The sequence below is a fragment of the Psittacula echo genome, assembly GCF_963264785.1.
Source record: "Psittacula echo genome assembly, chromosome: 6".
Taxonomy (NCBI): domain Eukaryota; kingdom Metazoa; phylum Chordata; class Aves; order Psittaciformes; family Psittacidae; genus Psittacula; species Psittacula echo.
The window spans coordinates 51,283,368-51,355,456 of record NC_137743.1 but is presented as its reverse complement, the minus strand read 5'-3'; positions in this window follow the sequence as shown (position 1 = coordinate 51,355,456).

Below are 72,089 nucleotides of genomic sequence, written 5' to 3'. Positions count from 1 at the left end.
ATAGGGGAGATGAGAAAAGAGACAGACTGACATTATAGCCTGCACACCTTTATTCATGACAGTCACAAGGGTGAGCAACACTGCCTTTTTCTTTCTGTGTTAGCCAGCTGTGGAAGTTATACCTTAACATATGTTCAGTGTCCAAAACATCCTTTATATATAGTGTGAGCAACTCATTCCATTTTCCATATGCTATTATTCAAGTTGCAGTTTAATACTGCAGTTGGTTGCAGTATAATGGCTTTTCAGCTGAGAAAATAGGTGGGTAAAAGATGATACAAAGCATATAAAATTGAACAGAGGGGTTATGGGTGCAAATAAGGGGGGATCATCAAATCCTACTTGCTGACCTCCCATGACCAAAGGCAGCTAAAAGGAGGCAGTGATTTTCATTTCTACAACATGGAGGCAGCTCTTTGTTGTGTTGCTGTGAAGAAACAGCACAATAAAAGAAATGAAAATTTTATCTATTCACTTTAAGCATCTGAAACTATGCCTTTGTGAAAACTGCAGTTTGGTTTCATTGTGCTACTGAAATGAACCAAGGACCTCATGTAACATTTCAAATAACAAGAACAATATATTTCTCCAGTATTTTACTTACTTTAAGCACATGTATTTTGTAGTTAATGTAGTTCCTGGTGTTAGGAGAGAGCAATGAAAACAAAATCCATGCTTAATGCACTGAACTTTGACAACAGCAGCTGCAACTCAAAATTAAAATCCACTTCTTTGCTTTGCTCTAAGGGTCTGAACCAGCTCTGGGAAACTGCTGCAGCACACTGTGAATGAGGATATCTGAAATGAAAAATGCCTGCATGACTGCCCAAAGGACAGATCAAATGACCAAAAGCAAACAGTGATGTGCCAAGCTGTTTGTTGAATTCTCAGGTGAAATCAGACAAAACCTGTGAGCCTTGAAAATATCAAAAGAAGAGAGAAATACTGAATTTTTAACGTCTGCTGCAAAGCACTAATCACAGAGATATAAAAGACTCATGTATACTGGATGATTTGACCCAAAATCCAGAAAAGGCAATGAAGGCAATCAGGTTTCTGCCATTAGACTCAGAGCACTTTAGATCTGACCAAAAGACATATCCATGCTATTTTGGACTAAGTTGGCTTTTGGGGTTCTTTATTTATTTATTTATTTATTTTAAGTGGAGGTTTTGTTTTTTTGTTTTTTGTTGTTGGGTTGGTTTTTTTTTTTTTTTTTTCAGACAGCAGCAACACAGAGAACTATTTTTTCTGTTATCTTGTGATGTCCTTCAGCTGTTTAACTGCATTTTATAATGACCAAACATGTTCAAATTTTGTTTATTTGCTTTTCCTTTATATCATCAAGGACTTGCTTTGGATTTCTGGTTGAAGTAAGAATTACACAAAACCTAGCCTGCCTCTGAAGAATGGTTCATTAGAATAGTCTCTGATGAGTGTCTGGCAGGCTTCAGCCTCAGCTGCCACTCTGGCTGAGCAAGGTGAAATTCTCTCCAGTGATTTTCTTTAAGCATCATGGGGACAGTGGGTGAAAAGTCCAAGGGAGGAAGGCTGTGCAGACACTATGATCTTTAAATGATCATGAATGAGGACAGAGAGAAAACACTTCTGGTGCCATATCACCTGTTCAATCAGGGACTCAGCTTCAATGTGGTGTCTTCCCATTACCTGTCCTCCACAGAGAGGCAGGTTTGCATCAGACAGGGGCCCATTCATGGCAAAAAGTCCCTCCTACAGGGATAAAAGGCCATTAAGGAAATAATATAGCTCCACAGAGTCTGAAAATTGACAAGTAAAGTTAGTTACTTAAAATGAAAAAAGTGCTAAAGGTTTACAGCTGAATTACATTCCTATGATGTAAAAGGTCATTGATTCATTTAAACAATAAATTCATATTACTGAACATGCTTTATATGTTAATTGCAGTAATGTAAATATCTTGCAGATCTCTGTACTCCATCCACCATGCATTTTCAATGAGGAACAGAAGTAGCAGGAGTCAATAAGCCTGACTCTGCAAGCTTGCTTTCTTTTTCCATTTAACTTTCCGTGTATTAAAATGCTCTGAATACAGATTGAGTTGCTTTGTTCCATATTTATTATTGTTCCACCTGCGTCAAGATGGGAACACCAATGGCTTTGATAAATAGATTCAAAGGCAGTCAAAATTCATTGTGCCTTTTCTAAATGCTTTTGTGTCCTCTGCTGGAGTTCTCTTTGATAACCTTTTTCAGCAAGACACCTCTTGAAAACAAAATGGATATATTTCTTGCTTCTATAGAACATCAGTGCAAATGCTTTCATTAATCCAGCTTGTCCTCTGTCATGTATATGTCCAATATTTTTTGCTTTTTTTCTAAAGCCAAAGTCTGTTTTTCTTTCCCAGTATGCTCACAGATACTCCCATATCTCTGCAGCGCCATGTACATAACTGATAGATAATTAAAAATAAAGGTGTCAGAATCTGGCAGTAGAACTTTATTAGCCTTCTAAAGCATACCAAAGAATATTCATTATCACGGTATGAAATACCATAAATAATTAACACTAAACCCACACATGTCAAGTCAATGATCAATATGACTTTATACTGTGATCAGCTTGCCTGTTTATTTTATTATTGTGCTCATTCACATGCTCAATATTTTGCCAGATTCTGCCATTCACACTAGTTCTCCCAGCATTTGTGTGAAGAAAGAAAAAGCCAGTAATATTGTCTTGCTGTTTTCCTAAATCAGGACACCAACTAAGTGTAAATATGTCACTGTGCAATAATAGTACATTATTGCTTTAACTCATCATCAAGCCACTGCACCATGCACTGAGACATTCTCCCTCCTTTTCTTAACTTTATTTATAAAGGTAGAATGCTATCACAGAATCACAGAATGATGGCTAGAGTTGGAAGGGACCACCTTCCACTAGACCAGGTTGCTCAAAGCCCCATCCAACCTAGCCTTCAACACGGCAAGGGATGGGGTATCCACAGCTTCTCTGCGTAACCTGTTCCAGTGTCTCGCCACCCTCACAGTGAAGATTTTTTTTCCTAATGTCTAATCTAAATCTCCCCTTTGTCTGCTTAAAGCCATTCTCTCTTGTCGTGTCCTACATGTCACTATGTATTACTAATTACAGTTGTAAAGTAAAGCAATATTAATCATAAAGTTGATACAAACCTTCCTAAAATGAAAGAAGCAGAGTTTAAAGTTGTATATTGTGTGCATAAAATAATTCTTCAAGAATTCACATTTCTGCCTGCTCTCTCATCCTTTTATTCAGGTACTGAATAAGGACTCCTTTGTCCCAAGACTGCACAGAAAAAGAACACTGAAATGACTTACACATATATACACACTTTTTTACACATGTAAATAGTTTAAACATGTAATATTTTGAATATGCCTTTAAATTTAGTTCCAAGATTGTCTTTGTCAGCAGCCCATGATGTGACTTGCTGAATAATGCAAGAGGGGCAGCATTAGTTTAAAGTGATGGTTGTGTTTGTTCCATTATTAAGTTTTGATGCATGGTGCTACAGGGTAACACAACATGACACGGCTAAGCGGTGAGATGAGTACTATGAAAATTTAAACTGTGGCACACACCAAGAAGCTGGAAACAGCAGAACATGAAGCATCTAAGGCATTTGAAGAGCAAACAAATAAAATACGCTCATCCTATTATGCCTACTTACTTTCTCTTCAAACCTCAAACACCAGTACCTGAAATGTACCTGCCGCTTCCACCTTCACTTCAAATTCAATCAAGACACCTCTCTTGGACTATCCTATTTATTAAAAGCTTGTTGGTGAATTTACCATTACTGGCAGTTCAGCTAACTGGAGTCCCTTGATATATCTACAGGACAGGAAAAAGAGATGCGGCCCAGGTGAAATGAGACAGGTGTTAAGGAGGGTACTGAAATGGCTTGCTAACCCTCCACATGGCATAGTGCTGTGCAGCATGGCATGAAGGGCTCATCTGTATGCTTCATGTGCTGCCAAGCTGTTTGAATAGTAGCTAAGAGCAATCCATCCTGCTTGTGCAATCTCCTAAATAATCCACAGGCATAGTAGTAACAGGTTCACCCCAGTTGTGATTATCAACAAGCTAGTCAGAAATTTTGCCATTCTTATTTTTTTTTTGTAAAAAAATGCAAATTCAACCAACAGAAATGGGAAATATCAATTATAGTAACATTCCTGATGCAGGAGAGAGAAAAAAGTGAAAGCATTTAAAAGACGTTGAAAGATTCCAATTCATTTTCCATTACAGAATTGCTCATTGTTTTGAAATTGTACAGAATGAGAATAGAAGGTTATGAAATTACCACAACAGCATAGTTCTGTTTAAAAGAATTTTACTTTTTTTACTTTTGCAGCTGGCAAGAGGCTGTCTGGTTTATATTTCCTGTAAAAACACTAATGTGGTGACTCTCATAGCAGGTCCCAACTGATCCTAAGCTTTCACTAGACTCAGTAAAATGCAAGGCTACTATCAAAATGGAATTCTGAATTCCCTTCTGAATCAAAGGGAAGTGGGATACAGCCAGGTTTGTGCCACTGGCCAACATCACCCAGTCAATGGAAAACAGGCTGCTTCTCATGGAACAAAGCTCTGCTGGAGCTTAGTACAGTTGCATATGAAAGGTTGCTTCACCTGGTTGTACAGCTTCCCCCCAGAAGAAGCAGGTAGATGTTGACAATAAGTCTAGGAAAGGAGCTGGCTCTCACATTGCACTCAGGCCTTCCCTGAGTCCTGCTGCCTGGGATTTTACCATCCAGTCCTAGTCTGTCTGAGCATCATGAGACTCGCAACTGATTTGGGACTGTGTCACCCCATGCTTGGAGTAGGAAATGGTATTTACACCCCTGACAGGCAGGTGTTTTGGAGCACACAGGAGTAGCCCTTGTGGCGTTTCTGAGTTAGGTAATATAATTAACTGGATTCCACAGAAAATAAGTTTTGTGTGTTAAACTACAGGGAACTTGGTTGTTGTCTACAGAAATTCTTGGGAGTCATTGTGTTCAGTAGTTCATTTTCAGAAGGTGATTTAGCTACTTAATTTACAATCTTGAGATTGTTTTTCATAAGCAAAATAGAGAGCCTTATAAACTGCTTTTTTTTTCCTTCACAATGGCTTCAAGCAGGATCCCCAATACTTCAACTGGCCTGGGCAGCTTCTCTCCTATCTACTGTCTCCTTAAGGGAGGTATTTCATAGAGAGAAATCAAATCAAAATTTACTGAAAGATTAAAGGCACTAGAGATCAGAGCAAGTTGCAAGGAACCACTGGGCATTAGATTAATGCTCAGACCGATGCTGCTTTGAATTCCACTCCAGCTTCACAGATTATCAGGGAACAACAGCCAAGTTGAAACAAAGCTGTTTCTTCTTAGAAGAAAGAAGTTGGGTGGTTGGCTGGAACTTGCTCAGTCACTATCTGTACTAATCAGTCACTTCACAGTTTGCCTGGCGCCTTCTGGGGCTGCCCTCCCCCCCCCCCCCACATAGCTCCTCCTTCCCCTCTCATTTCAACTTCTTAATTTCTTAGGCTGGTAGGAGAGAGCTTAGAGGGACGTCTCACTAAATGCAGAGCAGAAACTTCAGACATATAAGGCTAAATCCAAGCACACTGAAAGATTTTGTGAACTTGGTAGCTTGTTGATCTACTTTGATTCTCAGGGTAGATGTCCCTGCCTTTACATCAACACAGGCAATAACCTCCAGCTCTGCTCCCTTCCTTTTTCCCTCTTCCTGTTGTACAATGAGGGAAAACTGACTGAAGACTAATGGTAAGAGAGAGCATAATCTTTAACTACTGCAATTCTCATGCAACATTTTCCTAACTCCTTTGCTGATAGCGCTGATAGAAATGTGAATGAGAGAGGGGAGGCCATTCTCTCCTTGCTCGTTTTCTTCTTCACTACTTTGAAAGTTTTCAATATTTTCACACAGCTACAGAGCTAGTAAAAATGAAAAAAAAAATTCCTTTTGAAATGTGCAAATTCAATATTAGAAACATGATGACAAGACACAAATATAGCTGTTTGAAAAAGTTTGCTGAACAGGGAACATAGGGCTGTTGTATCGCTCCTGCACAGGAAGAATGAAGAAAGCAAAAGGAGCAGACTGTGGGCATACACAGCAGCGATAGTCTGAGGTTCTTTTAATTGAATCCAGCTTCATTCATTATATATATATTTTTATGAAACCATGGACTGAAAAAGAAAAGGTTTCAATGAAACATGGGGCTTCCTGCTTGCTCAAGAATATCACAAAAGCCCTTATTCAGTTTCCCTTGAAGCCAAGAGAAACATGTCTTTTCTTGTTCAATTTTCAGCTCTTTGAAGCAGAAACTCACTCTTTTATGTGTCCCTACAGTGCCCAGTGCTATAGGTCTCCTGTCTCAGCAGGAGCTTCTAAGATCTATTGAAATAAAATTAATTAATCACAATATTTAATGAACTCCTTAATATTTTCAATCACCCTTAACAAAAAAATGTAGGCAGGCTGAAAAGGCATAAAAGTTTCATTTAGAATATGGTAAAGACAACCTTTTCCTATAACAAAGACTAATTCAAAAGCTGATAAAAATGTTGTTTATACTAAGCAGATGCAGAAAGAGTATTAACAAGGTAACAAAACAGAAATCTAGACTTTACATCTATTCATAACATAAAAATTAAGTATAAGAAGGATGAGATATGCACCAGCACGTAGGGATGTTATTCATGACTTTTAGAAGAAAGAGATGTACTGTTGTCTAGCTCCATCTCCATGGAAATAAATTGGAGGAAAATGAATTCCTCCACACTCTTTTGAAAAGCAGCACTTAACGCTGACTTCTATACTACTATCATATAGCATCAGAGTTAGCCACTGAAATGTAAGGGTGAGTTCACATCTCTTACTGGCACTGGTTTAGGTTGCAATAGTGGGCAGACTCTGCTGCATCAGTTTGCACTTCAACAAATGTTTTTAAGGCTTATTTTTCACAGCAGGAGCAGAAATGAGAAACGAGATTCAATTGTACATGTTGGCAGCCTGGAAGTAGTGCCAGTATGTCATAACCCCATGTACCAGCCCAGCCTCTTTACTTTGTAAAGTACAATCATTGTAAATTGGTTCAGAGCCCAGCAGAGACATACGTATGCCTCTGTAAATATGCATATACAGTACATGCAAATGATACTGGTTTTCTTATTTTTTCTGGTAAACAGAAGTTAAAAACCTTAATCTGAACTATCCTTTTCCTTCAGCTAGGTCAGACTTCTGTCTGTAATTCAGTACCATGCAGCAGCATGCTTAGCCCCTCTCCTTTCCCCACTCTGGGCAGGATGGAGAATCCAAAGAACGTAAAACCCACGGGTTGAGATAAGAACAGTTGAATAGCTAAAGTACAGTCCAATACTACCAGTAATAATAATGATAATGATACGGGAAATAATAAGGGTAGAGAAAAAAAAAGAAATAAACACAAGTGATGCCCCATACAACTGATCACCACCAACTGAACAATACCCAGCCTGAACCGAGCAGTGATTGGTCTCTTCTGGGTGACTTCCCCCTCAGTTTATAAGCTGTGCATGACGTGCTGTGGTATGGAATACCCCTTTGGCTAGTTTGGGTCAGGTGTCTTGTCTGCTCCCTCCCAGCTTCTTGTGCCCCTACTCACTGGCAGAGCATGACAGACTGAAAAGTTCTTGATCAGGATAAGTGCTACTGAGCAAAAACTAAACCATCAGTGTGTTATCAACATTGTTCTCAGACTAAAGCTGAAACATAGCACTGCACAAGCTACTAGGAAGAAAATTAACTCTAACCCAGCCAAAACCAGGACACAGACATCTCCGTCCAATTTCAATTTGAGCTGAGTTTTTGCTTTTCTAACTGCATCTCTGTATGCCCTGACAATACCCTTGTAGTACTCTACAGGTGTTCATCCACTTTTCCATTTCTGATACACCTTTGGTATTGAGCAGACTTAGAAGCTTGCAGTTCATCCATATCACTGAACAGAAAATTCCATATCAGGATGAATAAGAGGAAACTTTTTTCCTACAAATTATGTATCAAAAGCTTCAGCTGTGTGATAAAGCTGTGGGATTAATTAATTTAGCATGCATCTATAATTGCCTTACTGCAATTCTTCTCTCCCAGGGCTAATGTTAAGATGCAAAACTGGCAAGTACCTTCAAATTGCAGGGTTTTTTTAATCATAGCATGCCATAAATTTATTTTCTAACTTCAAAACATACTGATTTTTTTGTACCTATTACATACAGGTATTGTATTTATAGACAGATTGCAAGAATGCATACTACTTGATACTAGAATCCAGAAATGTAATTGCTCTTTTCCCATTAATGCTAAATATCATTGGAAAAGTTAAGTGCAGGACATAACTCAAATATATAGTTGTATGCCATTCCTATGCAATAACTAAATCAGAAGATTTTAAACAAGGAGACAAAACTGGATCAGCTGCTCTAACCTCATTTAAACAAGTTATTCTTTTAGAGAGCCCAGCACCTCATATTTATCTCAGAAATATCTCCCCAAGACCATTCAGATCTTGATTTGTCTATTTTAACAGGAATTTACATTCTTATAGTTATTTATGCCCTTCGCATTTTTTATTAACACAAAAGATCAGATGCAACAAAGCACAAGTGGTTTTTTAGCCATTAATATTTATTTACATGAACACATTAGTTTACTTCTACCATGTTCACAGTTCTTGTGTACCTTTTCTAAGTAGGTGAATAAAATACATCATGAACAAGTATGAGGGACCACTCAAGGAGAGAGATTTTTGAACTTTTACCAGGATTTAGCAGAGAGATCATTTTGAAGAGGTTAGCTGGACAGAGAACAGACAGTTACCTGGCCAGTTTGAATTTCACAAATTAAATAAACCCTAAGCCAAGAATTATTGATGGAAATTACTCAAACAGTAGTTAGAATAACTATATTATATTCAGGATAATTTCAAACTTATTATAGATGACTGGCAACAAAAGAAGATAAACTATAAACTGGATTTCAAAAATTATTTCTGCCAAGAATAATTTTTTCCTTCAAGATAAAATGTGTACCATGGTTTTATTTAAAATCCAGGCCTTGGGTGGTGTCTTATCCCATGAATAGGCATAGCACGTGATCAGCAAGCTCTCATTGCTCAATACTGTAACTCAGATGAAAGCCCAGCAGTCCTAGCCATGTAGGCCAGGAAATGATGGCAATTACATTTCTTATTTAAGGAAAGGGACAGCAAAGTGATGAGTACGTCTTGCAGCAGGTATCTGCAGCCTTATGGGAGGAATCAATGTGTCCTACAGCCCTCTGGCATTGCGTGTTTTTACTTCAACAAATGTGCCACTTTGTTTCAGTAACATATGTGAGCAGTCTGGAAAAAGTCTGCTGGGGGAATAGTCACAGCAAGTCATCTTCTTTTTCTGGTATCTTAAATATTTTCTTTTAATCCCTAACTAAAATATATACATGATGAGCAAAATAAAGCAAACACTTTAACAACCTGTCTTTTCTTTTTGACAAGCAAGCCCTGGCTTACAGCACATGGGAAAGGATAATCAGCACTTCCCAAGATGCCCTTCTTTTAAATGTCATCCTGTTAACATCCTTTTTATTCTGGTTTGCAGCAAAACCAAGATTTGCACTGTCTACCTATGTGTGTCTGTTCCATTCCATTCACTAATAATTTTTGGCACTATTTTGGCAATTTCGAATTCAACAAAAGTAACTTTCAAGTATATCTGATTCCTAAAAATATTAGTTAGCAACTCAGTCAAATAGAGGCACTTACTTTCTGGAGGAAAGTCAGTTACAATTCAGCATAGATTTATCTTGGAAAAGTCACAAATCAGCAGGAAGCCTCACAGAGTTCGTTCAGCAGCTGACAGGCACGTTAGCTACAAGAAGCAAGGGGAGAAAACAAAAATAAGAACATCAGGTATAAGCTCATAGGATATCTTATGCCACTATTATTTTTAAGGACTGATTTTTTAGAAGTTTATTGTATGAGTCTTCCTAGCAGTTCTTTTAAATCCATTTTTAAAAGTCATGCCAATTTTTGACTCTTGTTTGCGAAAGTTCTCTCTATATAAACTTCTGCAATACTGTAAATACATTTTCTTATGTCTTGTTCCAGCCATATAGTGGCCTTCAGTCTTCAGCAATGAAAACATGAAAACTTCACCAGGTGAAGTTTGGTCAAAGGAAGAAGAAAGAGAAGCACTGGCAAAAAAATGTGGGTCAGAAGCTGGTACAGACTGCATCTTTGTGAACAGCGAAGAGCAGGAAGAGTGCTCCTGTGTTCCAGATCCTACAGCAGTCTTCTAGCCTTGTCACTTGTTGTCCAGGCTTGCTACAATTACGTGGTGATCTTCAGCCCTTTTCTGTGACCTCATGGTTATTTTTCCTGTTATTTCTTTAATCACTAACATATTTTACCTCCAAAGAGGGATATGCTTCATTAGAAAATTAAATAAAATGACTGAATCTCCCTTTCTTGCTTTAAGCTCATCAAGACTGTGACTTCTTTGGAGCTTTTCCCTGGACAGAGTGAGAGGGAAGCAAGGGCCCACAATCTGAATGAAAGTTTGTATTATTTATTCTTTCTTTTTCTAATATAATTTTTATTTTTGTAATTCTCACTTTTCCTCGGGTTATTTACAATAACAGCAGCCTCTTGCCTCATGTACTGCAGAACTGAAACTATTTCAGAAGCAGTAGACTCAAGGAATGAGAAATAACATCTATAAAACTTTGTCCAGCTGGTTTGCTTGATCTATGTAATACTTCAAGACAACTACTATTATAGAATTACTCGACTCTCTCAGTCCCCTTAAACACTGCAAACTTGCTATATTTTTTCTTGATAAGAAAACCAACAGTATAAACCTAGCAGCATTTTTTCTTTCCCCCTTGAGAAGTGTATCCTGATAGATTTTAATCTGTGATCCTCTCTATTCGAAACTGTAAATGCTATTGAATCTTGTAGCTGTAATGCTACTCCCCCACCATATGTATTTTCTATACAGAGCACAGCCCTTTTCTCACTACTTGCACAAAAGCTTGCTGAGGATGAATGTGTGGAAGGGATGTGACATCTCCCTTAGTGTATATTGTGTACTCTTTCCTTTAGTCCATGGAAGATTTCAACAACCACAGCTGATAAAAGAGAAAATCTGTTACAGAATAAAGTGACAATGCAACAAATATAACTCATGTGAGAGAAAGGATGTGTTACTGCAGGAAGGCAATAGTGATGCTTGTGGTCAGATTGTACAGTCATAAAGGCAATTCCTGGCTTTCTTACCCATCTAGCAGAGACTTTGCAGAGGAAAAGAAGGAGAAGAGAAATCTCATTATGTCTGGTCTCAGTTCATGAGCACACTGGTGTGAGGAAGCTGAGATATAGGGCTACCCAGTCTAAATACACACTTCTGTGAGTCCCATCAGAAGAAAGAACACTCAGAGCCAGAATACATATATCTCTAGGATTACTGAATAGAAATCAGAAGCCCAAATGGTTCCATCTCAGTTCAGCATGCCCAGACTCATTTGCTTGTGTTATTATCATTCAAATGAGCCTTCCCTCAAAAAATAAACCACAGTGCTAAGAAAAATAATAATTGATCCTGCAGCTGTGATCAGGGAACGAATGAGACATGAAAGTGCTTTCGTAGAGGTTCAGACAGCCTGAGCTTGCCTTAGTAATCTTTTCGTGGGGTGTAACATCCTGTGTGATATAGGTTTGTGTCATTTCTGACACCACCAAATTAGATGATGTAAAATCCTGCAAGCAAGAGAAGGGACTAGGGAAAGAGGGTACAGAATAGAAAAGACAACAAATATGCGGTCCTTCATGCCGTCACAAGATTTGCATAATTTCTCCAGATAGCCACCAATCTGATAAAAATGTGCTTACAGCTGGCATGGCAAAGTGACAAGCCTTGGAAAACACTTCTTGGGTTATTACTATAACCAACATAGGGGAGAGGGCCTGCAGTATTTGATCAGTTTCTTTGGGTTTTCTTTTCACATAACAGCCTCTCTTCTTTCTGTGCAAACTTTGAAGTTTGACATTAACACATTTCTGCTAAACAATGATAGTAAATTGGATAAGAAAAAGGCAGGTTTATGATTATCAGCATTTATATAGGGTACTTTTCTGCATGTTTCTCAAGAGCTGATTCTCTTGAGTCAACTCAGTGGGGTTGAACTGACATCACAGCCTTCCATCAGAGGGCATGAATTTACCTGGGCATGAGTTTTTGTGCACATTGATAGCGACACATTTGCCTGAGGTCAGTCCTACTGCCAGGCTTATGAGGTTCAAAGACAAGTTGACAGATGAATGGACATCTAGTATAACTAGAGATGACAGATTTGTTTAGTAAATCACCATATCTAATGAATAGTTAATAAAGAATACAAGAACATTTCTCTCTGAATTCTATCTGCCACTTGGATATTTAGAGCTAACCTGCTAAATTGTCATGACTTTCATCTACAGTACTCTCTGCCACTGAGACTGATGAGCCTTTTATTGCAAATTATCAGACTGATTTCTCAACATTTGATGGTGTTTCCTTCTGGCTAATTAGATGGTCAAAAGTATTCTGATTAATCTGTGTTTAATCAACCAAAAGCATTTCATTAGAAAATTCTAACCTTCCAAGAAGTTTCACCAAACACTTGGTGGGAATTTGTCTGATTATTGACAAAATTCCATGTCTTCTCCCACCCTCCCTCCCCCTTATGAATATTTTTGGGGAGGATCCCAAAGCAGTCTAGTGGAAAGGTATGGGGAGCAGTGCTTCTGAGGTACAAATTCAGAGGGTTACTGCAGGAACAAGAAAGAACTTCTAGACAGTTCCTGGTGACAAAACTGCTCAGGGGAAGACAGTCTGGGGCCTCCTGTAGCTCATCAGTGAAACTATAGTTTTCAGTTATGTCAACCCTATAAAAGACTCTCACATCTCTGCATATATTTTAGATACGAAAAATTAGTGGAGAAATTAAAGATGGATTTCCCAGGGCAAAATGTTTAAAGCAGCTGTATGGATCCTAAGCTATTGAGAAGTGACTCTTGATTTAGGTGTTCTGATTCAGTTATGAGTTCCCATTTCTCAGAAGGTACCATGAGATCACAATACTGAAACCTAATTGTATTCTGAGTTCTTTTGATTGTTTAATCTATTAACTATTGAGAAGTTGCAGCTGGTTTTCAAGTTTTTCCTTGTAGCAAGCCAAAGACTTACTTGAAAAGAAAAAAAAAGCAAGCCAAACTGAGATTCTGGGTGAATTCTGAACTTTCAGAGAAATACCAGATATGTAAAACTCATAGGAAAATTACAGGACATGCCAACATTACATTTTTACACTGTCTGGTAATATAGAGAAAACTGGAATTAAGATTTGAATTTGGTTTAAATAGAAATAAAATAAGAATTAACTATCATTTTTTAATGATTTATGTCTGTCAGTTTTATGCTTGTCCAAAATTAAATCACTTTCTTAATCATTTTAATGTTGTTACACATATTTGCAGCAATAACAAGTTACTGCTACAATATTGTGAAAGGAATAAGGTGAAAATTCATTAACATATTTTACATCAGCTGTTGAGCACCACTAAATTGTCTGCATTCCTCTACATAGCCAGAAGAAACACAAATCGAGTATATTCTAGTAGTGTTCAGCGTGTTTAGGTGATCATTGGAGATTTTGTAGAGATTTACAGTATAAATGCCTATGAGTTTTTTTAAAACAGAAGCTTTACTTTTGACTTCAGAATGTTCTATACATCACAAAATTTTATATATGACAAAGTAGAAGTAATTTTAAACATGTTGCAGCTGTTCAATAATTCTGGATTTTAATAGTTAGCTACTACAGCAGATAAAGAATGAAATATACTTTAAGCAGCACTGTGAAAAAAGTACTAAAATTAATTTGGCAGGAGGGATAAAGTTAACAGATCTTAGTCTTTTGTCTGTCCATATGATCAACACTCATATACCAGAGTTATTTGACCTGTTAAGATATGCATAAAACTACACTACCAGGCCTCCTTTATTGTAACTTCTTGTCTTGGACACCACAGGAAGAAAGACAAACAGCAGTAATATGGCTTAATTAGGCCAGAACTTGATTAACTTTGCACATTAGGGACCTTTTCCAGAATTCACTCTTCTAGTGCAGACATTGCTTGTTTGTACCATCTGGTGGAAGGCTGCCCACTGCCCTGTTATCTTCCTAGCACTTAGCCTGGCCTCTCTGCAGGGAACTGGCTGCCTTCAACTCACGCAGGAGCTGGGGGGCTGTAGTAGACATTTTGGACCTGTGCATTGGCGGCCAAGGAAACCCTGACACCTTTCCACCTTCTACAAGATATCTATTATTGTTTTAAAGTCCTGCTTGCAGAAAATCCAACTTTTGACTGACAGCTACCTTGGATGGAGAAATACTCAGCTGCAGCAACACGAATATGATCTGATCTAGGTCATATCTCACCCTAGGAGAATGAGATTGGAAGAAGACACAGCATTTATTCCTGTTTAAGACCATTATAAAATATCTTCATAGATGAGATTAATGGCATCATTTTCAAAAACATGGAAACAAATATCAGGCAATTAATACATGTGTTTTGTTTTTTTTTTTTTTTTTTTTTTGTTGTTGTTGTTGTTGTTGTTTTTTGCTAGCAGAAGATATGAAGTATCTTTCTCTTCTAAAATCAGATGAGGTATGAAGATGTTTCCCAAAGAAGGAAAGCAGCGACAGTGATGAGGGAATGTTCACGTCTCATCCAAACTTTCCATTTTTATCTTCCTTCTGATGTTGCCTCTTTCTTTCCCTATTATAAATACTTAATTTTTATCTCATTAAAAGTGGTACTTGGAGTGCTGTTTTACAATGCTAAACTGTAATGTTTGCTTTTGCAAGAATGCTGTCTTTTTCCTCAATGGAATTCTGAGGAAGTTAACCTGCAGCCATGAAATATTTCATGTAATTAGAAAGACATTTTCCATCAAAATACCTGAGAACAGTAATGCTCAGTATTTTCAAATAATCCTTTCATTTAACTGTTCCAATGTGGCTATAAAAGACATTCGGCACTTCTATCTCATGCAGCATCACACTGGCATGTAGCAACTGTAAACATAGTAATGATCGTACTCTTGTGAGCACAGTACTCTGCCAAAGCTATGGTTTTGAAATGACCATATGCATTCCAAATCAGCAGGTTTTCAAAAGGCATAATAGCAACCTGTATGGGATTTCAAAACATGCTTAGCTGCCTCAGCATGTTTGCAAAAAGAACATGAGCAGTGAAAAATAAATTCCTACTAATGTGCTCTGATGTTTTTCAGGCAGAAAATTCATTTTACTCTGCTCCATTCTCCCATTCACACACAGACATTCATCCCATACATTGCTCACTCTCCTGTCATGACATTTATTTTATCTTCCTTATGAAGACATTTATACACACTCTGAGGTGTTTACTAAATTATAAATGTCTAATGCATTTACTATCAAATTGTATGCTCTTTGCAGGCAACATCAAACCATGATCCACGTACAATGCAGCAAGCAAGACTGTCTCTTAACATTCTGAATACAGAAAGATTATATTCTTTGTACTGAGTGCTGAGCACTATCTGAATGTTTCCATAACCATATACAACCATAAGCACTGATGAATAGACTTTCCTTGACAGTAATTTCTGCAGAATTTTGGAAAAGGGTATAGAATCTTCTACAGAAAATGCTCTATGCAACTACACAACCCCAGAAATGTTGTCTATTCCATTTATTTTTCTTTAAGCATATAATCTAGCCTGAGCAAAATATAGCATGTACTATGACGAGAACTTAGATTTGTTTTTCTTTTCCCATGTATTACCTCAATCAACATATATTGAGAAGGTACAAGAGTAAATCAAGTTGTGGAAATGATCCTTGAATTACGTTGAGAGAGAAGAGAATTCACAGCGTTGTCATCTGAGCACATATAAGAAGCTGAGTTATTATGCTAACCTGCTGTATTAAATCAGTGTATTAGAAAGGTCTGATTTCTTATAAGTAATTTCATAAATACATTATTATCTATCAACAGGCAAAAAACCCCCTTGACTATCCACATTATCTACACTTCAGCTGGATTCTGCAAGGCAATGTGAATGAAGAATGTATAAGCTGGCAGACATAATACATCAAAGAAATTAAAAGCAGCGCCTAGTAGTGAATGTGTATTTTATAGCTACTTTCTGATCTGCCTTAGACAGTCCTATTCTTTGAATTTACAGTGTAAGAAAAAATCCAGATTTTACACCCTACCTTGTGATGGGAATGTGATTGCTTTTATAGTCTATATCTGTCTCTTATTACCTGTCAGCTACATTGTTGCACAGTTTTGTGTACTCCCTTCAGTTACACCTTCCAAAATACAAATAACTCCTTTTTTGAAGAGGAGTAAAATAGTTTCCATTTAGCTGTTATATGAATTGTCATTAAAGCCACAGAGACATTGGATTTTTACATTGTACCTCTGCTAGATACAATTTGAAACACTGAGTTTTCCAGCTACGTACTGTATTTAACACGCATGTTCACAGGCACACAGTTAAACTCAAGTTTAATGTAATTTGACTAGAAAATCCATTTAAATTGTTCACAGAATAGAATAATATTTCAGAGCAAGGTGTCTAGACAGCAATTTAACTTCCAAGTCCTTTCCAGCACTTGTCCAAGGGATTTTCACCCCAAGATTTTTCTGCATTAAAGGCTGTGTCTACATCAGGGTTTTATTCTGATTCTTGATGACAGAGACCAGCATTGCCTCACTGATCTGAGCCCTGCCACATACTGCTGTTTACACTGCTAGAGATTATTCCAGACTGAAAGTGAGTCAGCCACAAAAGAACAAGGAGCAGTTCTGTATGTCTGTGCAGTGCAATCACTGCAATCCTACTGCTAATCAGAGATAGGGTGAATGGCAAAGAAAGAAAAAATATGCATCTCAAGCATTTCTTAATATTGATGACAAACACCAAGATAATTTCTAACATGCAAGGAGGCCCCACACATGTCGCTCTTTCAACAAAATACTTTAGAAGTAAAATGGCTCGACAACGAAGCTGTACGTTGTCACTGCCACAGCTGCTGGTAGATGTCTGTCAGTTGCAAAGTCATTAGAAAACTATGAGTGTCTTAGTTTATACTACTAATCAGTAAACAATCTGATAAACAGAGTACTGTTTCACCCAATCTCACTTTCCCAAGATCTCCATTACCCCAAGCATGATATACTTGTCTCCTTGGAAACCAGTACTCTATGCCCTGCACATAGCAAGCCTACCCACACTACATTTGCAGAACCAGGTCCCAGGTACCCACTGAGAGAAAAAATACCAGGTTTTACTCTTGCAGGGTGTTTCTAGTAACTGAACTCAACCAGGAAAAGTCATTAATGTATATGCACGTTTTACCAAATGAAATGTAAGTATACAGCAGCACCAAGGGACTCAAGAAGGTTCTCTTTCCTCCAATTTATGAATCTGTTAGGACATGTCACAGAGGAATGGTATTATTTTAGTGATCATTTAGGGGCACTACAATTACAATATAAACCCATCTGCTTCCTGGGGAGTGCCTGATTACTGTGTGCCAAAATCAGATTAAACTTGAATTTCCTTCCATCTTATTCTAAACTTATTATGAATTGATATTTGAAATCCAGATCATTAAGGAGAAGCAATAGACAGTCTTATAAGAAATAAGTACTAGATCCTACCATAATCCTCTTTTAAGTGAGCTGACATTTCTCAAAAAATTATTATGGAGACACTTCTACCAAACCATAACGTTCCTCAGTGCTTAGGAAATAGTTTCTCATCAAATCATCTCTGTTGGGAGTGGAATGAGGCCTGCACTAGACTGGCCCCCAGGAGCCAGCAGCACTGCTGACATTTCTCTGACAGGATGGGAAAGCTTAATTTCACTGTGGGGGTGGAAGGGAATGCTTGGGCATTTTTTATGAAAAATTTTATGAAAGGTAAATTTAGAAGCAAACCTGTTCCTTAAGCCTAAAGTTGCCTAAATTTGTCCATGGTTAGGCTTCAGGTAAAACTTGCCTTTAGACACACTTCCCTGACAACCTTCCTGCAGATTCAGAAAAAGTTTATTCTAACTGACAATAAGAAATTCGATTTAGTGAAACTTTCTGCACCCATAGCGGATCGCTTTCAATATACTGCAAAATTTTATACTGAAATAGGCCACTACAACACACAAATTACTGTGAGAGAAAAATAAGGAATTAAGTTCCATTCCATTCCACTTGCTTTATTCTTTTCCCTTTTGCCTTCACTGTTTCATTTTCTTTAGCTGCTTCACATTCAATTTCTTCTTCCACTAGTACAAATAACATAATTGTTTGCTATTTCTTTTCTACTTCTATGCACAGCTAATTGGTTTCATCAAGAGCAAAATACTGAATGGTTACGAAAGTTTTGCTTACTTTTAAATAGCATCTGATGGATAAAATTTCTATTTGCCTTAATAGGTATGGGGATCTGAGTATCACAAAAAGAAATAATTTCGTGTTTCTCAGGCAAATTGGAATCATGACCTGACAAACCCCTAATGCTGCTTTCAGTGTCCAGGGTGCTTAGGGTGGCAAATTCAACACAGCCCAACCTTCAGCAGTCTTAATCTTTAGAGAAAGTATGTGACAGGTGCACATTTTAAACATGTAGTTTGACCTTGCGTAAGAACAAAGGTTAAAGAGGTAAAATAAAATAATTTAAGAGATTTTTCTTCTCAAGGACTATATGCTCTTTCATAAATCTGTATATACTAGTAAGGCTCAAATATCACTGCCAGTGCAATCTACAAGACAGAATTAAAAACAATTCTTGCTTTTTCTTTTAAAAGAGAATTATGCTTTCAAAAAATGCCAGATTCACAGCAGTAGCAAATGATATTTTCTGTTTATCCACATCTAAGAATTTACATAGCTAGTGGTATATTTTTCATTAAAATCCTGTAGCTCTGACCTGTAAGAAATGGTCCTGAAGGTGAAAGATTAGTTTTATCTCCACATTTGATATTTCTAAAAGTGAACTGAAAAGAAGTTACAGCAAGGATACTAAGTGTAGGAGGAGGACAACTCCAAGGAAAGGAACTGTTTTTGATGTGCAACAACTACTCCATCCATGAACTAGATAAGGCTATCAATACATTTCAAAATCTTTATAATAGATCTTGCCCTTAAAATTACCTCGAAATGTCATGGCTATTACTACATGCACATAAGGAGCTTAAAACTTCCTTATTCTTAATTAGTTGCTCTCTAAACTATAAATATGTAATTTTCTCTGGTTTTTGTTTTAACTGCTGCTGAGATGTATTTACAAGCACAATAAAATAAGAAAATAACTTTGCAATATAAAACCATCACTCCTTTTTATTTTGTTTTACCACAATTATATTTTCCTAAAATAAAAATTTATAACTGATTAAAAATATATTAATACATAATAGTCATGCTGTGGTATACAATGTATTTTCCTTTTATGATCCCAAGTAATTACAGGGATGCTGTCTGGGAAGCTAGGGATCAGGTTAGGAAAGCTAAGGCCCAGTTAGAGTTAAACTTGGCTAGGGATGTTAAGGATAACAGGGTGGGATTCTATAGGTACATTGTGAATAAAAGACAACGTGGACCCCTTCCAGAAGCTAAGAGAAGTGGTTACCCTGGATTTGGAGAAGGCTGAGGTTCTTAATGACTTCTTTGCCTCAGTCTTCACTGACAAATGCTGTGACAGCACAACCCAAGTCCTGGAAGGCAGACACAGAGACTGTGAGAATGAAGACCTTAGGCCCACTGTAGGAGAGAATCTGGTTCGAGACCATCTTAAAAACCTGAGCATGCACAAGTCCATGGGACCTGATGAAATCTATCCGCGGGTCCTGAAGAACCTGGTGAATGAAGTTGCTAAGCCACTGTCCATCATATTTGAAAAATCATGGCAGTCAGGTGAAGTTCCCCTTGACTGGAAAAAGGGAAATATAACCCCCATTTTCAAGAAGGGGAAAATGGATGACGCAGGGAATTACAGACCAGTCAGTCTCACCTCTGTGCCTGGCAAAATCTTGGAGCAGATTCTCCTGGAAGGCATGCTAAGGCACATGAAAAACAAGGAGGCGGTTGGTGACAGCCAGCATGGCTTCACTAAGGGGAAATCCTGCCTGACCAATCTGGTGGCCTTCTATGATGGGGCTACAGAACTGACGGACAGGGGCAGAGCAGTTGACGTCATCTACCTGGACTCGTGCAAAGCTTTCATTACTGTCCCGCACGTCAACACTGTCTCTAAATTGGAGAGACATCAATTTGATGGGTGGACCACTCGGTGGATAAAGAACTGGCTGGATGGCCACACGCAAAGAGTTGTGGTCAATGGCTCGATGTCCAGCTGGAGACTGGTAACGAGTGGTGTTCCTCAGGGATCGGTGTTGGGACCAGTCATGTTCAACATCTTTGTCGATGACATGGACAGTGGGATTGAGTTTGCCCTCAGCAAGTTTGTCGATGACACCAAGCTGTGTGGTTCAGTTAATACACTGGAGGGAAGGAATGCCATCCAGAGGGACCTCGACACGCTTGTGAGGTGAGCTGATGCCAACTTTATGAAGTTTAACCATGACAAGTGCGAGGTCCTACACCTGGGTCGGAGCAATCCCAGGCACAGCTACAGGTTGGGCAGAGATTCAGAGCAGCCCTGCAGAGAACAACCTGAGGGTATTGCTTGATGAGAAAATGAACATGAGTCGGCTTCAGTGTGTGGTCACGACCCAGAAAGCCAACTGTATCCTGGGCTGCATCAAGAGGAGTGTGACCAGCAGGTCGAAGGAGGTGATCCTGCCCCTCTACTCTGCTCTCGTGAGACCTCACTTGGAGTATTGTGTGCAGTTCTGGTGTCCTCAACATAAAAAGGACATGGAACTATTGGAACAAGTCCAGAGGAGGGCCACAAGGATGATCAGGGGACTGGAGCACCTCCCGTATGGAGACAGGCTGAGAAAGTTGGGGCTGTTCAGCCTGGAGAAGAGAAGGCTGCATGGAGACCTCATAGCAGCCTTCCAGTATCTGAAGGGGGCCTATAAGGATGCTGGGGAGGGACTCTTCATTAGGGACTGTAGTGATAAGACAAGAGGCAAAGGGTTAAAACTTAAACAGGGGAAGCTTAGATTGGATATAAGGAGGAAGTTTTTTACTGTGAGGGTGGTGAGGCACTGGAATGGGTTGCCCAAGGAAGCTGTGAATGATTCATCCCTGGTGGTGTTCAAGGCCAGGTTGGACAGAGCCTTCCTTGGGTGACATGGTTTAGTGTGAGGTGTCCCTGTCCATTGCAGGGGGTGGAACTTGATGATCTTCAGGTCCTTTCCAACCCTAACCATTCTGTGATTCTATGATTCTGATATATATTTGAAATAAGCATAAGGATTTTTCCAGGATGATTCTGTGGATTATTCTGTGGGTATTAAACCTGTAATATGCTGTTTCCCACAGTCTTAGGAAAACGTTATCTTATTTTGGTTACTTTCCTTACACACAGAATTCTTTATAAATAAGTGTATTCACACAATTATACTTCTCTCCTAAAGAAAACAACAAAATAGTTGTATTTTTCTATCACTACAGCAATTTCCATCGCAGAACTCACTGCTAAACGGAAGATAAGGTTATGTCTTCTTACAAAAAACCAGATGATCTATTAGTCTGAAGTGGTAGGACCTGACTGCATCTTCTAAAGACAGCAGACAAATATACACACTGAAAATTTACATTTATGCTTGTGTTCCACAATGGCCACAAACAGCTAGCTGTTTTACCCAATTACACTTTGTTTCATTTGTCTTTGTGCAGGTTACATATTTCCAATGCATTTAATTCTGATAATGGCATTCCCCCCAAAAAAAGAGATGGGCTGGTATAGTGTAAATAGAGGCACAGTGCAGGATATCAGAAATACAACCCATGAATCAATTCAAGGGCAGCAATGTTGGTTTTAAGGTGAGTAGCTCTGCCTTGGATGGCCATGCTGCACTTTCTCATATGGTCCATGCAAATGTCAGCAGCAGCTACCACACATTCTCAGGAAAGGAGCACATCAGCTGCAGCTAGCTACCCTCTGTTAACATTTACACAAGGATGACTGTGCTGTCCTTGCTGATCTCTTGATTCTGCTCCCTAGGATGCTTTCTGAGCTACTGCACAGTAACTGCAGAGCTCTATACTTCAGTGACCAAGCAGGCTTAAAAAGAAGGCAAAAACATTTACATATTCACATCACTGTTGTCATAAATACAGCCTGTGGTAAGAGCCTGTGAGCATCTCCTCTGAATCAGAATGAGTGCTGCGGGAATGCGCAAAGTCGAAAGTGTGCAGAAATGTTAAGTGAATTTATGAGCTGTAAATGGAACAGAATTGGTGCAAAATTGCATAGCTGATAATTTCAGTGCTTCTTAATACCCTGCTGTTTTTTTTTTTTTTAAATACTGTTTTTATATGAAGTTTGGTTATTCACTGTATTGAAATATCTTATTTTTTAAAAATGTATGTAGATTATACATGCAGGCAATGCATGCAATATGTCAGAAACACATACTAGCCCATAGATTTTTTGCAATCAATGTGACTTCTGACATCATAGTGCTGATAAGTTAAAATTGTGTGGGTGTGCTAAACTTTCAAACAACAGTAATATCTATTTTTCTTTCTCCTCTCTTTGTATTAAGGCTCTGATCTCATGTTGTGGAATCACTGTGGCAGCCTAGGAATAATAATGCACAAGGTAGAGAAACCACAGTCCCACACTGAGAGCAAGTGAGAGCATACAGACAGAGCTAGGTTGTGCCATCAACAGAACCCTGCCAGCCTGTTTGCAGTATGAGACAATCATACACACAAACATTTGTCTCAGAGGACTGGCAAGCCTGAGGGGAGTGAGGAAAATAAATGGTAGTCAATGTGGATTAAGAACTGGGTTTATGATTTTAATTGTGAGTAACTATTTTTCACACTGATATACAGGTGATCATCAAAATGAATTTGTAATGGTTTTCATTGCAGTAAATGACAGCAGCATAGTTCTATCTATTCAACCAATTGGTCAGATTTGATTAGTTTAACTACTTTAAATCTGAAATAAGAATTTGAAACAACCATTAGCAATACCATGAGTTAAAAGAAGAAATTTGCTCAGGATTGACTCCCTTCCTGCCCCAGCACATCCCCATATCCTCCCTGCTGGGGACAATCTCTTTTTCTCTTAATCCTTTTACACTGGGGATATTCTGTGCCCCTCAAGCTTTTCTTCTTTCACCTCTGCAGGTGTTTAGTGACAACTTCAGTCCTCAGAATCTCTCCCTAGACCTTCACAGTACGAATCTTTTGGTTTTGTCTAGATGAAGCCCCTGGAGCTTTCCTCAGAGGCAAGGAGAAGCTGTAGCATGAAGCAGTTGTACTGTTAAATACAATTCAAAAAACATATAAAGGGAAAAGAAGCCAAGAATGTGAAGGAAACAGGGTATTTCTGCTACTTGCATTGCAATCTTGTCAAGTTAGGTCCTGAACTCCAGTCAGAGCCTGCCTGACTTGCTTTTGCAAAGCAATTTATTTTAAATTGGGCATAGTGAGCCAATTCTGTACATTTATGAATGCACACAGCTATGACAATCTACTTGAGCAGCACAGAGGGGGTGGGCAGGTTCGCTGTGGGAACATCCATTGCACAGGAGGCATCCCAGGCAGGTCAGAAAAACACAAATGACTACACTATAATATGTACATTCACCTCCTTTTCAATTAATTTGTTGTGAGCATGAAAATCTAGGCCCCATGGATATCTTTACTGGAACCCACGATACATTCAGACTGAACATAAACTCCTGTTTGAGAACAGACACATTTCAAAACATTGGAGTTACGAGCATAGGCTCAAAGATGCGACCTCAGCCAGTGCTAATGTCAAGTGATAATTTAAGATTTCAGAGTGTTACGCTGTTGGCTGTTGCTCAGTACTGAGAACTGTTCACTTCCTCTGAGAGAAATGTGAATTGGGAATATTCAAATCACACAAGACCAGATCTTTCCTCATAAAAAAACCCCCCTCCATCTGTATGACAAATCAGGGCTGGCCAAAGGACCTCTTGAAGAGGTTTATTTTGAGTGACTTAAAGACACAACTAAACACCAAAGATTTAAAGTTATTATAATTTCATAATGGTTTGGATGGAAACAAGGACAAATAAAAGGTATGACACTGGAAGAAATTCTCAAAAAAGTTTTGAAAGATACATTTTTCTCATGTTTTTTTCAAGACTTATTTTCTCTGAAAAATTTATCCTAATTTACATTTGGGTATATTCATAAATTTGAATTATTAGAAAGTCATCCTACATTATTTTCAGTGTTTCACCATCTCTCTCCCCAACAATACAGTAAAGTAATTTTAAAAAGGAAAAAAAAGATAGAATTCTGCAGCTGGAGTAGGAGAGGACTTGACTAGATGTCCTTTTATTTCTTTTCCTGTTCACAATTGTCATGCTAAACATTAGGATTGTTGTCTGTTATCTTTCTTTTTGACAGAAGGAAATGTTGAATAAGAGGCAGAAGCAAGAACCTCTCACCACAAAAAGGCGTGGATTTTCAGAATAAAATACAACAGAGACCTCAGGCTTCCCTTTCTTCTAGCCACGGCACAGATACCTCACACCTCCCACACCCCCAAGGGAAAGCCTGCTATCACAAACATTGGACAGATGGTAATGAGTCTCTTTCCAGATAACCCTGTTTCACAAATTCTAGTATCCAACATGCCCTTCTGGGGTGTTTTCTAGCTCTCTGACCCTTAGGTAGGCTGATGAAGACAGTAAGAATCTGGGCTTAGCAAATGAGGTTTTGAAAAGATTTCATAGGTCATCAGAGAGAAAGGGAAATGAAAGAGTCAAGATTTGTTAGCTCTTCTGCTCATTGTTACTGACTTATACTGTTGCAGCTTTTCGACCTAAGAAGGAAGCTCGGCACTCTTATTTTCTCCAGTCATTGTATCAATCATGTCTCAGTAGATTAAAAATTAATAAAGATCAGTGTCTAAAAAGGAAAAGCCTGAATAATAGAGCAAATAGAGCAAAAAACTGAGCAGCCTTTGTTCAGGTATATGATACAGGTTGTCAACCACAAGAAAAACTGAATGAGCAGAGACAAGCAATCAGGCGTGCTACCCAGTGGAGTTGCCAGACAGGAATGGGGACATCTTTAAAACAGCTTTGATTCCCAGTTTTGAGGATTGAAACAGGGACACCACGGTTTTTTTCAGCTGGTTGTGCACATCTATGACCTATGCATGTCTTTGGGTGAGCTGGACCGTTTCCACAAAGAAGAAACATCTTCCTCCACCCCCAGGAAACCAGATGTTCTTGGGCATCTGAGCTTTATGCTGTGTATCCAGATGCTAATGATAGTGTTCTCCTGCAAGGTAAGCCTCAACATATGGAAGATGGAGGGTGTCACATGAAATAGGAAGATAAAAAACTTTGTGCCGTGGAAGTGAATGAAAGCGTTAAACTATATTTCTGTTAAGGGACTTGTCCTTATTCTTTCCCCCCCTTTTTTTTTTCATCTTTTTGTTTGTTTTTTTTCTTTCTTTCTTTCTTTCTTGTGTTGCACTGCTTTTCTTCAAAGGCCACTATCACATTCTTTCTGCAGATGACCAGTTAGGTCAATGGCTCTTCAATAATTTGTCAGGAGTTCCCAAAACATAGGAAATTTCTATATGGACCTGATGAACATTTACCCCATTTATCTTCTCCCCTGCCTTTAGGAGCACCTGACTATTGACACTTTGTATAATACTAACCCATGTAACTTACATGACCAGTTGTGCACTGTCTGCTGGTGGGTTGGAAAGAGGAGGGGAGTCACTTCAGTGTAGCCTCTGCAGGCATAAGGCTGCATGCTGAAGTGTGTGATTACCCTCATTATGACAGTTGGCATAGCTGACTCTTCATAATAGACAAAACATCACAAAGACCTTTGTAAAACCCAGAGCTTGTTCCTATGATCTCCTGTGGTGGTAAATTATAGTATGAATACACAACGTGGCAGAAAGTAATAATCTTGAGTAATGTAGCTGATTTTATTCCTCCCTAATTTCATGAAATGTATTCTTGTCAGGCAAGGGACAGGCTTTCAGCTCCTAGGAACAGATGCTCACGTCCTAAAGCAAGACCTGAAATACTCATCATGAAGACAGGGGCCATTTGCAGAGTCTGGACCCAAAAGAGGAGTGATGTTGGCATTTTTGTTTTGAATCATTTTTGTTCCAGAACAGACGTATGAGAGAAGACAAGTACTGGATTACGGACTCTGCATTTCTGTCATTTACAGACTGACGTCTTCTCCCCCTCTGCTCGTGCATGTCCATGGTAAGTGGTGCCCTGAAGGGGCTCTCCTGGCAAGAGGCAAGCAGGCGGTATGAATAGAGCATCTTGGCAGTCAGCTGCCCGCGGAGTGTGCCTGAGGAAAAGCCTTTCTGTGTTCACCTGTACTTCAGCTCTTGTCAACAGCAGGCTGATCCCACAACATCAAGGAAGAAGGAAGTTAAATCACCGCAGAGAAATCTCGGTTTACACTACAATGAGAGACATGACACTGAAAGACTGAGGGAGAAACATATATTCCCTTCTGCTGACTCTGCTGTAAAGAATCTAGAAAAACAATGAAACAAGTTTATTCCTTAAAGTAATGAAGTAAGGCTTCTCAAGGCTCATTTGCAGGCATATAAATCCATCATATGATTGATAAGCACCTAGATTCTCTCACTACACACAGACAGAGGAGGTCTGTAAGAATTTATTAGAAAAATAATTTGGAATTAAGAGGATCACCTTTTCATAAAGAGGAGCAAAGAGTTTTTCTCTCAGAGGTCCCCCTGTCTGTATTGGGTATTAGTATTAGGAATGCCTTTTTCATTCCCAGGGAAGGTAGAGAAGGTAATTGCATGCTATTCAGTGAAGTGTATCCCAGCTGAATACACTTATTTCACTTTCCTTGTGACTTTCTTTCCAATTCACGTACTAAGAAGGCTGGTAAACTCTAAGTCCTTCCCCCTCTAGCCCTCTCCTTAATTCTGTCTTCCAAATTTACTAAAAACCTCTAAAAGCCTTTGGGAAACTGAATCAAAGGCTCATGATGAAATGGTGGAGAAGTAGTTTTACTGATTATTTTTAAAGGCATATTTTCTCTCTTTCACAGCAAGTCTTCGTTGAACTGTGTGGCACAAAGATGATCAGCTCACAGGATGACCATTGTTGGCGCAGAAAGTGACTGCAGCTCCACCCTACCTGAGGGCAAATTTCAGATCTCGCCTGGTGAGACAGTGATCTTAGCAGAGCTAGGGTTTTATCATTTTTAACTGCTGATCCTGTATGTTACACAGAGGGACCCCATGTCCAGGACTCAGTGCAGGACTGAGGTTTTATTTATTCTTCCAATGGACTGCAAAAGTCTCACTCTGTGCTGGAAGCACTTTTCCTTGCTGAATTTTGAAAATAACATGATTTTATACAAAATAGGGAGCCTGTATAAATTCACCACAGAAGCAGAAAGCTTTATTCAACTAGCTGATTAAAGGATATTTTGCATAGCTCTTTAATCTAATTTTTGTGTGCTACATCCCATTAGTGGGTTCCTAGAGAATAAAACATTTTAAATATATAATACCAAATAAATTATCTTTAGGCTTTTCAAGCCATTGACTGTATACAAGATAAAATGTAAGTATCAAGAGAAGAATGAAAAAAATTAGCAAAGCCTAAACTTCTCAATGTATAGCTTAGTTACTACAGCAGTACTGGAGAAGGAAAGCAATGATTATGGTCGCTAATTCTCCTTAGAATGATACAGTGTAGTGAACTGACTTCTCCTCTGTAATATTGTCAACTGGCTGCTGACTGATTAGGAAGAGGCAAAGTTTAACTAAAGAAGAATTTCTGTGGTCTATCAAATCCTGAATCTATCTGTCAGCTGGCAAACTAACTCCTCAGAGGACTGATCACCCAGCAGCATACAGCTCACTTTCAAGAGAGCTGGTGACACCCAGCTCCTTTATTACAAAAACTGTATAGAGAATCAGGGGTGAAAAATACAGGTGATGAAAATACAGTATTTGAAAATCTTTCCAGTGGCTAGCAGTCTAAGAGGAGATGGTATGGCATTACAGCAATAAGGATAATATTCACTGTGAAAAAGAAATTAACTGTATTATTGATATTAGTGAAAGAAACCTGGTTTTGTTCACATGGAAAAGGTTTGCAGTTCTGTAATAAATATAGCACAACTCTAATTTCCGCTTCCCCAGGAACATGTATAATTTATCTGAGAACTATGTCTGCCACCTAAAGACTTTAGCATCACTATTTTATCATTCCAAAAATTATTGTTGAGTGGAAAAACACTATGAAGGAAACAGAAGAGGTGGTGTATATCCCACTTCTGTTAAATATTGCTGGCTGTAAGTTTATTCCCTCCAGTCCACACAGAGTTTCCTAGTGATTTCTTAACCTCAGAGTTACCTAAATATCATGCTGCTGCAAATCAGTGAAGGACCTGCTGATGTGTATGCCTTTCACACAAACTTATTAGAGATGTGCAGGTGATGAAAGGTGCAAGGTGTAAAACACAGTACTTTCCCTCTTTTTTATTCACAACCCAGCTGCATTCTGACCTCTGAGCCAAAAAGCTAAATGAATAGCACTATGTGCTCTCAAACCGCCAGATTAAGTCTCATAAAAGTAATTGCCCACAAAGAGGCCTAGAAGCTTACAAATCTGTTCCTGACTGGGAGAGGCAAAAAATCGTATCCTGGGTCGTGATGAATAGGTAAAGATGGCTCCCAGTGTGAGCACCTGCTAACTAATCTGGATTACTTTCCTCATAGTCTGATAGACATAGGAAAAGTATATGGAAAAATATGTACCTTTTCCACTTTCACACTACCTTTTATGAAACAGAGACCAGAACAGTATACATGAAGGCAGTATTCAATATACAGTCTTACCTGGGTAGTATTCAGGGAATAGTTATGTTCTCTACTTTGCTTCCTAATTGAATCCTTATAGTTCCTACTACAAGGCCCTGTTCCCAGGCAATAATGGTCAGCGCAGACCTTATTTTATATGCAAAGATGAAACTTACTTTCTTTCTTTTTTCCCCAGATGCGTCACTTCACAATTACTTACACAGAATTTTATTTGCTAAATTAATAACCACTCTTGTAATGGCCTCATGCAGTTCTTCACAACCAGGCCTCACCATTTCACCCTCTGCAACTTACCAGGATCAGCACATTTTGCCATCTTACAAGTCACTTTTTATAAATCATTTGTGTGTTGAGTAGTATAGGGCCTAGCACATATGTTCACATATGTTCACGACTCCCCTCACCAACCATCTACTCATAAACTTTTCTCCCAACTTTTAGACATTTTTTTAATCCATAAAATACCCTCCCTTTTATTCTATAGCACCTTTGTTTCCATAAGAGCTTTTAAGGGCTCTTGCTGATAAATCTAGTTGAAAGCCTTTTAGAATATGGTCTACGTCAGTTAGGCTTTGCAGTATTTCAGGTTTCAATGGAAATGGGATAAACCATCACAGAGCAAAGTAGAGTAACAACATACAGTCTGGGTAGCTGCCCTACATCATGGTGATTTCATCTTTGCAGCTAGCCTCCCATAAGGAAGACAATGAAGACCCTTGCTTGGAGTGGCAATAAAAAAGTATCTTTGCTGCAGTTTTGAAAGACCATCAATTGCAGTATTTCCTACTGGTAAAAAGCTTTTTAAAGACAAGTTAAAATCTGACCCTTAAATTTTACCTAACCTGCCCCAGAAGACTGTCAGAGATCATTCATTCATACAACTTCAGATTTCTGCAGAAATGTAATGGAGTAAGAGGAGTTGGCCATATCACATAAATTTTCAGAACATTTTCTTGGGCATTTAGAGTATTTTAATGTCAAAGCCAAAATGAGCACTGATAGCAGTGAAGCACAGCCAAAATTCACACTTTTTTTTTTTCACTGTTATTTTCATCAGCCAAAAAAATCAGTTGATAAAAGCCACTCATTTCCTACTGACTGTATGCTTCAACAGCATACATCATTCTTTCATGAGCTGAACCTTTTACAAAACTATACTTCTTCAACTTAAAATAGTCAAAAAGCAGAAATTAAAGATTTTTAAAGGTCATGTGAGAAAAAACTCTTACTGAACATATCAAAGGGTCTTGGTCTTGCCTGAGGTGATTACTGAAGTGACTATTTTTGCTGTTTGATTTATTACTGTGTAACTTTAAAGCTAAGATATGAAGGAAATCAAGTGGCCTCCTCCAAATGACAGATGACTGACATGGCCTTTCTGAAAACCAAAAGCTTTGTGTGAAGAAAGAGACAGGGACAATAATCAAAAGTGAATGTCTTGTCTCAGGAGACAGAAAAAAATATGGGTTTGGAAATGGTGGAGGCCAGTTCAAGAGAAGACACATGGTATATCAGACAAACAGATGCTGCCAGATGTCTAAGGAGCTTGCACCTTACTCTGTTGAAATCCTGGACTGATTTGAAGTATGATGTGGCTACGACTTATGAGAACTGAGTAAATGGAAGAGCTAATAGGGAAGAAGGTAGCTTTACAAGAGAAAAATAATTCATTACAGGGAAAGAAAGAAAGAAACTTCATGTCTGCAAGCCTACAAGCTGTCCTGGAAGAGCACAAATTTGCTCGCATCTTGTCAGGGGACAGTTAAAGGAAATTTGAAAAGAAAAACACATAATAATTTTATTTATTTTTTTTTAAATAATTTCATTCTGTTCACTTTGTAGAAAGCCAGTTCACTTACCTAAATATTCATGATGCACTGATTGGAAAAGTCAGGTCAGAAACCACTATTTAAAATTATTTATTTATTAAATAAATAAAAAATTATTTAAAAATATTTACTTATTTAAAGTAAATATTATTTAAAATTAAATAATTTTAGAATTATTTATTTATTTTCAGATTTCTTCATGCAAATCTAAAGAAACTCAGAAAATTTTAAGGTTTCTTAAAACACATTTTACTTCTGGAGAATATTACAATATATTCTGCATTCTGCTTGAAATTGGACTGTTTCTGCTACGTTATTGTTTAGCATACTTGAAATGAATTAGAAAAAGTACAAGATGGACAGTACCGGCAGCCAGCAGTCCTGGCATGGCCCCCTCTTTTTTACTTCCTATCTCAGAACAGCATTTTCCCAATATACTTGTCTAAAAATGCTGTTGTAGGAATCTGAGGCTTTGGTATCCTTAAAGATAATGAAATTATTAAAATTTCATCCCTTAAATCTTTGTCTATTAAAAATTCAGTTGGACAAGAAGGCTACACCATTTCACCACCATATCCACTTTCATGGCTTAATAATCCCCAGCAAGAGTATTGGGGTGCCAAAACTCCCGCAAATAGACACAGAGGAAACAATTAAGGTTAATATGACTGCATTTGTAACTGCACTACTAGACTTTGGTGAGCATAAGCTAAGACTTTTAACATCATTTTTTTCCACAAAGGTTTTGTATTTAATTATAGAGTAAGGACACTGTGTGTTCCAAGAGCAATCATCTTACTGACATGTTATTCTGAAGCCAGCTTTCATTCAGTTTGACACGTGCTGGTTACACACTATCAAATAGAGCTATAATGAAGTGAGGCTGGTGAAAAATACGTCGGAATCTGAAATAATGCCAGCTGAGAAAGCTTATCTCTACTTTATTATTGTTATTATGTTTAATAAACAATCTATCTTTCATGCCTACAGAAGACAGAAACAAATAAGAGCTTTCTATGGTATGTATAAAAGCCTTGCATAAAAAATATGTTTACTGAGTTAGAAGTACTGCACTTTCCATATTGCTCTAAAAAAGAAGAAATGGTGAAAAGGAGAAAGCAGGCTAAAACAAATGGAGAAGGTTACAATTATGATGTGAAGAAGAACAAAACTCTCTAAAGGTAGAAGACAAGACTATGTGTTCCATGTCATGGCTTATGAACATCTTTGGTCAGGAATCTAGCATTTTATATAAAGTGTGTCATGAGCTCTTACGTTTAGTTGCAGGTCCAATTTAGAGATCCATTGAAGGACCTGGCAAAACTCAGTTTTGAGGGTGGATTTTTTCGACATCTTCATCTAAGCAGCCTTCTTAAAGAGATTCTCAATCACCACCTAACATGAGACTGCAATGTTGTAAGGATCCTCATTCTTTTCTGTGTCAGTCCCGTTAGTTACAACCACATGGCTAGTATTTGTTAAGCAAGTTGTGACCTGTGACTGTGCATTTTTCACTGAAATTTCTTCATTTCACTTCTTCTGTATCCTGACAGACTCTATCTTCTTTATCCTTGTTGATCAACAATTCCATCATGACTTGATGTGCGGTTTTGTTGCATAGGACAGGGTTCATATCACCATAAGTTGCTGAAACATGACTGAGTCTCAAATGCTGTTACAGTATAGAGCCTTTGTTTACTTTCCTAAAGTGCAATAATTGCTGGGAAAAGGGATCAAATTTTTAAGATGTTGCAATAGGAGTTCTGAAGATTTCAAACTTGATTTTTATTTTTGTATGTATTTTCAGGGTCCTTGCTTCTCTTTATTTCAAGACAAAATCTGTCACTGAATAATGTATTGCTCTTTCATAAGCAAATTGAGTTTAATTTTTCAGTTTCCAAAAGATATAAAATTGATCTTGAAACGGAGAAGACCTCATTCATATTTTCTAGACTTAGGGTTTTCACACCTCTCTGACTCACTGTGGGCAAGAGCTCTTGAGTTTACCTATAGAGATTCCTCTAATATGAGTTCATACAACTTATAGGTGAATCCATCCCTGAGTAATTTATATTGTTATACAAGGATCTTATTACAGGATGTCGTGGTTTAAGCCCAGGCCGTAAATCAGAATCATGCAGTCCACTTCCCCCCCCACCTTTCTTCCCTTCGCTTCTGAAGGACGGGGAGGAGAATCAAAAGAATGCGACTCCCACGGGTTGAGATAAGAACAGTTTAATAACTAAGGTATAACACAAATCACTACTGCTACCACCAATAATAATAATGATAAAGGAAATAACAAGGAAGAGAATACAACCGCTCACCAACCGGTACCTCGCCCCCACCCCGCAGTGATCCAGCCCTTCCCCGGGCACTCCCAGTTCTACATCCTGGACATGACGTGCTGTGGTATGGAATACCTCTTTGGTTAGTTTTGGGTCAGGTGTCCTGTCCCTGCTTCCTCCCAGCTTCTCCTCCTCCCTGGCAGAGCATGAGACTCACAAAGTCCTTGGTCAGTCTAAACATCGGTGTTATCAGCTTTGTTCCCAGGCCGAAAGTCAAAAACACAGTGCTGCAGCAGCTACTAAGAAGAAGAAAAAATGACTGCTGCTGCTGAACCCAGGACACAGGAACAGTATTGTGTTCCAACAGTATCATGAAACATCTCTGTTCAAAATTAGGGCAGGGCCCAAGCTTTGTGAGAGGTCTATGGTGTACATTGTCAGAAATTTTATTTCTATTTTATGGTTCTTATCCTAAAAAGATATTACATAGATAATTTTGAATGTTCTAGCTACACTAATAGAGATACATTCTTTATTAATTTCCAGGATACACTTCACATCTGGAGGATATTGTTTGCATAGCAACTGTTTCTGCCAAGACCAGATTCTTAAACTAAATTCCAAGAATATTAAGTCAGAACAGAGTTTTATAGCAAGCTCAATGTGACTACTGCTCAAAAATAAAATATTTTCTAAGCAAATATACCGGTTTCTGTGTGGTACCTGAAAACACAGCTTACTGGGGGCAAAAAAAAATCTGTTTGGAAGCTTACTGTGCTCCTGTGAGAACACATGACTCAGTGCCAAACTAGTTATACATTTACTTAATTCATTTGGAGTCTGTGTAGGGCAGTCCAATGAAACACTAGTATAATGTAGTAAATTCCTTTTTCCTCTATTCAAGAGGCATCAGCCCCCTACATTCCAGTAATACACAGCCCCGTAGTCAGATCTGGGAAATATGTGACAGCCATACAGACTGTGAGCTTGGACTGAGAGATGAGAATTAATTCAGATGACATTTGATCCTTTTACTAACCTTGTTTCTGACCTGCCTGTCAAATTATTATAAGCTGTTATGGACCTAGTTAAGCAATAGAACAAGGCAAAGCTAATATTCTTTTTTTTTTTTTTTTCATTATTAAAATTAAAAAAGTTTTCTATCATGATTTTGGTTTAAATTCTTCTTCACTTTTAGCATGACTTGGCACAGCAAGAAAGTCTTCTGATAAAAGCATTGCCCTGAGAAAAGCTTTAAAATTTATTTAACCCATGCATGTCTTTATCTCCTTTATATATCTTCAATTTTACACAATTATTTTTGTTCTCAAGTACTTCCAAAATTGTTTTTTGATTCCAGTTTCCTTTTCTGGCAACACACATAATCTCCCTACATCTATGGCAAATCAGTATCAGCACTTATTACTACTATAAAGCAATTACTGTCAATTAATCTTCCACTTCATTACAAAACCAAAGAAATTAAAAAACACCAGAAGCCCAAGCCAAACCAAACAAAAACCAAATAGGTCATGGCAGCAACCTGAACAACTCAAAAAATAGGAAACATTTTTCCTTTCTGCGTCATTATAATCTTTTGAGTTACCCATCCCTGGCAGTGTTCAAGGCCAGGCTGGACAAAGCCTTGGGCAACATGGTTTAGTGTGAGGCATCCCTGACTATGGCAGGGGGGTTGGAACTAGATGATCTTAAGGTCCTTTCCAACCATAACTATTCTGTGATTCTATGAACATCTCTGAGACTGTTCAAGTAGAGTAACTTCAGTATATTAGCATATAACCTCTTATAAAATAACTTCCTATGGCTAAGTCTTCCTTACTTACACTTCTACAATGAACTTCCTTGAAGGCGACAAAGCCTTCAATAAATTAGTAGTACCATGTTTTCTAGGGAATGTAATTGTGAAAAGAAAGATATCTAAAATGAAACTCAGAGATTATTCTAATTTTATTTAAGTTTGCACACTAAAAAAAAATTTAGTAGTACATGGCATTGTTTCAGTAAGAATAGGTAGAATATCACTTTTTCATAGATATAGTGTCAAAAAAAATCCTTTCAGACAAACCCAATATTTTAGCAAGAAATTATACCTGTGGGAAAAAAGCAGGAAAATCCTCAGTCATGGGCAGATTTTTACTTAGGTAATCATTTCAGAGATCTAGAAAAATCCTCAAAAATTCTTGCTGATATTCTGTTGCTAGAAAGTTGACATGGTTTAGGTCTTACTGCTGACATTATATGGTTCTATGATTCTATGATTATTCTGTAATAACTAAAATGACTATTTCTTACAAATAGCAACATTCCCATGTTTATAACCATTGCAGACTTTAATAGTATGGCATTTCAGCATTTTTACTATAGAGGTGATTAAAAGCAGGATGATAAAAAGAGATTAAAGTTCAAGACACTGTTAGCAGAGCTATGACTTTAGACATCTACTATCTAACTTCAAATCATTCTTGACTTTCCTGTCCTATCTTTCCCTCCCTATAAATGGTCTTTACCATCATCAGTCTAACTCAACCCACTAGTCAAATATTTTTAACACCTGATTTTATACCACCTGCAAGCAGTATTTTTAGATTCATTAATAATGTCCTCTGGCAATCCTATCATCTTGATTTATCATGCTAATCAAAGCTTTAATCTCCCTAGCAGACTACAGGGGCTACTGTCTCACACTGCACCACTGAATCTAATTCTATTTAGCCATATGGACTATCCTAGAGCACTTTAATCTGTGTTTCAGTGAGCTGACGGTTTTCCCAGGACCACCTGAGTTCAGAGTATCCAACCTAGTCAATATTTTGGACATCATTACTGAAACACCCAGTAAGAGACAACGTGGTAAACTTGGCTATGCAGCGTGTACTTGTTACATGCTTATTGCCATAATAAAAGATAGTGTAAACTCAAATTTTTCTTAACTTTCATTGAGAGTCTCAGAGCTGTTCAAGACACTGTGTCACCTGCTGTGGAGCACTGTGGAATACATGCTGCTGCTACTTGCAGTCTAATTAAGCTTTTGATGGGAAAAAACATCTAGATATCAGTGTCAGTGCCTGATTAATTCCTATAGAAGTGGTAAGAATAGCAATTGCAACAACAACACAAACAGGAATTGGTCATGTAACATGATATGGTTAAGCAAATCTCTTTTCTGATCATGAGTTGTTTCTTCTAGCTTTATATCTTAACCAGTCAGCACATGCAACCACAATCTTGTTTTGTTGGCTCACTGGCTAACTTGTTTGGTTAAACATGCCTGGCAGTTGTGAAATGAGTTATTGCTAACTGGTACATCTGAAGAAATAAACTAAGGCATTCTTACTAATTTCAGTAACTTGAATGCTTCGATATGAGAGACAAGAAACATACCAAAAGAAAATTCTTCTATCAGCAGACAAATTTCATAGCTTTGATAATTTACAGAATAGGGACAGCTTCATGACACCATGAATAAAACAAACAAACAGAGGTCTTTGCTGGAAATGGCATGTTCATGAGGTTTGAATGCATTAAGTTCTCCATGGTAAATTGAGGTAATTTTCAATTTTGTTGTTGCAGATATAGAAAAGACAGAACCCCTCCCCAGACAAAACTATATACATCAACCCCCCTCTGCCAACTTACAATAAGGGAAATCATAATCAAGCATTGTAAAAGACACATGCTTTCCTTCCCTAAAACTGCTTCACTTTTTTGAGACAGCTATTTCAACTCTGAGGGATTCATGCTCTGTTCTTTTTTCCTTCTGTCAAATGTCAGTCACTTAAATATTCTCTGTTCTTTCACATAGAAGATGCCACTGATTTCCACGTTATGCTGAAATTATTAGCTTCTATGAGAAAAACAAGAAAATACAACTGTTCAAAAATGACAGTTGCAGTAGCTACCTATATTGCTTTCTACGTACCCAAAGGTTCAGCCTCTGTTGTATGCAAAGAGACCTAATGGGATATGTCCCTGTATGAAGCAGAAATACCTAATGTAGGATTAGTGGTGGAAGTCTGTGTGTGTGAGTGAAAAAAGGAATGAGGCCTTTCATGAAGTTTTCTTGCATTTCCAGCCAGGTAAGAATTTTAAATGAAAATTGTTTTTATTAATCTTGAGGCAGTTGCAGATATTTCTTTTTTTCTCCCCACTCCTTTTGAGAACTTCCCCAAATTAGACCACAACAGTTTCCAGAAAAACTCAACCAGAAATCCCTTCATTATCAATTGCTGGTGGAACATAATAGTTACATGTAAAGTATAGCCTATGAAGTGTCAAAGCTTTAATTAACCACCAAATATAGAAAAGTAGGGCTGGCGACATCCTTCAAAAGTTACCTCGTTTAGCCTGCCTTTTTCCAAAGGAGATCCATTATTCCATTCCTAATAGATTTTTTTCTTTACCTGCTTCAAAAGATCTGCAGTTATGGAATTCCACCTCCTCAACATGCTTTTACAAGCTAGAAGTTTAAAAGCCTGCTCAACATATTTATGTATTTACTTCTCTCCATTGTTTGTAATCTCAGGGTTGAAACCTCAACAAACAAGAGAAATTTCCTGTGGGAAATGGAAGGCCTGGAAATGAGCTAGCTGAAAGCAGGGGTCTTTACAGCCTTCTGGACCTGACCCATTTCATAATTCAACTTGGATTACGGACTTTGCTATTACTATTTTTCTTGGGATTTTTTTTACTTGAGGACAGGTAATTGTCCTTCCTCCTGCTGGAATCCTTAATGCTGACCCCTACTGTGACCAGCTGTCCATCTTTCAACTTTTCTCCTAGAGTCTGTGTTTATTTGAGTTAAAGCAGCATTTACAGGTGGAATTTTACAAATAATGATAGAGGCAAGCAGTAGCACAATTCCTACATCTTTCTTCCACACCACAGGAAAATCTGCACTTCTAACATTTCTAGCTCAGTTGGAAGCAAGGAAAATTAAAGATCTTATAACAGAAGTTGATATCAAGATCTTCAAATGGTCAAATATTTGAAATAAGCATCTTGTCTGTTAAGCCACCACAGCAATGGACATTTTTGAGATTTTTCCATTCAGAAATTCAAACATCTTTTTTCGGCAACAAAAGTCTACCCCCACACACGTTGTTAACACAATGAATCAAGTAAGGTTAAGAGGTTCAATTTGCCATTTTTAACATCTAAAGCCCAACTGAGACCACTTTCTACAGAACTACATCAGCTTCCTTGTTTTCTCTCTTGGCTAAACCCTGTTTATGCATACTGAAGTTTCCTTCAGATGGAGTTTGTAACATTTCAGAGAAGGAAATCCTTTCATCTATCCCACTCATATTTTTAGCAGTTTTGGGGGTGATATTCAGATTCTCCATGTGTTTCAGAGTATGGACTGAATTCAGCTGGCATGTCTACTACCTTCTGACAAATCCACTACGTGATCCAGCATCTGCTGCACCTGCTTATTAGCAAATGCCCTAACTTGACTGGTCTCCAGTCTATCAGATCTGACACAGAGGTGATTCCCTAGGTAAATTATGATAAATAGCACCACACACACACACAACTCACTTATGATAAGTACAATAAGCATGTTTCAGAACCAGTTATTTATCTCCTTCTAACTTTTAAAGTCCAATTTATCCGAGTAACAAAAAGCTGTAGGAGCTGAACATTCTCACAGTATAAATTGCCGTGTTATAATTACAGTCCAATTAAAATTCAGTGCTGCTCTCTTCATTAATTATCATCTCTAGCCTCATAAAGAAGTTGGGAGAAACTTATTCTGTAGATCATGTAGCTCTCCTCCCCCTGCTTTGACTCTGAGAAAATCATGGCTAAGTTCTGCGCTCTAATAATAGAGACTGAAGCAGGTAAAATCCCTGGTTTACACTCTCAGCCTCATAATAACTGCATTCTGTGACTCACAAATGCTCAAAACTCTCCACTGAACTCAAGTAGAGTTCTTGCTTCAGCAAGTATCAAGATCTGAAAGTCTTATAAATAACAATGTAAATAGGGGCTATGGTAGGAGTATTCACAAAGGCTGCATGGTGCATGAACTCATTCTGCTGCTTTAAAAACAATTTAAAAAATTCTGGGTTTACTGTGTATGCTTTACATCATCTCTAGTGCCATACATCTCATCACTTCAAACTTAATTTGGCAAGAGATTTTTCCTGTCCTTCTGGGACCTGCATAAAGGCACGATAAACACTACAGAAGGCTTGACTTTGATCAGGCCTGTCTCAGTAGGTCATGAGCAGTTCATAAGACCCTCTAGTCTGAAGGATCAAGAAATCACGACTTCAGGCTGTGTTTATAAATATAGCAACGCAGGAACTCATTGCAATTTAACAATTTAGAAATTGCTAAGTTCCCAAGAGAGACAATACTGCTGGTCAGTATCCCAGTGCAGTATGTCTTCTCTCAGAATGTTGTTGAACATGAGGACACAGCTCTGTACTCAGTATGCTGAACACGAGTGGTATTTCCCCTTTTTGCCTCCTCATTTTTTTTGCTGCTCTGTACCTGTGTTTTAAATATGCTTTCTATTCACCAAAGGATAACAGTTATTCTGAATTAAACATGATTCCCAGGGACTGGTAGAGGTTTCTTCTCCAATATGTTTATACAAAACAAAAAGGAAAGCTCAAAAGAAATGCCAGGGCTAATTAGACAAAACAGGGTTATATACACTGACAAGAAGAAACCTGTCAAATAGCATATCTAAAGTAAGATTCTTAGTCATCAAAGCACTCCTTTCTAGCCACACACTGATTTTCATTTCCTTCTGTCTGGCATTGAAGCATCAGGCTTTGGAATCTTGCTGCTTTTTCTTTTAACTTTACATTGGTGACATATTTGGGCAACATAAAGGTTGATTTTACATTTCTTTCAGCACAAACCCAATCAACAAAATTGGTATGTTTTCCAAAATCAGAGTTAGCTTTCTGTCTTTCCACAGAGGGGATATAAAATGTAATTAATGTTTGCAAAGCACTAGAATATTCTTGCATAGAAAGTTCTAACTTTTTGCCAAGTATTTGATGCACGCAGTGCTTGTTCTGTCAAAATTCCCAAAAGTGACTCAAGGGCAGATTTAAAAAGGAATAGACACACAAAACACAGCTTTGTGAACTTTCACTGCACAACCTAAGAGCCTCCAAAAAGTCTACCCCAGAACTACTCAACTCTAAGTACAAAACTCACCAAGCACTTTCCTTTTGACTCAGAACTCTCCAGGCCGTAGGAATTGGGTTTCTGAGCTTGCTCTGAGCTGCTTAGCTCACATAAAACAAAGAAGTGGTCTTGTGCAGAGATATGGCTCCTTTTAAAACATCATCCCCAGCTATGAGGATTAAGACTGCCATTGCCTTCCTTTGGCAGACTTGCTTGTACAACGGATCAGAAGGAGGCCTCCCACACCATCTGGCCTGCTCCAGCAGATCATGAACTCTGCAAGCCAAGAAAGACTCAGTACAAGAATACCATACCTGATGGTGAATTCTCCAAGTGTTAAATACAACTACCTGTTATACCCTGAAACTGCAAGATTTAAATATCATTCTGTGCATCACAGCAGTTCTGCTTCCAGTACCAGTTTAAATTAAAGACCACAAAGGCATCAAAATTATTTACTGTTTCCAAAAATGGCATATTCATTAACCAGACACACTTTTATAACCTGAACAAACTAAGTTCTGTTCAGGATCTGTAGGAGAAATGTTTTCACAGTGAAGCTTCAGGACTATCATGAGTCACAGGTTAATACATGATGTATCTTGGGGAGTTAATCTTTTCTTTAGGTGCAGCATGTGTTCTTTGCAGTAACTGAGTGACTGAGTGAAGTGGGGAAAAGAAAAGCCTCTTTCTGGAGGTCACATTTTTAACCAAAAAATATTAAAGACATCTATATTAAAGACATCTACTCTAAAGCTATTATTTCTTTCAACCAAAACAAAACACAAAAAGTAAAAGCAAAAAGAACCACTGTCACTAAAGTTTTGAGCATGTTGAATATCTTTAAAATCAACAGTAGAGAACAATGAAAATGCAAATAACTGAATTTGCTGGCATACTGTCAGCATTATAATCAGCCACAGGGCAGAAAGTGTGTTGGAAAGATGGACATCTTTGTAAACCCTTTGTTAGCAGTGGACTTAAAAAGTATGGGATTATCAAACTGCCATATTGATCTAAGACAAAGGCCATCTAATTAAGTGGTTGCCATTAGCTGTGTCAGAAGAAAGCCAGCAGCACATCCTATGCTCATCAAATTATTGTATTTGACCTTGGCCATTGTAGGTGAGAGAGGTCTGTATTGTTTATAGAGGTAGCTGCTCCGCTAGTTGGGTAGTGCTGGGAAGCTAATGCCTGTAAGCTTTGTCTGCTGTCAATGAAGGCAGAGCTGCTTGGAAATGCACCTTTCAGGAGCCTAAGTTCAGAGCACAGGCTCAGAATTGCTCTTTGGAGGGGCTGTTTCTTTTCTGTGGTTTCAACATCAGGATTCTGCAGTGGTTAGTGCCTAAAGCATGTCTTCGGGTGCTTTCTGATCCCTACAGTCAGGCAGAGACACCTACAATTGCCAGCAACAGTGCCCTCAGTGCGCAGTCACTGTTTCTGAAGCTCTAAAATATGAATTTGCCGTAGCAGCTAATACATGGCAGGGCAGATCTCTGATTCCTGGAAGCTAAGCTGTGGAAACTGCTCATTTCCACCCAGGATTTGCAATGTGACATGAATAGAGATGTTGCCATTGTTCTCAAGATTTGATAAATTTAACAGACATACACTACAGAGTGTAATCATATCCCAGAGACTGTGAAATCATTCCTGAAAAAAGATCAAGGACAATGTTTATACACACATATGTTTGAAGTATGGATGTGTAAATGTTACGTTGCTACATTTGAAATCAAATTAGATTTAAACCACGGCAGAGTGAGAGAGAAGGATTATGAGGGGTACCAATAGATCGATTGTGTCATAGATACAAACCGATATATTAATATTTTAATTGGCCTTTAGAATTGTATTAAATTATTTAATATTTTTCTCTGCTTAACTAGTGCTACATTTTCTAATTTATGTTGCATATTCTATAAAGCATGCGTGAAGACTATCAAGACCTATTTATTGAGTTGCAGTAACTCAGCAGTTTGACTGCATAGCACTTTCAGATATTTTCTGAGAAGACATGTTGATGACTTGCAGGTGAGGAAAGCTACAGGAAAAAAAGGGAAATTTGTTTTTTTAATGCAGCAGTTCCTCAGTCACCTATTGTGTCTTTAAATATGTATTTTGGCTCCCCTGCAAAAGTTTAAACAAAGCTTTTTGAGGACTGGTTATGCAAACTGGTTATTTCTCAGGAATTGAATACCTTCTATGATACCTGAGTATTTTTCAAAAGTTGATGACATTTATACATTTTTTTGCATATTTTCTTATATGTCAAGTGTAAGGCATTAATATTGTATATCATCATGAAGGAAATGATAATATGACAAATTTAAACATTTAAAGAGAAACTGGTTTTGACCATAAAGCTGCTCTTTTTGCCTTATGATCAGATTCCTGAGTTAAAATGAAAGAACAATGACCCATCATGTAAACTGGTTGCATTTTATCCCGTAATTTAAGTCCTCACCCTTGAACAGATGAAGAACTTTCATGATGTGGTCTTTCTTATAGGAACAAGTCTACATTCTTTGGTAATATAATCCAGAAGCAAAACAGTAATTTTAGATTTGGAAGCTGAAAACAGATTTTTGTTCTAATTCAGTGCTTTGAAATATCCATAATAAATGGAGTATCTGAGCAGTGAGGAGATCATCCTCATGATGGGTCTGTTTGTCTCTGCCTAGAAAACATATGCTTAGGGCAGATGCACTGTGTTTGCTGATGAAATGGTCAGGGAATTCTGAAAAGGTCATTTGAGCTGGTAGAAAAGTTTGACAAATATTTCAACACTTCAGAGATATACACTAAGTTAATAGCCATTTTTGGTCACATTGAAACCCAGTGATTCAAGATTTGCTATACTGTGCTACGGCAATATCTGCTTTGGAAACAGCGATGTGACTAGCTAAGCCAGTTGATTTTAAGGAACATACAAGAAAAAAACAGGTGATGCTCATTATAGAATCATAGAATAGTTAGGGTTGGAAAGGACCTTAAGATCATCAAGTTCCAACCCCCCTGCCATGGGCAGGGACACCCCACACTAAACCATGTCACACAAAGCCTCATCCAACCTGGCCTTGAACACTGCCAAGGATGGAGCATTCACAACCTCCCTGGGCAACCCATTCCAGTGCCTCACCACCCTCTCAGTAAAGAATTTCTTCCTTATATCCAATCTAAACTTCCCCTGTTTAAGTTTGAACCTGTTACCCCTTGTCCTGTCACTACAGTCCCTGATGAAGAATCCATCCCCAGCATCCTTGTAGGCCCCCTTCAGATACTGGAAGGCTGCTATGAGGTCTCCACGCAGCCTGCTCTTCTCCAGGCTGAACAGCCCCAACTTTCTCAGCCTATCTTCATATGGGAGGTGCTCCACTCCCCTGATCATCTTTGTGGCCCTTCTCTGTTTTTGTTCCAACAGTTCCATGTCCTTTTTATGTTGAGGACACCAGAACTGCACACAATACTCCAAGTGAGGCCTCCCTCAGAGCAGAGGAGAGGGGCAGGATCACCTCCTTCAACCTGCTGGTCACTCTCCTTTTGATGCAGCCCAGCATACGGTTGGCTTTCTGGGCTGCGAGCGCACACTGAAGCCGGCTCATGTTCATTTTCTCATCGACCAACACCCCCAACTCCTTCTCTGCAGGGCTGCTCTGAATCTCTTCTCTGCCCAACCTGTAGCTGTGCCTGGGATTGCTCCGACCCAGGTGTAGGACCTTGCACTTGGCATGGTTAAACTTCATCAGGTTGGCATCAGCCCACCTCACAAGCGTGTCAAGATCCCTCTGGATGGCATCCCTTCCCTCCAGCGTATCAACCGAACCACACAGCTTGGTCTCATTGGCAAACTTGCTGAGGGGTGCACTCAATCCCACTGTCCATGTTACCAGCAAAGATGTTGAGTAAGACTGGTCCCAACACCAATCCCTGAGGAACACCACTCGTTACCGGTCTCCAGCCAGACATCGAGCCATTGACCACAACTCTTTGCGTGTGGCCATCCAGCCAGTTCTTTATCCACCGAGTGGTCCATCTATCAAATTGATGTCTCTCCAATTTAGAGACAAGGATGTCATGTGGGACAGTGTCGAACGCTTTGCACAAGTCCAGGTAGATGACGTCAACTGCTCTGCCCCTGTCCATCAGTTTTGTAGCCCCATCATAGAAGGCCACCAAATTGGTCAGGCAGGATTTCCCCTTAGTGAAGCCATGCTGGCTGTCACCAAGCACCTCCTTGTTTTTCATGTGCCTTAGCATGCCTTCCAGGAGAATCTGCTCCAAGATTTTGCCAGGCACAGAGGTGAGGCTGACTGGTCAGTAGTTCCCTGGGTCATCCATTTTTCCCTTCTTGAAAATGGGGGTTATATTTCCCTTCTTCCAGTCGTCAGGAACTTCACCTGACTGCCATGATTTTTCAAATGTGATGGACAGTGGCTTAGCAACTTCATTCGCCAGCTCCTTCAGGACCCGCGGATAGATTTCATCAGGTCCCCTGGACTTGTGCATGCTCAGGTTTTTAAGATGGCCTCGAACCAGATCCTCTCCTACAGTGGGCCTAGGGTCTTCATTCTTACAGTCCCTGCATCCGTCTTCCAAGACTTGGGTGGTGTGGTCAGAGCCTCTGCCAGTGAGGACTGAGGCAAAGAAGTCATTAAGAACCTCAGCCTTCTCCAAATCCAGGGTAGCCAGTTCTCCAGATATCTTCCGGAGGGGGCCTACGTTGTCCCTAGTCTGTCTTCTATTCACTACTTACCTGTAGAATCCCTTCCTTCTATCCTTAATATTGCTAGCCAAGTTCAGTTCTAACTGGGCCTTAGCCTTCCTCACCTGGTCCCTAGCTTCCCAGACAACATCCCTGTATTCTTCCCAGGCTGCCTGTCCCTGCTTCCACCTTTTGTAAGCCTCTTTTTTCCTTTGAATTTTCCTGAGCAGCTCCTTATCCATCCAAGGAGGTCTGCTGGCCCTCTTGCTGCACTTCCTCCTAGTTGGGATGCAACACTCCTGAGCTTGGAGCAGGTGATCCTTGAATCATAACCAAGAGTCTTGGGCCCCCCTGCCCTCGAGGGCTGTGTCCCATGGAACCTTACTAAGCAGGCTCCTGAAGAGGCCAAAGTCTGCTCTCTTGAAGTCCAGGGCAGTGAGCTTGCTGCACGCTCTTCTCACTGTCCTGAAGATCTCGAATTTGACCATCTCGTGGTCACTGCATCCAAGGCTGCCCTGGAGCGTCACATTTCCAACCAGCCCTTCCCTGTTGCTGAGCACAAGGTCAAGCATGGCACCTCTCCTTGTCGGCTCCTCTATTACTTGCAGAAGGAAGTTGTCTTCCACACAATTGAGGAACCTCCTGGATTGCTTGTGCCGGGCCGTACCATCGCTCCAACAGATATCAGGGTGGTTGAAGTCCTCCATGAGAACAAGGGCCTGCAAGCGTGAGGCTGTTCCTATCTGCCGATAGAGCACTTCATCCACAGATTCCTCTTGATCAGGCGGTCTGTAACAGATCCCCACAACAATGTCCCCCATCGCTGCTCTCCCTCTCTTTGTCGACTGCTCACCCGTCCCCAGACAGAGTTCCATACTCTCCAGCCTATCCCTAACATAAATAGCAACTCCCCCTCCCCACCTGCCAGGCCTGTCTTTTCTAAAGAGCCTGTAACCTTCCATTCCGACACTCCAGTCATAGGAGCCATCCCACCATGTTTCTGTGATGCCTACTATATCATACTCCCGCAGTCGTGCACACATCTCTAATTCCTGTTGTTTGTTTCCCATGCTACAGGTGTTTGTATAGAGGCATCTGAGCCGAGCTCCAGATGAAGCCGGCTCATTGGCTGAAGCGGCTGGAATATCTCTGCATTGCTCCAAGCATTTATTATAGGTTCTGGCAACTGATTGGACGTGTTGGGATGGAATGATGCCCCCCTCCCTCAAGACAGCTAGTTTAAAGAAACCTTGACCAGTCTGGCAAGCCTCTTACCAAAACCACTCTTCCTCTTCTTTGCCAGACTAGCTCCACCAGCCCCTAGTAGACCTGGCCTACTAACTTGGGCCCCATGTTCAAGACACCCAAACTCCTGCCTATGGCACCACCCTTTTAACCATTTATTAACCTGGCCAATCCTCCTAGCTTTTTTAAGGTCCTCCCCTGTATCCTGGAGAATCGATGAAAAGACAATCTGAGCTCCAGAGCCCCTAACCACCTCTCCCAGGGCTCTGTAGTCCTTCTTTATGTTCTCCAGGCTACTTCTATCAACATCACTAGCACCCACATGGATCACCAGAAGTGGGTAATAGTCTGTGTGACTCACTAGAGCAGGCAGCCTCTCTGCAACATCCCTGATCCGTGCCCCAGGTAGGCGACACACCTCCCTCGAGACCGGGTCAGGCCGACAGATGGGTGCCTCTGTCCCTTTCAAAGTAGAGTCCCCTACCACTATGACCCGTCTCTTTTTCCTGGCAGCACCAGTAGTGATCTTCTTTACCGGCGCGCCAGCTGGTTGTTTCTGGTGCAAGTGACCTTCCTTCTTAGCCCCCTGCAGGACAGCAAAGCGGTTCTGGGTGGGGACAACAGCTTTAGGAGGAAGCCCCTTGTTTTTAATTTTCCTCTTCCTCTTTTTTTTGTTGTTTTTTGTTGTTACTATTTCCCAGCTTCCTGGGTTGACAGCCTCCTCCACTCCTCCATGAGCTTCAGGGGACGCTTGAGGCCCCTGAGCAGTCTGGGCATGGAGCAAGCAGTCCTGCTTACTCTCAGCTTCCCTGATATCTTGCAGCCTATTGACAGCATCCCGCAGCTCAGCCACCTGCTGCAGGAGGGCCTCCACCAAGGAGCACTGAGTGCAGCCCTGCCCATTGGGCACCGTTCCCTCATGAGACCAGTGCAGACACTCTCTACACTCTGAGCATTGCACTGCAGCCTCCACTCTCATCGGCTCTGTCTGGGTGCCTACACTGGCCACCGCTGGGGCAGCCAGAGCAGAGCTCCCAGACCAGGCTCTGGTCATACGGTGAGTACTCACCATCCCGCTTGCCTGCCCGCGCAAACTGCCTCGACCTGCCATAGTCGCCACGCTCCTGTTTCCTCCGGCTCCCAGGGGCAGGTTTTTAACCAGTCAGGGCTGGTGCCGCTCCTCCTGGCTCTGCCCCCTGTGAGTCCCTGCTCGCGTCAGCTGAGCTGCCGGCTCCTGGGCAAGTCCTGTCGAGGACCTGAGCCTCCCTCGGTGGCTCTGGCCGCTCTGAGTTGAGGCTCCTGAACGCTGATCTCCTTCCCCCTCCAGTGTTGAAGGCGTCCTCGAGCTACTCACATCAGCAATTGCTAAGGAAAAATTAGGGAAAACCTTGGTCTGCTTCAGCATTATATTCATGTACTTTAGCTTGATTACGTGCATTTAAGGACAACCTCTATGGGGTTTGTGTCTTTCTTGGCAGAAAACAAGATTAATCTGAGTGGCTTGGTATTTTTATGCTAATGCAAAATTATGGTGAAGAGGCATTGGAAACAGCATCTCAGACATCTGAAAAATGTACCTTAATGTTCTGGTAAACCCTAAGGGTGAAATGCATGTTGTCACATGGTTAACCAAAAATGAAGAAATCCAGGTCACAAGAAAGACTGTAGGTCAGTGTGCTTTGCTGTTTTGTTGGATTATTTAGGATTTGGCTTGAGTGTGTCAAACACCTATCCTCTCCTCTGCCAGATTTCCAGCCATTTTTGCTCATGATGTATATTGGAAAACTGAGGAAGGACAAGGCAGGACTGATACATGCCCAGCTAGACCAGAATCACTGAATTTCATAGCAGTAAAATACTATTACACCTTCATCTCTTTCTCTCTAAGAGCCCTGTAGTACCTTACTGGATGTGGTTACAGACGAAACAAAAACTCTTGAATGGCATGTACTGACCCATAACACAGTCCAAGAAGCACTTACTAATGTAACTGTCTAGCTTTAAAAAAAAATCAAACACCCTTCACCTTCCAGTTAACACTGGTGAGGAGAAAGAGATACAAACTATCTTAGATACCAAGAGAGAAATAACAAATTTATAGCTTCATGCCTAATGATAGGAAACATGGATTAGTAGGAAATCTCATAGGCTATGTTCATCTGCCTCATACAGCAACTAGTGAAATCACACTGTGGAGTGCTTACATGAGAAATTACATAGATAAGGTCATAAGCAGGAGATTACAACTCCAGACAAAATTATATATGAGGAAAAAAAAAAAAAAAAAAAAGATACAGAAGTTTATAATGCATGTTTGTTAGACAACCCACAACAGAAGAAGGCTTGCTCTAGTAGATGCATCTGACAGACACTGATAGGTTCACTGTGCTAGCTAAACAGTTTTTGAGGAATACTTCTTCACATGAAAACAGAATTTTACTTCTATGTTAGCACTCCATTTATACTGGCTCTACAGAAAACACTGAAGAAAATTAATGCTTTCTGCGTGACTACAAGAAGGGAGCAAATTCCAAAAATATTGATGGACACATTTTCAGAAAGTTAGTTGTAAATATCAAGCATGAAAAAAAAAAAAAGAAAAATGTTGTATGTATGGGTGAGCAGTCATATAACACCTAATATCACCACTTTGATTATTCCTTTATTCCTTTCTAACTATCCATCAGCTTGGACTAACACGGCAACACACTGATGAAGATGTATTGGAATACTGGTAGACTTCAAATTTTGTTAGAGCGTTTTATCATAGAATGGGTTGGGTTGGAAGGGTCCTTAAAGATCATCTTGTACTATCACAGTTATTTCAGAGCAATGAAAACATTGGTATATTCAACACTGTTTAATGTTGGTTTAATCTAAGAAAAATGCTTTTACTAAACTTCATGTTAATTTCCTGGCAAAGAGACCATTAAAAGGATCAAAATGTCATTCATCGAGGAGAACTGGATGCATATAAAAAATATCTAACATACAGCTGCAATATTGCTAGAGGTCAGTATTTTGGAAGACCCATGTGAATAGGATTAAAAAGAAAACATTTTATGAGATTGCATTATTTTATCAATTTTCTCTGAAAAAGTTTCAATAACTTCTAATAGACATCACGATTAGACAAGCTGTGTGTAGTCAATGACTTCTATATAATTAGGCCAAAGAAAATGAAAAAATATGTTAATAAATATTGTCAAGTAAATTTTAATGAAAAAATTATGTGTATGTGTGTTGTACAAGAAACACTAATATAAGAACCTAACTCAGTCAGCAGTGATCTGCAGATGGACACTACATTCAGTTCAAAGATGAAGAGGCTACATTAATAAAATCCATTATCTATTTTAAAAACGTACTCAGTTCAAAGAATTCTTAAATCTTCACACCAGTCATGCAGCTGCTGCCTCAGTAACAAACTAGCAGAGTACACTAAGGTGAGTAAAATGGCTGAATTTAGAGGAAATCTTTAATGCAGTAAGGCCATACAAAATAAGAAATCAGCCTGAAGAAATCCTGAGAACCCTCTTCTTCCAGCCAACCCAGCTAGGTCACGGAGGGAGGGGGTAGGAGAGTCTTCTCATTACCTTTATACTGCCATTTAATGGAGTTTTTTAAGCTCAGTTTGCTCAGGAATACCAGAAATTTCAACTGGAGGAAAGAGCTATTCCTCCACCAGCACTGCAGTGCATTAATGGACAGATTTAACCTATTTACATCTGAAACATTAACACTAGATTTCCTTATTCTGCAAGTTTTCTGAGATCCATTCACACTACTAACTCAAACTCTTGTTCTACTTTCTCTTAGGGAGACAGTTGCCTTTGAAGTTACTGCCCAAACTGTTTTCTTGATGGGCCTAGTTCTAGGAGAAGGGGAACATCACTATTGAGCATAGCTCAGGAGGAATAAAAGATTCTTTTACAGACTACCTCACTCTATCAATGGGAGAATATGAGAACTGTTTTCAGTTCAAATAAGGGCTAGGCAGGAGAAATAATCTCAGAGAACTAAAAATCTGTGACAGTCAAAATGAGTTATAGCATCATACTTATCCTATGGGAAGTGCAGTCTTCTAATCTTAAACAAAATTTCCTGTTGCAATTCTGTATTAGATGACATGAGTTGCCCTCAGCAAAACATTTTTTTAAGGATAGTTGCCATAGGGAAATGTCTAGGAGGATTAAACAGTTCACTGTACTATGGTATCCTTAGATCAGGCACTGCTAGTGGCTGTAACACTATGCCTTTAGGAACAAAAAAGTGTAAGAAGAGAAGAAGAGAAGTGAAAGAAGAAAAATGGTACAGAAAAGACAAACGATGTGTCGCGGTTTAAGCCCAGCTGTAACTCAGAACCACGCAGCCACTCTCTCACTCCCTCCTTTCCTCCCCCCCAACTCCTGGACGAATGGGGAGAAGAATCGAAAGATTGTAATTCCCACAGGCTGAGATAAGAACAGTCCAGTAACAAGATATAACATAAAACCACTACTGCTACCACCAATAATAATAATGATAAGGGAAATAACAAGGGAAGAGAATACAACCACTCACCACCCGTTGACCAATACCCAGCCCGACTAAGCAGTGATCTCACCCTTCCGGGTAACTCCCCCCAGTTTATATACTGACCATGACGTGCTGTGGTATGGAATACCCCTTTGGCTAATTTGGGTCAGGTGTCCTGTCTCCACTTCCTCCCAGCCTCCCCTCCTCTCCAGCAGAGCATGAGACCCAGAAAGTCCTTGGTCAGACTAAACATTACTGAACAGCAACTAAAAACATCGGTGTTATCAGCGCTGTTCTCAGGCCGAAAGTAAAAAACACAGCACTGCATCAGCTACTAAGAAGGAGAAAAATGACTGCTGCTGCTGAACCTGGGAATAATACTGATTAAACCCTTTGTTTTCAGTTGCTGGTCAGAATGTTTACCCTGACCGAGGACTTTGTGAGTCTCATGCTCTGCCAGGGAGGAGGGGAAGCCGGGAGGAAGCAGGGACAGGACACCTGACCCAAACTAGCCAAAGAGGCATTCCATATCACAGCACATCATGCCCAGGATGTAACTGGGAGTTACCTGGAAGGGCACGCTCTCTGCTCTGTCGGGCTCGTTTTCGGCAGGTGGTATCGTATTCTCTTCCCTTGTTATTTCTCTTATTGTTATTATTATTGGTGGCAGCAGTAGTGATTTGTGTTATACCTTAGTTACTGGACTGTTCTTATCTCAACCCATGGGAGTTACATTCTTTCGATTCTCCTCCCCATTGCTCCGGCGGGGGGTCGGGGGGGGATGGAGTAGAAACTGCGTGGCTGACTTGCCAACTGGCTTAAACCACAACACATTTTTGTGTAATCTCTTTCAAGGTCTTTTACAAAAAAACAGTTACATGTTTATTGATGTTTGTTTCACCTATATCTACTGGGATAATATGCAATTTTCACATTACTTAAAGTGGTGCTATTGACATAGACCAAGATGCATTCCTAGAGACTGATCTGTACATAAACAGTGGTATGAACTTTGCTGCTCTTAATCTATGACTCATGAACAATTTCACTGAGGTGTAGAATAACCTCCAGGGAAGAATATTTTTCAGTCAATGCCACATTAGTAGAAAAGCAGTACATGCATGTATAAACTAATTGAAGGATGTGTTTCCTCAGTCTCAGCTTTCTTATCATATTCTAATTTGCCACATTTTTTGCAATTTAACATTTCTGGTTGATAACAAGTTCACTGTGATACAGGGGACTTATATGACATATATAAGAATTAACTACTATATTTGTAGGTAAATTTTACAGTTTGAGATTAAATTAAAGCTATCAACATGTTTGCAATTGCTCAGATTGAGCAGAAACCTTGACATCCACAAATCAGTTGCCATAGAAAGCCTCCTTGATGTCCTTGTCCTGCTCACGCTTCCTTTACTTGCCACAGAAGAAGCTGCATGGTATTCCTGAACACGTTAAAAATCTCATACTCTCATAGTACTCTTTCAGAGGTGCCTCCACCCATATTTGATTGTCAAAACCTGAATCCTAACCATTTATCATCACTACTGAATTACGTACATTTAGCATAGAAATGGCACACACATTCTGGAAGCACAGAAAAGATTATGCAAGTAATAGAAAAACCAGTGTGCTGTTCAAAAGCAGTAAGGTGACAGAGCTATAAAGCAAACATAATAGAAAACTCTCTGAAAGAGTAGCATCGGAAATTACGTCCTATTTAAGACTGCAGCCCCACCCAAGGAGTTACTCCCAAGAAGCACTGAACCAGTAGCAGAAGGCCCAGAGAAGATTCTGGCGGAAACACAACAATCCATGAGTAAAAACCCTCTGTAATTCAGAGTAATATAGAGAAGCAGCAATATCCCCTGGATTCTATTAGATCAATGCAGTCCACATGAGCAGGGTCTCAACAGAGGAGCTCCTGAGGTATACAGCAGGCTGGCATGAATGTGCTGAGAGGTTCATTTCAATGTTAAAAAAGAATTTTACTGAAATCTGTGTGTACAGGAACTTGTCAGCATATAAAGAGGCGGTTCAAATATTCTGTTCAATTTCTTTCCTCTTCTCCTTTTATTGTATTCCTGTACTTGTAAATCAAATTTGCACTGCAGTTGTCATGGAAAGCTGGAGGTTTGAACAGTTAGGGTATAGATGAATATTTGGTATCCAGAGTTTATCTCAGCTTTTACTGCTTTCAATGATAAAAAAAAAAAAAAATAACGTGTGTTTGGATTTGAGCACATCACAGGGCAACAAAACTTAACATTCTTGAGATAAGCCTATTGATCAAAGGTTTCATCCTAAGTACTCACTTCTACATCAATGGAGTTACATTAAGTTCTCACCTGTCCTTCATTCATGACACCTATGTAAGTTTTTATACATTCATGCTTTGTTCACAGCTAACGATACTTATGCACATAAAACCATTTATATGTTAGAGTTCCAAATGTCACTGGAAATCCTCTTGGCTCTACCTAAGTAAATGGGAGTCTTGTACACAGAAGTTTTTCCATGACACTTTGTGATGTCCTCCCCTTAAGATTGGGTAGAAACTCCACCTGTCAGAATAGGAAGAGGCCTTTTTTGCACATCTAGAAACAGAATCCTTACCAAACTGACCTGAACATTTTTGTAATCCAGTGAAATTTTTTTGCTAGAAGGAAGTTTTGAGACGGTCCCAAGTGTATTTAAGTTTCTTTCCTTTATTCTAATTTTTAGCTTACATGTCTACTTCTTTTTCTACACGCCTCTTTTTCTAGGTCTTCTGGGACTTGGTGAGCTTTGTACAAAAGTATTTTAAAATTATTACTTTATTCAAGTTTTCTGAGTCGCAGAATTAAAAAAAGCCAGGATGGAGGCAAAAAGAAGAAAAGAGCACCCTTCAAATTTTTTTCAGATATTGTAATAACATAATACTATTTTCAGAAAGAGAATGAGTGAGCATGTGAGTATGTCAGGTTTGAGTTATTCTTCAGGAAAAAACACTGTATGATAGGGAGAGAAGAATTAATAAAGGGGAATATAGAGAAGACTGAATAGCATGTACCAAGGGAATTCTCCTTTTGTCTTCTCTCTCTTGCCAATATGACTTAGAAAGAAGGATCAGTTCTCATCAAGACATCCCTCCTTCTGGATATTCTTTGTACACCATGTTTAGCACAAGAAGATGCCAATCCTGACAGGTTCATGAATGACTGTAATAAACTTATAAAGCCGTTTTATCCTATACTTCCTCGAAGAGATACCAACTTTTTTTTTTTTTTTTTTTTTCCTTTAGTGCTCAAATAGGAGACAGTCCTGTTTATCCCAGTATATTAAAACATAACAGCTACAAGAACTGTCAAAATCAATTCTTGTTTCCTTGCACTGGAGAGGTTCAGCATGTGTTATGGCTTTATGGTTAACTTTCATTAAAACCTAAAAAATGATACATACAACACCACTGGGAGATATTAAATTAAATGCTATCCTAACTTTACAGAAAATGAGATGTCAGGTGTTGGGAAGTAGACCTGTAATTGCCTTTACTGAGAGAGACAGCTGGAGCTCATCACTGCTGTTTCTCCTGAATGAAAAGATATCTCTCTGGCTCTCCTAAACTTTCCCAAAGGGTCAGATTTCACTTCAGCTGGTGTAAAACTCTCCCACTGATTTACTTTACTTACTAATTTCTTTGCAGTTGAACCTTTCTTATCCACTTTGCAGCAAAAAGAAAGCCCACAAGCACCGTTAAAGTGTCACCTTTGGAAAACTAGTTCCAACAGATACTCCAGGTTTCTGGCCTAGCTGTATGCCTGCAGATATATATATACACACTATATGCATATCAAATCAATTTGAGGTTACATTAATAAGAAAGTTCTAAAAGCAGTGAGATTGAAGTGGTTAGGCTATTCAAGTTGTATTGATAAATGCATGCCCAAATTTCCAGTCTTTTGTTAACGCACACCTTTACCATTAATATAATTTCACTGCAGTAAATATATTTCTTTCTTCTTCTTCTTCAGAGGACAAGTTTTTTCTATTTCTAAAAGCAAAAAATGTGCACTGTCAAATTCATTCAGGAGAAGAAGTTAAAACAAACAGCTGAAGTTAACTACAACACTGACCTTCCACAAAAATATTTTAAAGAGATAACAATAGATTGTAGCCAGAACGCGGCAAGTTCCAGTTTTCATTAAAATTTTTCAGTATGTTCATCTAATTGACAACTTTATGAGACGTTGAGAAATTCTGCTGCTTTTCTTTCTTTCTTTCTTTTTTTTTCTAATGTGTGTCATTACTATGGTAAAGGGACACCATTGCCTGAGCAATAAGGTACTCGCATCAACAATGGAGCAATTTAACCTCTAACCACCACCTCCTAACCTACCAGGGTTAGAAATGTTTTATAGATTAACAAAGGCTATTCCATTTAGACTCATCACCTTTGGGAATTCCCCTTTGTTTTTGCTTGTCTAAAGATTAGACCTGTATATTTTCAGTGTTTCATTTTGCCTAACTACAATCTTTGGCTCATCCTAGATTCATCCGGATTATTTCTCTTTCTCCTATCTGAAGAGAAAAATTTGTTTGTAACTCCGAAGTATACTGGAGTACAGCAGGAGTCTATAGAATTTGCACTACGTAGAAGAGGGAAAGTGTTTTTCCAGTTCCATGTTGGTGAGCTCCATTAATTCGTCATTTCTATAAGGGTCAGCTTTCAGAGAAAAAAATCTTCAAAGGAAGCTATGCAGAGTGGAGATTACTTTAGAACTTTTTGGCCAGGCTGAGAAATTGTGCCAAAATTATACTTTTGATTTTTGAAATTTGTCACTTAAAATGTTTAAGAACAATAAATTGCTTTCCCCCTTTATGTTGCCACCCCTTGGTACTGACTTACATCAGCCCCGGAGAGAATCCAGAAAGGCAGAAATGACAGCTATCCGTCTGCCTCCTTCTCAGTGTGCAACTTAACTTGAGTAGATTTTTTGGCATTGTGGTAATAGATTTTTATCATTTAATTGAACAAGTCACTGTCTATTTCTGTTTGCACTGACAGTAGGATCAGGCAACATTTCCCAAAACCCAGGATCCTTCTAGAAACTAAATGAAGCATGAGAGCACAATATTCCCTCTCTTACACTGCACGAGAGACTGCAAAGCAGGGATATTCACATATAGTCTGCTTATTTTCTATCCTGAATAGTAATCTTTAACTGCCTAATGTATTTCAGACAGTTTTATAACCTTGAATATGTTTTGTTCGGACAGTAGTTCTTGGATCATTCTTCAAGCTGAAAGAAGTCTTAATATGTGGCTGAAAACTAAACTTAAGGCTCTCAAAACTAAAGTGCATTAATTTTTGTAACAACTAGTTGGGTCCTTAGTTCTGGCACTCTTTGTAGCACAAGTACTTGGTTGTAACTAGTAATTGCTCAGGTGTCTATTGGTCTTTTAAACCAGTGTTAAGTTTTTGCAGGTGCAGAATTGAATGAGCTAATGGTGACAGTGAGACCACTATCCTTGTTATCTTGTCCAACAGTGATTTTAGAGCAGCAATGATAAAGCTACTTTCAAAGAACTAAGAACATTTTTGTTTCAGAATGGAAATGTGCTCCTAGTTTACACTCTGCCATCAGAAAACCCGCACCTGAGGTTAGTGATTTTCAACTGCAGATGGGTTTTAAGCACAGATATTTCAAGGAAGACAGGGGAAAAGAGTAGAAACAAAGACCCAAAAAAGTCACTGTCTTCCACATTCCTGAGTCAGAAGCACAGCTCCCATTAAAGGTTGGTACCTCCTCTGTCCCTCTGACACTACAGATTCAACCTACTCTTTCTCAGAAAGGTGAGGTATTTGATCATGGGTTAGGCTACAGCAGACCAAGATGAGCCACTTATTCCACAAATTGCTGATAAATGACATTCCCATTTCCTTCACCTCTGTACAAATAATGATGTTTTCTCCAGATATTGTACTGAAGTGGCTTCAGTCTGTCACATCTAAGGCTTCAGCTGTCACCCTTTCCGTTTTACTAAGTGATCTTTTTATTTTTAGGTAGGTATATTACCCAACAGTCGTCTGGTCTTTTTGTCTTTCTTCTATCTTTCATCTTCTCCAGTCTTTCCTTACAGCCCTGACAAAGAATAGAAACACTACAACTTCTCCCTTACTTTAACAGAGAACATTAAGCAATCTTGTTAAATTGCATTTTCCTCTGCAGTGTCAGAGCTTTCTGTCTACCTTTCAGAGAGCAAGAAAAGGAAATTTGGTTTGCAATCCAAAAAACACCTTAAAGAAGAAAGCTCTGAATCTTTTCCCCATTTTGCTTTCAGCCACAAAACTACCCCATTAAAATCAGCTTCCAGGCAAACTAATGTTTTCTTAACATATGTTCCTCAAAGCTGTGCCAGCTGTAGTGCTTTCTACAGCCGATCCCTGTGTTAATTGAAGTAAGCAATGAAAACATAAACACCTAACTTATAGCAGCTTCTAAGATACTTAAAGCTGACTTGGATAAGCTATGTTAAACTACTGAAACTGTGTCTCCTGTCCTTACATGTTTAAAGTAATGAAAATGTTACTGGTGGTTTTGCTTGCTTGTCGCAGCTTGCAGCTTACAGGAATAAGTGAGACACTAAAGGTAGCTTTGGCTTCTGTTTCTAAACTCAGAATAACCTTAGTTAGCAGTGTCTGCTACAGGACCCAACTTGATATATGAAGTTTTTGAATCTCTATCAGCATTTTCTTTGGTCCAAACTGGTTTTGCCGTTAATCATTTATAATATAAATTATTATAATATAAATTATTATAATATAAATTATCGTTAATCATAAATAGTCATTAACAAAAATATTTCAATCTTTCTCAGAATTAAGGAACTCGGCAGGCTTACTAAGGACAACATTCCTCTCCAACATTAAATTTGGTTTATGGGGCTTAACACGCTTTTAAAAGATATTCCAGATTTGTCTCATAATTCCATCTAGTGGATCAGGTAGTGACCAATTCTTTGGCCCCTGGGACTAATGGTGGAAATAATATTATAAAAAAGAAAAAAAAAGATCCTTAGATTCTTGTGTCATGCACCTCAGAAAAGAGGCAAAAACCTGGAGGACAGCTATCTAATACTGCTGAAGGTGATATAATAAAAAGAATCCTCTACTAAGCTAAGAAGTACATATCTGTCCAGTAAGCATATTTCAACCAGTAAGGTGATAAAAAACACCATGTTCATAGCTTTGAGGAGCTGCCCATAAAAAAAGCCCAAGAACACATGCAGAGTAAGGAGACAGTGACAGACTGGCTTCCCGTAAAGAGTCCTATGCTATTATTTTAGCTTATAGAAGATGCTGATCTTGTATTCGACAAAACCAGGGAAGCTGGATGAAAATAGAACTGCTCAGTCCTGTCAGGATGTAACTGGAGTTTTAAGCAGTCTTGAGATAAAATCTTCAATTCTGCTTAAGGGTTTAAGTCTTCTTTTTTTCTGGTAAGGAAATGGATCTCCCATGTGTTAGTAGTATGGAAATTTATACAAACTGGAGGTTTTGCCCTCCTGACTCTTCTTCTGTTAGCATTTAATGATGTCAACAGTTCGTAGATGAGTAGCCCAAAGGCAGACTGTATTTTTACATAAAGCATAAATTGATAACAAGAACGACATCATTTCGTAATAATTTTTTACATGCAAAATACTTTTCTCAAAAAAAGCACACATCCCCTCTTTTTTCATATTATTTTTAAAGAGATGCAATGCCCATGCCCTTTTCAAGGATGCAGGAAAGTCCTACACATTCAAAGAACTTTTCTTCCACAGCCTATGAGAGGCGAAAGATTGCCCTCTATCTTGCAGCTAGTCATTTAAATCCTTATGTGCAATGATCTCTGAGATGTTGTGCCATTTTGAGCTAGAAGAATGAGTTTTTAACTTGATGAGAGAAGCAATGGACACAAACTACCTTCTATTCTATTACTGTGCTTTTTTGTTGGGTTTGTGGGGGTTTTTTTTCTTTTTCTTACAGCCTCTGCGGTTCCTAAAAAATATGGTTTTAAATTAGGGTCTTTGACAGCAAAAACAGAGCATATTTATAATTCCCACAGCTACAAGAAACATCTGTATATAAGCATAAACCCATACAGTTGCTGTCTTAATGTGCTCCAGGACACTGTTGGCCCAGTTCTCAGTTGCATTACAGCCCCAGTTGTGTCATTTCTCTCGTGCAAAAAGGCTATAAAGCTATCTTCAGAAGAAATCCCTTCAGCAGCAGGTCAAATGCTGAACCATGCAAAGCCAACATAGCTGCTGATTGCCCTCACTTCAGTGGTCCAGAGCCTTAGGAAATACATGGCTCTGCTGTAACATTACTTCTCTGCTCTCTCCAGCATAGCTCATCTGCATGCCAAGAAAATGGGTTACTGTAGTCTTCAAGGTATGCTAACTTTTACAAGGAGAAAAAGCCTGTTCTAAGAGATACAAATATATATATATATATTTAATTCAGATTGTCTTCTCTCAGGGAACTGTCCTTGTGCCAGAAACCCTCCTGGCACAAATACTTGGCACAATGTCTCTTTCCCTAGGCCGTTGTAGCCATTTGTTGCTAATTATATGGTAAAGGTGTTTTTTTCCCCTCTCCCCTAGTGAATTACATATTCCACAATCATATGTTCAACCTAGATTAAAAACTAAATAGAAAGATAACCTTCCAGGCACATTATTTCTCCTAGACTGCACAGAAATAACTCCATGAATATTCACCATCATTTCATAGATTACATGGGGAAGGAAATAAGTTTGAGCTGTTCTTGCTTTTGGATGGACACTGCTGCTGAAACAATTGTGGCAACTTTTCAGGAAGCAGACAGATGGCCTGTTGATTATTGAAATGGTAGGACCCCAACACCAAAGCCAATTACAGAATAGGAATTTTTAGCAAAGAATGATGACATTCGTTGATGACATATAAGTTTTTATATTTTTTTAATGTAAATTTTCCAAGAAGGAGGACTGAAAATGCACTGTTTTATCTGAAAAATAAATAACGTCAGCTTTTTCCATTTTTAATTCATAGAAAAAAAAATGTGAAAAGGAGGTGCTTGTTAAGAGGAAAAAGCCACATACATAGAAAATCCAATTTTCCAGTACAAGGCAGTCCAGTGGAAAATTTCTGAGGAGAGTTCTTTAGCTCAGTTGCAAGTTCTTCCTCAGATTTTCCCAATGTCTCTGGCTAAGAAACTTCAATTTTCTGTCTTGGCATCATATTTGAAAGTGGATAAGATAACATTTTTTCATGCACCTTTCTTTGAGTCTTGGCTATGTAGACAGCAAGCCATTTTGGATGGGCATTGTCCTGTTATTTTCTGTAGGACACTGCGTTGCACAGTAAGTTACAGCTTATCATTCAGAATTCCTAGGGACTGTCCTAATATCAATGATAAATTAGACTAACTCACATTAACTGAACATTTTTCCCAGTTTTACTTGTGATTTTCCAAATCTGTAAGTACATAATTATAGAAGAACAGCTCTATGGGGATTAGTTGCTTTCTCTTTAAATTGAATCAGTCTGTTTCCATAGTATCCTTGAACAGATTCTGATACTTGCATTTGAAAATTTACGAAGTGAATAACTGAATAAATTGTATTGCAAAGTGTATAAAACTCCATAACTTAGAATTTTAAACAACAATCAACCTTCAGGGATAAAAGTAATAACTCAGGTTTTTAGTTGCAACACAGAGTTTTTGTGCCTTATGTAAAAACATATTTTTTCAGTTTGCTTGCAGCCAGATGAACTCCATGATAGTTTATCATGGCTGACTAAACATAAGAGACCTGTGCATATGCTTAAAAGATAGTCCTTCTGATGGCATCTTTACTTCTTATAAAGGCTAATTATAATTTAAAGTATCATTGTGAAACTGGACACATTATTTGTTCTAGACATGTTCTGGCTTGATTATCAGTGTAGCTGATGAAATAAGCTTCTCCTGTGACTTTTAGATTGCTGGCAAAGGCAGTGTCTTTTGCATCATATTGCAGTTCAAGAACTGCAGCTTTCAGTCTAAACTGTGTTTTCTCTTCTCTGGGTGAAAAGGAAAGGGTCACTATGTGAATAGCACAGCAGCAGCAGTGAACTCTTTGTACTTTGTACATGGCCTAAAGCAATGCAGGATTGCTTAAAGGCACTTTGAGTACCAGGCTGGACTTAAAGCAAAACCATCGCAAACCAAAATGCAGACCAAAATCTTCAACAGGTCATATCAACAGGTTATTCCAAATATTTCATTTCTCACCAGCACTGAGAGCCTCAGTAAAATGAGATCTGGCATGAGGAGCTCCTTGGTTAATGTGGTAGGTAATTCTTGGAGTTGAAGCTCTTAACTCTCATCCAGAGCAGATATATGCCTGAATGTACTGCAGTGGTTATTTGGTGAGGAATCACATTTTATTTTAGTGAGTGTGAAAGGGGCAGCAGGAAGGGCATTTGTCTGTCATGTCAGATACCCACAGAATACATGACAAAGAAATTATCTCACTTAGGAATTATCAATTCTCACTGAAGAAAGGGCTGCCAGTCCTCTCAATCTACCATCCCAACTGCAATATCCAGAGTGTGAGAAATAAAGTAGATGCCTTTGAATCCTGCATACCTGAAGCTGCACATCAACTGTTTGTGTAGGAAATGGGGAACACAATGTAATGGATTCTTGATTTGGATGAAAAGCTGAAAAGTGTTTCTTAAGCATAATAGAAAGTTTTGCTTCTCTGAGAGCTGGGCATAATAGAGGATAAACAAAGAAGTCTGGGTCCAGGGAATTTTACTGAAGGGATAACTTAATGTGTATATCACCCAACTGTACACATGCAGAATCAGCAGCAGAACCCATGACCTTGTCCTCCACAAACACAGACAGCAAATAAAGTGGTGACAGGAGCTCACCTGGCAGAGGGAACCAGCACAAGTAAATGGCCTTCTGCACTTTCCCCTCTGGAGGACAGTATATGAGAGAGGCTCTTTTCCCAGACTTGCTGTTTTCACTTCTGGAAGTTCTGCTCAGTGCAGTGGTGGGACAGGATCACTGTATGGAGTGCCTGGATAGCCCAGAATAAAGACAGGCACAGGGACGTTTGTATGCTTGGGTTTTAAAAGGCCATTAATCCAAACCTCCTGGTTTAGACTGCCAGCAGCACAAGCAACTGTTGACACAAAGCACTGCAAACACAAATTATATAGTGGGGATAATGTTGCTGTAGTCATGATGGTCTAAGAATGTTAGTGATGGAACGTTTATAAGTAGAGATAATGTCTGGTATTATGGAGATTTATAAATGCCTATAGTGTCAGCAACCTACAATAAGAAGCAATGAGGTAGGTCTACAGAGCATCCAGAAAGATTTTCCTCAACCAGAATTTCTTTATGGGTGTAAGCCCACTACATGCTGCAGTGGGGAAGCATCTGACATTGAAGGCAGAGTGGTTTAGTCACTAATGTGAGCTGAGTGGGCCAGGCAGGTGATGCTCTGTTCCCCGCTCTCCTTCTGCCTCAGTAGTTGCAGCTATGGTCCCTACACCCTTCAGCTTTCCCTGCAAGCAGGTTTGTCAAATGGCAGCTTCTCTGAGTCGTCCTTGTGATTTGTTTCAGCCCAGTTTTAAAAATAATTTCTAAGCAATTATGTGTCGCATAAGAATAAACCCACATGCAGGTGCACCTTTCCTGTCACTGCAAAATAACAGCACCTCGGTCTCCACGTAGCAGTTTTGGTTTTTGTTGTTGTTGTTGTTTTGGGGTTTTTTTTGCCTGCAAAGATCAACAACTTCTGCAGCAAAAGGACATGGTATAATCAGGAGATCATCAGCCTGAAATAATTATAAAACTTGCAAAAATTATGCACTCTGTGGAAAAACCTGACGCTTCTTTTAGCATCCAAGCACACATACTGCAAGGCCGAATCCATCTATAAAATAAGTTAACACAAGCCTCTTCACATCACCAGGGCTGCATTTACTAATGAGGACTATATATATACGCACACACACATATATATATATATTCTTTTCCCTTGAAACTAGATGATTTGCATATTTAGGATGATCTGACATAGTAGGGGCTGCTTTCATAGCTGCTTTGTCTCACAGTGTTCTGAGGAGCTTTGCTGAGCCTGGTTCCAGGCATTTGGACAGTAAGGTGAGCCCCCTTCCCCATCCCCCTGAGATGTTCTGCCTTTCCTGCGTTTAGGCCAGCTACTTGATACTTTAAAGTGGAGACATTTGTATATAAGTGAGCATCTCATGTACACTGTGTGGTCATACCACTTAAGGATATAAAAAGCTCACTCATGCATTGAAATGCTAAGAAAAACGTTATTGGTTTTCTGTTCCATGACATGAGGTAATTATTTTTCAAATCAGGAGCCATGCCTGTTCCTCATGGCTTGAAATATTATTGTGCTTTTCCTCTCTCAGAAAAATTATTTGCTATTGTCTGCGGCTACCTTGGACTGTTCTAGAGCTTGCTTAAAACGCTTTTTCTTTTGAAACTGGAAGGTCTCCATTTGCAATTGCATTTGATATCCCAGCTTCATGGTTCAAAAAATATTTGAGTTGATGGAAGTTCATGGTCATCTAAGGAACTGTACCATCATTACCACCCTGTGGGGACCAATGGATTTGTTCCAGTAAAAGAAAACTTTGGTAAAGAAAGCTGTCAAGGGACTCCAGCCTTAGATCTCAATAGCTTTGCTATGGCAGCAAATAATTTCCCAGAATATTTCACAGTATCCCATAAAGCCATGTTGTAAGTTGATGAGATTTCTGTGTTACTTTCATGGGCAGTGAATATGAACACAAACTGTTGTTCAGTCTGCCCATGTGACTACAGATACATGTGAGAAGAAAGCTGACAGAATTTCTGGCAGATACTTTTGTATGGCAGATACTTTTTATCATGCATGGCAAAACTTCAGCTCAGTTCTGCATGGAGAAGTCAAAAGGGAGGGACTTGAAATGACCTCTGAATCACAGAGGTACAACAGAAGACAAAATTTCAGTGGCAGTGAAGCTGGTATCGTTGATATGAAGGGGATTTGACAGGAATTGTGGCATACTGGTTTGACATTAGCAGCATTTTTTCCTGGCTTTCTTTACAGTGATAACTCCAATAACATTGCAGGATAAGCAGAGATAATAAAGAAAAACACCATTAAGGAAAAACCCTTCTGGGGTTTAAGCTGAACAACTTCTCTTTTTGTAACTCAATTATTATATATCTAGTTTTTCAAAGCTCTGGAAAACTAAAAATAATAAAATCTCTTCAGTTATAAATTAAATAAATAGACAAATATACTGCAGCCTTTGTGACCCCAGTCTGTGAGCTTACCACTCTGTTGCATGAACAGAGTGAGTGGTGGTGTTATTAAAGGTAACCAGAACTATGATACACGCAGAGTGGTCCAAGATGACATGCAATTATAAACTTTTCCTGTAGAGCACATTAGATCTGCAGGTTCATAAGTGCCTTTCAGATTCCATATTTTAATCACTGGTCTTGAAACAGACTGAAAAAAACCCCATGTGTCTTAAGGTCAAGAGTAGAATGTGTTTTTTGTTGAACAGGAGGGATGATTTTTTGACCTTGCCCTTCCCAGAGACAAAACTGTACTTGTTCACTGATGTTGGTCATAGCACTGACACCAGAAGAGTAGATCTCAGGTATACGGATTCATTAGCAGATTTATAAGGCCAGACACTCAACCGGTATAAATCAGTGACCTTACACTGTCTTTACATGTCACCATGTGACATGAGAACAGCTGACCTCAACAGCTGGCTGGTCTCAAGTTACTATTTTGTAAACTTAAGCTGCTACCCAGGAATCATCTATAGAACAACAGGGTATTGCTCACTTCTCTTCAAACACTGATGAAGCCAAAAAAAAAAGGAAGAAATCAAAATTCTAACTATCCCAAGCAGTCAGAACGAAAACAATCCTCCTCATCTCTGCAACACCTGGAAGAACTGAGTATAACGGTAAATCCCAATTAAAGTGACAATAAAACAACATGGACAGTTCTTTAATATAAACAAAGATGAAGAAATGCTATTGGTCACTAGCATTAGCATAGTAGGTCAGCATAATTTAAATCTTTCCATTAAGGCTCAAAGATGGGTTTTCAAGATAGGGCATCAGTGCAGTTATTAAGCTGAGTAGGAGGTAGAAATGCAATTATGTAGACCAACTAAATTAAGAGGATAGCACAGTTCATTAGAGTCCATTTTTTTAGTTCAGCATTTTTGGATCACCAGCTGCTATAGAATTTAGTTTCCATTAAAAAAACATTAATTGCACCGCTTCTGTGAAAGCAGAGAAGTTGTGCTAGTGTGAGCAGCTTCATCCTTGCTATTCTACGCAGGTGTGGAAATATCCTCCTGCTCCCTGCCAGCACTCAGGACAGCCAGCCTTTGAGGGAAACTTTGAGGTTCCCAAACCTTTGATGGAAAAAAATACTCCTGTCAAGCATACCTATGATCATAGAATCATAGAACAGTTAGGGTTGGAAAGGACCTGAAGATCATCTAGTTCCAACCCCCCTGCCATGGGCAGGGACACCCCACACTAAACCATGCCACACAAAGCCTCATCCAACCTGGCCTTGAGCACCGCCAAGGATGGAACATTCACAACCTCCCTGGGCAACCCATTCCAGTGCCTCACCACCCTCACAGTAAAGAATTTCTTCCTTATATCCAATCTAAACTTCCCCTGTTTAAGTTTGAACCCGTTACCCCTTGTCCTGTCACTACAGTCCCTGATAAAGAGTCCATCCCCAGCATCCCTATAATCCCCCTTCAGATACTGGAAGGTTGCTATGAGGTCTCCACGCAGCCTTCTCGTCTCCAGGCTGAACAGCCCCAACTTTCTCAGCCTATCTTCATACAGGAGGTGCTCCAGTTCCCTGATCATCCTCGTGGCCCTCCTCTGGACTTGTTCCAACAGTTCCATGTCCTTTTCATGTTGAGGACACCAGAACTGCACACAATACTCCAAGTGAGGCCTCCCGAGAGCAGAGGAGAGGGGCAGGATCACCTCCTTCGACCTGCTGGTCACACTCCTCTTGATGCAGCCCAGGATACAGTTGGCTTTCTGGGCTGTGAGCACACACTGAAGCCGGCTCATGTTCATTTTCTCATTGACCAACACCCCCAAGTCCTTCTCTGCAGGGCTGCTCTGAATCTCTTCTCTGCCCAACCTGTAGCTGTGCCTGGGATTGCTCCGACCCAGGTGTAGGACCTTGCACTTGGCATGGTTAAACTTCATAAGGTTGGTATCAGCCCACCTGACAAGCGTGTTGAGGTCCCTCTGGATGGCATCCCTTCCCTCCAGCATATCAACCAAACCGCACAGCTTGGTCTCATTGGCAAGCTTGCTGAGGGCGCACTCAATCCCACTGTCCATGTCACCGACAAAGATGTTGAACAAGACTGGTCCCAACACCAATCCCTGAGGGACACCACTCGTTACCGGTCTCCAGCCAGACATCGAGCCATTGACCACAACTCTTTGCGTGTGGCCATCCAGCCAGTTCTTTATCCACCGAGTGGTCCATCTATCAAATTGATGTCTCTCCAATTTAGAGACAAGGGTGTTGTGTGGGACAATGTTGAACGCTTTGCACAAGTCCAGGTAGATGGTGTCAATTGCTCTGCCCCTGTCCATCAGTTCCGTAGCCCCAGAGTAGAAGGCCACCAAATTGGTCAGGCAGGATTTCCCCTTAGTGAAGCCATGCTGGCTGTCACCAACCACCTCCTTGTTTTTCATGTGCTTTAGCATGCCTTGCAGGAGAATCTGCTCCATGAGGAACTTTTTAAAAATAGTTCTGTAATTACTTATCCCTTTATTGCTAATTCAAGTCTTCAAAAATAATTCAGTCCTTGTGCTTTTTCTGCACAAGTTGTTATTTCTTTGTCTCCCTAGAATATATTATTTTTCAGTGGTACTGTTCTTCTTCCTTTAGCTCTTCATGAAAAGCTTCCCAAATGACTGATGCCAATCCAGTTGTCAAAAGGTTTGAAAATATTTGACTTTCCTTTTCACTAGTCCAGATCCACATTTTTATACATTCTGGATCTATATTTTCATCTCAATTAATACAATGAATAACATTTCATTAGGTTAATTGATAAATGCCTTACCTCTGGTAATAGAAATCTACAGTGCAGTTAATTAATCCATTTCTAGGACTAAAATTAAACTAACTATTTATGAAGATTGTGATAATTTTTTGACAGCTTTTCCTGATTTAGGATCAGGAAAGCAGGTTGACCTAGCAGCAGTGTTACCAACATTTTACTTAAACCTTGATTTTGCAAATATGTTTGGTATATCCAATTTTACTAAAGGGGTGGAGAGGCTTCCAGAATTTTCAGTTCATGCAAAGATCTGTCTTGACTACTCCCATATATATAAAGACTTGTTATAACTAGTTATTTCTTTCCCTCATCCCAAATATTTGTAGCTAGATTCTCAGAGCCAGCTAATCACATTTCACTGTTCTTACTTGCATCCTAACTTTGACAAATACAAATTTTATGGCACACTTTTGACTCAATTCCCCATGTTGCTTGAGTTATAAAAAAAATTTTTTCTTCATAACCCAAAGTTGTTCAAAGCAACCAGATCAGAAGCAAATACCAACACAGTGATCTTAGCTAGACCAGATTACTCCATTCTTATCTTTATCCTGTTTAAAAATAAAGAAAATGAATGTGAAGATAAAAAGAAGAAAATCTTATATTCTCCCTGCTTGAAATAAATCCAGATTGTTATGTTGTTTGTTTTTTGGTTTTTTTTTTTTTCAAGGCACAAGTTCATATAAATTTCCCATATCATTAAGAATAAGTGTTTAAAGGTCCTTTGTTCCTATGATTACACAAGTTTAAAATAGAATCAAAGGCTTTGTACTGATCATCACTTCTTGCCTTCCTATTTACCAACTGTAGAAACTTCAAATTTCACAGTATCACAGTATGCCAGAGATTGGAAGGGACCTCAAAAGATCATCTAGTCCAATCCCCCTGCCAGAGCAGGAACACCTAGATAAGGTTACACAGGAATGTGTCCAGGCGGGTTTTGAATGTCTCCAGAGAAGGAGACTCCACAACCTCCCTGGGCAGCCTGTTCCAGTGTTCCGTCACCCTCACTGAGAAGAAGTTTCTTCTCAAGTTTAAGTGGAACCTCTTGTGTTCCAGTTTGTACCCATTACCCCTTGTCCTATCATTGTTTGCCACTGCGAAGAGCCTGGCTCCATCCTCGTGACACTCCCCCTTTATATATTTATATACACTAATAAGGTCACCCCTCAGTCTCCTCTTCTCCAAACTATAGAGACCCAGCTCCCTCAGCCTTTCCTCATAAGGGAGATGCTCCACTCCCTTAATCATCTTAGTTGCCCTGCAAATATCCTGAATTTCCTGAATATCTTGGTCCTTTGATAACACCTCTTTATCTCACGTCAAGAAGACAAACTTTTGCAAATCTGTCTATAAAAATAATTTCATAAAGTTCAACTCCAGGCTAGTCACTATTTTCCAATGCCATGTAGTTTCTCTACAGGTAACCCAAATACATTTTTCTTTTATTTCGTTTTTGCAGGAGTTGGTCTTTTAGTACTCATTAATTATATTAATCAACAAGTTACCATCTAGATCAGCTAAAAAATGTCTATGAGACAAACCAAGTTGAGCTGTGGGAAATACTTTTTTGTCATTTTCTTCATAAAATTCACCACTTTTCAAGTATTCTGTCAAAAAAAGAAACAATCTGTATTTGCTGGTACTTCAAAGATATGAAAGCTTTTAAAATTTGTTTCTCTCTTTTCATTTCTGTTTGCAAAATTAATATAATTAAACACTTGTAATTTCCTACTCATCAACCAAGCTCTGTCTTCCCTCTTTTTGTGTTTCTAATTGTAACTTTTTGATCAGACCTCTTTTAACAGAAACATAAGAAACATAGAGAAGATGTCAATAGATGGAAAGTCAATTCTTCTTCAGGCGCTCATATGTATCATGTCCCACGTTTCCATGTTTTTTGACATTTTTTGCAGGAAGCACAGTCTATAGTTCCATCACATTTATGTCTGAGACATACCAACCAGCCTAGGACCTGGGCAATAAATTAATAATATATTCCACTGGTAAGTTTCACTTTGAAGCGTTGCTGAGTGTGCTCTGGCTGGCAGCACACAAGTGGGGAATAAACATATTAGAGTTAAGTAACATTAACTGCCAGGGCTAGATCCACCATTCAGAACAAATGCATTTCCAGGCAGAATCACAAGACAACCTTCATATGTGGAGCAGGTACTTTGACATTATGGTCATGGCTAGTCTTACAGCTTTATCTCCCGAAGTCTTATCCATAGGGATTGAGGAAAAAAAGGGCTCTGGATGAGGAATCCAACAGAAGTGTGCTGAATCAGTCCTTGGTCTTCACTGGTAGAGATGCCTGTAGCAGTCGGGCTGCATTCCTCCAGAGTATTCTGTGGGTGGGTGTGGGACATGCAGCCCATCATTATTCCTAGTGCTGCTTTATTTTGCTTTCCTCAAAGCATGTACTTGAGCTGCAGTGCATGGAAACTACATGGTGAACCTACCTGCTGCATTTGTTATATCATGAGTTCATATCTAATGGAAGTGAAATGGTGCATCAGACCAGCCACAGAAGCTGCTGCCTGTCACATGCTGATGTAAAACTCTTCCAGTGTGCTTCGCATGGTTTCTATTTTGAATCTCTGGTAGCATCAACAATCTGAAATTCCTCTTAGCTCCCCACTCTATACATACTAAAATAAAACTTTTGATTTGCTTCCAGATAAATGTATCTTTTTGATTGTTATATGAAAAGGTCACATTTAAAGGTCAAGTTGCAGACTCATATAGTCAAGGCTGGTGCACTCAGAAACAATTAGGACAAGCCACAGTCTTTGTATTCTTGACTGACAGATGCTCTCAGCCTTCAAAAATGTTGCTGAAAAGAAGCCCTCTAAACTGCTTTTGAAAGTCAAGGCCATAGCATGCACCACACATAAACGAGCAAGTGTTAGACCTTGCATTAGCTTAAATTCCCATAAAAAATGAAATTATGAAATGCAATGTACACTGGGTTCGTTCCTTGGTTGTACTGCATTCTACTTACTGAAAACATCTGGATACCTTTAATATATTTTAAAAGGTAAAATGACATGAGGCATGTGAGAATGAGACAAAATAAGAACTCCAATAATGCAAAATAAAATAAAATAAAATAAACCTTTTATCTGACACCAGTGGGATGTTGTGTCCCTCCACATCTGGGACTTTGTGAAAGCCTGTTGCTGATTTCATGGAAAGTCACCTATTGCACATGCACAGTGAGAGTTTCTTAAACAGTAACTTTGCAACCTCTAAGACATTTTTTTCAAGTGAGTCAAAGCCACTTTTCCTATACTGAGGAGCAAGCTCATGGCAAGACAGATGTTCTAAGAGAATCTATTTCTGAGTTATCTGAGTGCTCCTGAAGATATTTTGAAAGAATGGAAAAAAGTTCTTTAAAGAAGTAAAAAGAGGAATTTTATGCTTTGGATCAATGAAAACTGGACAAACAGAATTTCACAAAATGTAGCAAAAAGGAGACCTTGTTTGAAGAAAAAGTAGTAGAATTCAGATAAAGTACTTCAGAAACTGTTAGTGGGTTACTAAATTAATGCATTTAAAAAGAAAGTTCTTACTTAAACTCCAGTTGTAGAAATTACTGTAGGATTTAAACTTTTTACTAAAAAGGCTGGGTTCTGGCATAAGAAGCTTAGCCTGTATTTCATTAAACTTATCAGCAATGAAAATCCTTCATTGATCAAGGCTCTGAACTGAACTTGCTTATGGTGTAAAGGACCAGCTTGATATCACAACACTTTCTGCATGTTTTTCTCTACCTGTTAGGTGAAGCTGCATCATAAAATAGCAATAAATATCCAGTCACTTACTATGCTATGAAATATGCCTAGACATAGCATATTTTTAGTGATAAAAATAGCTGAAGCAGTACACTGGTTAAGAGAACATTATTCAGTTGCAATGTAGCACCGGAAGCCTTTATTCGTTTTTCAACCAAAATGCTAGAAAGAAATCCTTATTCCTGATATGCAACAAAACTTCCAACTAGAATCCTTCTAACTCACCCTCTAGTGCATGTTTTCCCCAGCTGCTTCTGTCAAGACACATCCTCAGAAGTTATTTGGAATTATTTTGAAGAGGGCATAACAGCAGCAAACCTGGCATAACAAGGGCTACATGTGCTTCCTTGGCTATGTGGAATCCCAAATTCAGTGTAGTTTCAGGAATCCCAAATCCTTTTGTAGTTTGGGAGTGAACACCATGGATTTCAGTTGTGACTTGACAGTGAAAGACGACATGATATGATTATCTGAATATTGAAACAGATTTCTGGGAAAGCTGCCTGTCTCAAATAATTGCATTTTTATTAAATTTGACACTACACAAACAGATAAAACCAGTCAGTGACTACATTTCATTATTATGGTAAAAAAAAGACTGCTTTAATATAAAGTTTCCAGACTGTCTAAAGGTCCAGACTGTGTTAATAAAATGTACAATCTGTATTGCTTTGCTTCTCAGATAAGTTTGCTGCAGTGAATGCCAAGTGAGCAAAAACATACCACTCAGCACAGGTTGCAGTAGCACAGTCTGTCATAGATCTATTTGGCAAACTAAGGTGTTGGAGTGAGTAGATGCAATTTAGTCTTGTAGTACCATGGAAATAGTACAGTAACTTGGCCCATGAGACAGGCTATGGATGAAGCATGTTGGTGTGTTTGTGTCACATATACTATGGTATTTGTTCATTAGGTCAAATAGTTACACACCAATTCTCAGTATTAGATTTATTGAAAGAATTGTAATTCACTGCCCCTACCAGATATAAGATCCTCGGACAGCTTGTATATATCAGAAGATGTAAGATACTTCAATTTCAATAGTCTCAATAACAAAGTTCTCGTAATCCATGCCAGACAGCTCTCCGCTGGAGAGGAATTTCAGGTAGTTATTTATTTCCAGCATTATTGCTAGTAGATAGTTTCCAGGCATTATTAAATTCCTACTCCCTAACAACCAATTCCCCATTATCAA